General features: G+C 38.7%; 1 protein-coding gene across 1 annotated transcript; it reads left to right on the forward strand.

The window, feature by feature from the left end:
• Nucleotides 1–16,276: 16,276 nt before the first annotated feature.
• Nucleotides 16,277–37,290, forward strand: LOC139715942 (bone morphogenetic protein 1 homolog). The gene is made up of 5 exons (XM_071627491.1): nt 16,277–16,328; nt 23,887–24,068; nt 32,475–32,649; nt 34,587–34,768; nt 37,138–37,290. The coding sequence occupies exons 1-5, from the start codon at nt 16,277–16,279 to the stop codon at nt 37,288–37,290; spliced, it is 744 nt and encodes a 247-aa protein (XP_071483592.1).
• The last annotated feature ends 34,799 nt before the right edge of the window (nt 37,291–72,089 follow it).

The raw sequence follows: 72,089 nt of genomic DNA on the forward strand, positions 1-72,089 counted from the left end.
TGGTGAAGATCATTCTTAGGGGGTAGGGTCCCAAAGTTGTAATAAGTGTAAGTCAAGTGCATTGGTAGGAGATTTAGCATTCCAGGAGTAAGAATTCAATTAAGGTGACCAATGATTGTTCCAGGCAGGACTTAGTGTTCAGTGCTAGTAATTTTGTGAAGGGGGGGGGGGGGCATTTTTCTGGCATAGATATATCAATGCATTGAGTCCCTTTGTTGCCAAGGCATTTTCATTATACTGGGTCATGGGTGGCGATACAGTTTTGATTTGTTTTTGTGATGATTGTGGAGGAGTAAAAAGTTACTAAGAAGTGCCGTCAATGACATGCACATTTAATAGGTAAATTTACCAAAATGTGCGATCTACCAAAATGTGCCGTAAGAAACCATACGATTTCATTTTCAGTTTTACGCATAGATTGCAAAGTATTCTTTTTTTTTTACTGGTGTCAAGGAATTACATTCTATTGATTGTGATCCTAAATCTTGTACCACACTATCCAAGTTTAAAGTTCTATACAAACATCAATATGAACAGAACGTATTTTTGATAGACAGATGGACAGATGGTATGACTGACTAGACCTCCTTTCTTTTTTTGCCTTTCTTTCTTTCTTTCTTTCTTTTTTTTTCTTTCTTTCTTTCTTTCTTTCATTTCGCATTCCCTGTAATCTGAGGATGGATGCGTGAGTGAGTGAGTGTTTGTCTGCCAACAAGTTTAGGTATATCTCTTTTTTTGACAACTGATGAATTATGCGAATGTATGTGTTATTTCAATTTGGGCTCATCTTGTGTATGCTTTGCTTCATGTCACAAAAATTGATGGTTGAATGTATTTTACCTTCCATTTTTGGTACGTGTTTTTGAGGGCTCCGTCTAGACAATATCAAAATATTGCTTCTAAGGGGTTCTGGCGTTTACTATTTTATTTGTTTCTCTGTTATAACATGGATACTGTTGTATATTTTGCCAAATAAATGAAATGATTGAATTAAAAATTGATCAGGAATACAATTGAATGAATAAATACATTAATTAAGATAAAAAGTTTGCGTGCATATACATGCATGTTAGATCAAAAAGTCTATTGTATTCCCCCATTGCATTATACACTTTAACATACATGACATTCTAGATTGCATAACTACACTAGATTTTGTTTATCACTGTGTGAAAATGACGGACAGACTCAGAATAAACAAAACTCTGCTCTTTCATGACATTACAATGTCCTTGCGCAGAAAGTAATAAATATGAATAATTAATTGAAAAAAAGATAAAAATTACGAAAGAGACTGGATTATGAATGAGAAAGGAAGAGAAGTAATCCACTATATGCCTTGACGACTATCTAAGAAGATTACTGACAACCTCCGTACTCACTGGTTCCATGACTGATCAGATCACGTGACATCTAAATTTTGCATAACAAATTCCGTTCTCATCACAGCATCCTTGGATTCACAACATCACGCGGTCACACTTTGGTAACCGATTTTGCAACTTTCTATAACAGTTCTCTGCATGTGTTACCGAGCCCCTATCCAACCATGAAGTTAAGAAACTTGAAGGTCCTATTTACCTTTGGGATTAGTGTTTAAAAAGAATCAAAATATGACTTTTAATGCATATGTGTAGGTCTGTTGTAAAACAAAACATCCTATCATTTAAAATTCTCGATAAAGGCTAGAATATAAGGAAGATATCTGTATTTTTCTCAATAAACCATAACTGTAGACGGTTTAGTCTGGAAATATTTTATCATAACTCTTATTCACATATCGAATATCTAAGAATAATTAACATTGATTTTACTAATTCATATTTTTACATGGTTGATTCTGATCTTTTGATCCTAGCAGAATCTTCATCAGAGGCAAAATGACAGACAGGCAGGGACAGCAATCACATAAGGGTGAAGGACTACACACAACAAGAACAGTTATGGGAGGGCTAGGAACACAGAAAAAAAAACAAAAAATGGGAAGGTTAGAGGTCACGGGCAATGAGGGATCCAAATGAAGGGTTTGTTTGCAAAAACCGATAAGTCCATTTTTGAAGATTTTGAAGTACGATCTCTGTCATAATGTACAAAATAATACCTTTTAAATGATATATTGGTCACTACATAAAAAGGTATATTTTTTAAGTTATGGTCAAAAGAAGCAAAAATTTTCTTATTATTCTCTTTATTTTTCTTCACCTTTAATCGCAAATATCTCCATTTGGCAAATATGGACTTATCGGCTTTTGCAAACAAACTCTTCAAATGATCTTCGGGATCATCACTGATCCTCCTCTGCCTTTTGTCTGTCCACCTTCCTTTAATCCCCTCCCTTTACCTGTAGGGCTCCTTACCCTCCCCTCTTGTTTTCTTTGGTCTGTGTCCCTAGCCCTCCCCTGACCATCCTTGTTGTGTGTAGTCCTAATATCGGATTGCTATCCCTGCCTGTTCAGGCTCAGGCCCTTTTGACCCCAAACATTTCCAAAATATATTGCCCAAGTTGGTGTGTGTATGGAATGTCAACACGAAATAATTTTCCTTACCTTTTTTTCACGTTTTCACTTCCGCGTTTTCTTCGAAAGCGATTTCTAATCGCGTTGACACTCAGACACTTTTGTGAACCAATTTTGGAAATTTCTAATTAAATGCTGAAGATTTTCTATGTGTTACTAAGGCCCCATCTATTTCAGTTATGAATCTTCAAAGAACAACTTTGAATCTCGATTCTTAAGATAGACAGGCGGATTAAAAATGTATGAGTAATATCAGATATTTTACATAATAATACGCGTTTAAGACCTTAAGCCTTGCCATCTTTTCTCTTACTTTCAAGAACAATGGTATGAATAAGACATTGTACTTTATACGGAATTTGAAATGTCATATTCAAGTGTCACTTGATGTAATCAGTCGTGGTACCAGTGAGCACCGAGGTTACCAGTGATCTGCTTGGATATACGTCAAGGCATGATAGATTACCACTCTTCCCCTATCACTAATCCAGTCGCTTAATATGTTATGCATTGCTTGTTTTATATAACTCATTTGTAGCAATTGAATCACAATGTCATAAAGATATCCGGTCGTCATTCTGTGTCCATCGTTTTTCTTACAAAGTAAAAACAACAACATTAAGTACAACAACAACACACACGCACACAAACACACACACACACATTGTGGCATGATAATGTTTTACATCCGTCCTCCTAGCTTGTCTTTGTTGTCCATATCCATGTCTTGTTTTCTTCTCGGAGTGTGTTGTAATTGAGAAATTCCCTCTTATATTCGTTGAGCCTTTACCGTGTGCTCGTGATACAGAGTGTATAAAAAAAGGTAATGCAAATTTGGAGGTCTACCATTTTTTAATTGTCAGCTATGGAGAGCACAATGTTGGTTATAGAAATGGAGAACTCTTCCTCTTTCCATCGGCACCTCAATAATTATGTTGACATTAATGTCAAGAATGACAGAGTGCGTGAACTTTGAAGACAACAACGTCAAATTGCACTTTTTCAAAGTTTGAGTGTCACATGAAGTAACAATCATTGTCTGACTGAATGGATGAGATCTGTCAATGAAAGTGGCCGAATAAACGGACCAGCCTGTACGATTGTAGGTTTGTGTTTAGGGTTTTTGTTGAGAGTTTCTTCTAACTTTTTACGATCCATAACCTTTTATATGGCCACCTGTATAATAACGTGGGCATTCCCACATAGGCTAACCCACACAGTCCATCTTTCTCCGTTCATATTAAACACCTCCCTCGCAGCGACAAACCATGACCTGAATATGAAAAGAGAAAACGGATAATTGGATATCCTTTATGAGAGTGACCAAGTTATCAACAACGTGGCCGTGTTGAAGGTTGTGGACCTTAAAAGATAAGAAGAAACCCCGAGCACAAGCATGCAGTCGCGCAGGCTGGCCTGGGCTCACTGAAAAGGTTACAAAGGTTAAGCTATTTAAAATGTTATTAGGGAAAATAAAGGATAAAAAATGCCACTGCGTTATTGAACCACAAACTACAAGATGTGATTGAGATCAAAGAAGATAAGAACACGATATCGAGCAAGGAGGCATTGCCTATCTGGTTCACCATTTCAGCCGATGCAGACACTGTTTAATCGCAACAAAGGCAGGCAGACATAGCAATAATTTGCAACTGTTCCAGAACTACTGCATCCATATAACCGTTACAGAATTCTCACTAAGATAGAGCAAAATGCTTTAAAGTTCTGGAAAATAGCGTGCAAAATCGCCAGGTCATAACCATACATTCAAGAATGCCAAGGAGGATATACTTCCCTTTTCACGATATCCATATGGTTATTAACCCATTCCTTTAATACGGGAACCAGGCTCCCAAAATGAAGACAAGAGTGCCTGCTTTCTTGGCCTAAATTCTTGTTTCTTTGTGTTTAAATGCCAAGAAAAGTGGGTTTGATAAAAAGATCAGAGATTATTCTTAGCAGCATCAGCATTTGTTCACCCTCTGTTTGAAAATGCGTTTTTCACAGTATTATTATCTTTCCCTCATTCAGTTTTGGCTTGTTCTGCAGTAAACTCGTACGAACATGTACATAGCAGTCAAGGCTGAGATCATTTAGATTTTTGCAATCGCTGACCCCAGTCACCCTAGTCAGGTGCCTGGTTTTGTGTAGAACGAAAGATTTTGTGAATTAAACTGCACATTACTTGAATATGAGACCGTTCTGAAGCAAAAGAAGCGTGCTTTCCAAACGACGATCGTCAGCGGGTTGTGGTTATATCGTGACAAAACTTTATTTATCGTACAGTGTTAAAACCAATCATGTTAAACTCCAGTCACATAGACATGCCTGATCACGTACCCCGGATCTGATCCGGGGTCATCCAAGACAAGAAGATAGCCGGGAGGCCAACACGGCAATTTTTGGAGGTCAAAAACATGCCGTGTTGGCAGAGCAATCCGGGATGGTCCGCGTGACTGCCGCGTAGCTGCCGTGTTGGTCCGTGTAAGGGTGGGATTTCACGGAGCACGCGAACGATTTGCAAAAGATGCGAATGACAAAATCCAACATTCGGAAAAGTTTTTCGCCGAATGTGTTCCGACAATGAAGCCGAAAACTATTCTTGCGCAATTTGTGCAAAGTTCCCACGACGTATGTGCGAATGTCGTGTGTATCATTGCTAAAGTACAGCATGTATATACACGAAGAACACGCGACGGAAATGCGAACAACGAAAAATTTTCAATAATCATGGGAGAAAATGTACCTAGGAGAGGTGGAAGCAAGAAAAAAATTCAACTCAAAACAGCTTTCTTGAGGTAATTTTTTTCTTTCCTGTATTTCTCCTTTCTTTTTCTCTCATTTCTCTATCGTGTGTTTGCCTACATTTCTTTTTCCCCTTAGGACGTATCTCCACTAGTAAAGCATTTGATCTTTTTTTTCTTTTGCAGTTCCTCTAACACATAATCTCTATAGTTCAAATAAAATTTACATACTTAAGAAAAAATTTAAGTGTATTCTGCGATTTTTTTTATCAAACATTTCTTTCTCTTTGCTAGTCTTTAACTTCTTTTGTTACTATAGTTGTTAATAATTGTTTGATGTTTCGATGTATGCTACGAATTTTATTTGTAGAAAACGTATAGGGCATACATCCCCCAAACGTGCGCTAAACGTTCGCGAGAATGTCTGAAAAGGTACGCGAACAGTTTGCGATTACGTCGTAAAATGATCGGAAAAACTTCGCAGATTTCGCGTAACATACGCGAGACATTCTCCGAAGTTTCGGAGTCTATTTGGGGTTGCACGAACATTTTGCGAACATCGCGCGTGTCTTGCAAAGGTCTTGCGCATATGACGAGGCTTTAAAGACACTTTCGAGAACAATTCACGAGCAAATCACAACCAAGTGTGCGGAAAAGGTTCGCAAAAAAATTCAAACTTTTTTGAAATTCTCGCCGAAGTAAAAACGACATTCGCGAACATTTGACGACGCTTCCGAACCCTCACGTTCGTTTGGCGATCTTTTGCAGACTAAAATACGAATGCTGGATTTTGCCATTCGCGTGGTAATCGCAAATCGTTCGCGTGCTCCGTGGAATCCCACCTTAAGTGCCGTGTAGATGCTGTGCTGTTCCGACTTTATCCGTGTAGCTGCAGTGTTGATACCGTGTGTACAGTCATCAACACTCGTCGACGCTCCATCGAGGGCGAAACTTTTTTCTTTTTTTTTCTGCTCAGTGATCAGTAAAGGAAAATTCCCCTATCTTACTTTTACATATATATTTTTGCTGTATTTCTTTTTGTTTTTAGCATTCTTACACTCCATAATAGGACAGTGGTGTCCCTCTCTTTGGTGGAATGATGAGATGGTTTTGATGCGTGTCCAATATGAATTCCTTGTCACTGTACATCCATATCAAAATATCTGTCTATTAAAGTAGACCTATGTGTATACTCTACGCATACTAAAAGGTAATCGAACTTCAGAGAACTACTATTCCATTATTGTTAACAATAGAGCGCCCCATGATAGTCGTGACAAAGGGAAACTCTTCCTCTTTCCATTGTTACCTAATTATGTTGTCAAATCTCATTCATGATTGAGCAAACTAACTATAAAAAGCAACAAAGTCATTTTGTCAATACAAATACGTACTTTCCTCACGACCATCATGGGGATCTCTATATGTAGTTAACAATTATGGACTAAGGGTGCTATTCTGAAATCCTTCCATAGGAAAAAAAAAATTTCCCAAGTCTTGATTTTTTTCCTAAGTTTATTATGAAAATCTTCGTAAGCTTCTTACAAAGTCTGTTCTACGTTTCTTTCCTAGACTTTGTATGCACGTATGTATATGGGTGTGTGTGTGTGTCTCGGTACATTAATGCGTAATTCATCGAAATCCTTCTTTTGTAGTCGTATTCGTATCACGGATCTGTATATAATTATGCTCATACTTAGACGGTTGGTATGTCAGGCTATATATTTACACTTGGGGTACGTACGTCATAATTTATTAAATCATGCAAATGATGTACATTTGCAGCATTATTTTTGACATCCAATCCATTTTAATGTTAACTTCGTGTTAGTTCCCGTAACGAACTTAATTCCTCCTCCATTTCTCTCGCATAGCATTAATGTCGCACAAATTGATCAGGTTTTTCTGCCTGGAAATAAAAGGATAAAGTATAGCTGAGATTTTCGTCAAGCTAGTACATCCGTTGAAATCTTCTCCTCGACAAGATCCTAAGCCCAAGGAATACCTTTGCATGTTTGATTTGCCATGTTTCAAAATACGAAGAAAATCATGAACAGCATACAAATGGAGAGGATAATGCGGATTGTTGATTGTCTTTGAATAATGCAAGAAGCATCGTCACATTATTTCTTTTTTTATTTTTCTATACTTCCGAATGAGATTTCACCTCGGCCAAACCCACGTACCTACAGTTTGGTCAATTAGCATTCCAAACATTTGAATTTTAGGCATATATTTAAACACTCTTCTCAACTGGTCAAGTATTATTTCACGGGAGTCTACTGTAGATTTCCCTGCGCTGTGCACTAGAAAACAGACACCTACTGAAAGTAAGCGCCCGTTGTTTGTTCTTTTTCAAGACAACTTGAAAATATAACGTTTTCATTATCGTTAAGACTGTTCGTCTTGGAAACAATTCTTGTCGTTATTGGAAAGGTTTGTGCATTTTTCACTTTATCTTCTTTTCCTCTGATATCTTGTCGAAGACTTCTCCACCTTTGGTATCAGTCCTTATATCCTTACAAAAGTCCCATGGTGGATTTAATTTTACTCTGACCGTTACAAACGATAACTGCGACTTTTTTTAAAGCGGGAGGGGAAGGGGTTTATATTTCATTATATTTGGGGGCGTACTCTGCGTTGTTTTCAATAAGTGTCACTGGCTGTAGTTCAGGAGTGGTACGCACGATAATCGCAAAATACATCTTGAGAACGAAAGTCACAAAGAACGCAAAAATGGTTAAGGGTTCAATTGTCGGGTTATATAATCGGAGAAAGCCTTCACCGAATGTTTGGGCTTATACTCGACATTTGCGTCCTTCGCAAAATATTTGCTTGCTCAGCAAAACCAGCTCTTTAATCCAATAGGGCAATAGCTACGTTTTCTTTGAAGATCCTTAATCACAAAATGTAACAAAGTCCATTATCCCTAAGGTTCGTCAGTACGCGCCTTCGTTACGCACCTTCTTTTCTTTTTCTTTTTGGGAAAAACAAAACTTGTTTGATTTTGGGATTAACGAACCCTTGTAGTAACGCTATAATTATCAACATCACCTCTTGAGGAGTTGGCGTCACAATAGGAATTTGTAATCTAACGATATATTTCCAATAGATACACGTATACGTACAACTGTGCATTCTCTTATGATATTCTATTTATTTGCATTCATTTATCCTGCTTTCATATTTTTCAACCGGTTGTAATATCTTATTACTTTTTGTTGACTTTTCAAGGAGTGGAAATGCTGATACACTGTAAGAAGAGAATGGAGACCGGGTTCTACGCTCCAAGGTTTCTTATGACTCTGTTGATTCTATCAGGTCTTTTGTCATCGGTACCCGCGGAACGGAGCATCTGTGACATATGTAGATGTTTTTCCGGGATGCGAAGTGTGTCATGCGTGAATGTATTCAACATCCCCAAGTGTTCCTCATGTCTTGAAGGTAGCACTTCTGGCGCATTAGTTGATATCGTGGATATATCAGAAACGCTTTCTCTAGACCTATTTGAAGAGTTAACAACTACAAATACTCTCGTGCTCAATGGAAATTCTCTAAGAAATGTTCCGACGGATATGTTCGTGATTATGAGAGAGCTCCAAAGCTTATCGCTTGCCCAAAACCTGTTGACAGGAATTCCTGTGTTCAGACACAATACCTCGCTAAGATATCTACAATTGTCGAGAAATGCTATTTCGGACGTTGGAAAACACCTAAGAGAAGATACCCCCAAACTTGACCAACTTACCCTTTCATTTAACAGGATCAAGCGCTTTACGGCAGATCAGTTTCCAATCAATATTCGTTCCATATACTTGAATTCAAATATAATTGAAAAGGTTAACGAGTACTCTTTTGCTGGTCTGCTGCACCTTCAGCTGATCGGACTTGGTAAGAACCGACTTAAAGGCATAGTTTCTGGGACGTTTTTACTACCATCCCTGCTTACAGTGCGTTTAGAATATAACCACATCTCCTGGATTTCCTCTAATGCCTTCTCCAGCAGCATTACATATTTATCTCTAATTGGAAATAGATTGACTGAACTCTACTCTGTTGATGGATTTCCTAACTTGCAAACATTGTATCTACCAAGCATTCGCCTTATCTCGTCAGGTCTTGGAAGGCTCAAATATCTTTCTGTTCAAGGGACAAACAAAGATTTCAAAATCGTGTCAACTCTGGAAAACGTCAACAGTCTTAAAACATTTGTTGTCCTAGGAGGTACAGAAAAATCGATTTCATTTACTAACCGGTCCTTTCTTAGTTTGTTGTCCGTGCATTCATCGCAGGTAGAAAGACTGCACAATGTCACAAAGTTATCATCATTGTCAGGTCTTCTGGTACTGGATAGCAAACTTACCACTGTACCTGTTGTCGCTGGACTAAAAATGCTTAGAATTATCGATTTGGCAGGCAATGAAATTACATTTGTACAAGCCTCGATGTTTGACAGCCTCCCAAGCCTGAAATATCTAAACCTGGAGGAAAACAGAATATCATCTCTTAGTGGGCACTTCCACACTCCAAACCTGAAAACCATCAACTTGCATCACAACATGATATCGTCCACCGACGTAGATATAATTTTCCCAGCCGGTTTGGAATTTCTCTATTTTTCCAGAAATCATTTACGGCGTTGGTTCCCTTTTACAGATACATGGCACCTCAAGACACTACATGTTTTCGAAAATGAACTGACATTTGTCGATCGGGACACTTTTGGTGCTGTGTATAGCCTAGAAGAATTGTTTTTGGCGTACAACCGTATTGCAGCTGTGTATGGATTCCCTATGTCACTTCGATTAGCACGTATAGATCTCAGCAACAACCCACTCATTTTTATTGATTCTTTGGCACTTTCGACTACCCCACGAATTACTGAGCTGTATCTTAAGAACACCCGTATTTCAGTATTTGATAATAATCTTCCTGTTTTGACGACACTGGATCTGAGTGGTAGCTGGCTCCTAGAGATCCCGCACAATTTTGCCCAACTTGTTCCAGAACTTGTTGTTTTAGATTTATGCGATAACCCCTCGTTAAAAGTTGATTTAACTGTCATAAAGGCGCTACCATTGAAATATGTGTGTTTTGGAAGCAGCGATGTTAATCAAATCCCTCCTAAAAGCTTTCATTTCCTCGAACAGGCAGAGTCGGTAAATCTGTTACTGACGTCATCTGTTGAAATCACCTGCAGTGATTTAGCTCCACTAATTGCAAAGTGGTACCTCAGCATTACCAATGGGATTGTAGGAGAATTCAATGAGACTCACTGTGCAAAACCTGTATTCAAGTATCTTTCCTTGAGAGAAGTAACCATCGCCGACAGTTTTCTTATCCAACTACTGGACGGCGGAGATATTGAAACCCTTATCTTTGAAAAACTTGGGTTGAAGTCAAAACTTTCCTTTCCAAATGTGAGCCGATATTTACACGCACCGAATCTCGATAGACTAGAGTACATATCTAGCAATTTATTGAATATACCACCAATTTTTGCACCGATTGCCGTTTCTCTTAACCTTAGCAGAAATATGGTGAAGTTTCTTGACTGTGACCAAATCTTTTACTTATATGGTCAGCTTCAATGGCTAGACTTATCCTACAATCGTATTACTTTTCTGTCGAAACGTTCTAGGATGGACATCGTACATCCACTTAATTTTCTTGTTTTAAAGGGTAATGAAATTAGTTTATTGGGACTTAAGAATGGAAATGCACACCTCAGCATATTTCCGCACCTCACGAATCTAGACTTAACAAGTAATAATTTACTATACCTGAGTGAGGATATCGCCCCTACAAGTCCTTGGAACATGCCGTTGTATTATCTAACCCTGAATGTAGCCGATAACCCACTCATCTGTGATTGCAACCAACGATGGCTTCTCAGCCTTGATGATCATTTAAATATTCAAAATGGCGTCTGCGCTGCTCCAGCGATAAACAAAGGTCGCCTTCTTACAAACCTAATTCAAGAATCTTTTCCTTGTCCACCATTTGTTACGACTGGCCAGGTGTGTGCCTTTATCAATGACAGTTTAATTGTGTCTGTGACGTGCCCGGTGATATCACATCCGCAACCTAACATTACGTGGTTCTCTTCAAGCCCTCTACTTGATGATACACTCTCCACTTATCACGGTAAATCCGTTGAAAAAGATCACATAGAAATCGATCTATATACTTTCGTTAACCGAAAGATTATCTTGTCATGTGGCGCAGACAGCATCTTTCATTCCATAGTAATAGACATTGCTTTATCAGTAGAATTTTCATCTGAAACCGTGGAAAGACATAATTTTCGGAACGGATCGTTAACTTGTGAAGCTTGGCAACGCTTAGATGATGTTACAAAGCTCAATGGACCTTCTTCTCCCCCCTTAAGTATCCAGATAAGTGGTTCAGGAAGCTCTGAATTCAACAAACCTTATTTCGTTGGTGTTTTGTCTTTGTTATTGTCAAATATACTTACTACGTAACAACTGCCAACGCATGCTGACGTTAATGACCGATTTACATGTCATTTAAGACCACTGTGCCGAGTTTTAGACATACTTTAACGGAATCATTTCCTATCCTGCTAAAAATTTGCCCGTTATAACATATGACTTGTCTGACAGTTTCCGTACCTATAACTTGCCTTCTTTGTAGCTGCACTCACATTTCGTGTTGGAAATCAAATAGAAGGAAAAAGAAAAAAAAAAGTTAAATCTATTTTTCAAAACTGTATAAACTTTTTTTTTCAAATTGATGAAACTACACTAGAGTATACACGGCGTAGATGTTTTTAATCTTCCTCGTTTTGGCGAAAATACTAATAAACAGATAAATCCTCTCTGATGAATTGTTTCAAAATTAATTATCTTAATAAATATCCGTGTTTTAATGTTACTCTCTGAATAGTTGTTATTAATGTACACAATATTGGTATTTATAAAGCGCTCTTTGACTGAGTGCACATTTATCACAGCACTTCACAAATCCATCTTACACTTGGGAGGTAGGAGAAAAGAAAAAAAAATACAACAGACAAAGAAACAATAAGTACATAAAGAATCAATCAGCTATTGAAAAGGAAAGTCTTCAACAATTTGTGGAAAACTGGCAGAGATGGTGATTCCCTGATACTTTGAGGGAGCTGATTCCATAGGCGTGGGGCATCTGCTGAAAAGGATCTGTCTCCTGTCCGAGTGAGAGTCCTAGGAACAGACAGCCGGGTTGGGTCTTGGCCTGACCGCATTCCTTATCTTTCAGATTGGTGACGTGAAAGTAGATTCAGGAGGTAAGATTGAGCACAATTCTGAATGCATTTGTACGTGATTCACAAGATTTTGTAGATGATTCGCTTTTGCACAGGGAGCTACTGTAATTGCTGAAAAAGAGTAGAGGCATGGTCACACTTCTTGGCTAGAAAAAAAAAACAGCTTTGCAGCTCGCTTTTGAGCACGTTGAAGGCGCTGGACATTGCTTGAAGTACCAGACAGCATGGAGTTTGCGTAGTCTGTTCTTGAGGTAACGAGAGCTCTCACATCATGCTCACAAGCTTTCTGATTGAGGAAAGGCCTGATACGTGCAATATTTGAGAGATGGAAATGAAGCGAACTGCTTCGAGAAGAAACGTGGTGAATCAGCCTCATGGATGAGTCAATTTCGACACCCAGGCTTCTAACTGAACTTGATGGATGAATGACATTACCAACAGTCAGGGTGACATCAGATATCAAGGGATGGAACCGCGGATTAGTAACAGCAAGGAATGCAGTTTTGTCACAGTTCAGTTTCAACAGATTACCCTCCATCCACAGCTGTAGGTTCCTGACACATGCATATAATGTGGTGAGAGCAATTTCAATTGCCCGACCGTCCTTTGGGTCTGCACAAGTGTAGAGTTGCACGTCATCAGCATAGCTCTGGTGCTGCATGCACTCATGGTGTTTGATGATGTCAGCCAGGAGTTGAGTATATAGACTAAAAAGTTGCGGGCCTAGTACGGAACCTTGCGGAACTCCGAAAGCAAGAGACATTGGCTCCGAAAGCTCACTTGCAGCCTTTAACCTGAAGCTGCGGTCGGAGAGGTAAGAGGTGAACCAAGCTTTCACACTCCTGGAGATGCCAAAGTGGCTCGTTAAACGAGCCAGCATAATGTCATGCACAAGCTTGTTGTCTAGTGCTCTGAGGATGCCGTCTTGAACCTTCAAGAGAGCAGTCTCAGTACTATGCCAACGTCGGTAAGCTGACTGGTTCTCAACATAGAGATCATTCGTATCCACGTACTGTAGTTCGAGGCTGGAGACAAAGCAGCTTTCTCAATTATCTTCGAAATAAATGAGAGATTGGAGACTGTTCTGTAGTTTTTCAAGTTATCGCAATTGAGGTTTGGTTTCTTGATCAGAGGAGTCACCACAGCTTCCTTCAACGACGATAGGAAGACACCATTGCTGAGCTGTGTACAAAACAATTGATACAATGTAGCGAAGAAGAGTGCTGATGGTGTCCTTCAGCAGCCACGTAGGTAGTGGGTCTAGCAAACATGACTCATTAGGTGCAGGGTGAATGAATTTGTACACCTCCTGAGCTGTAATGGCATTAAATCTGCCAGCTTGGATAGGCCCTACACATCCATCCGCAATCGATCCAATGAAACAGACGTCAGTATGAGATTCATCGTTCCTCGGTTGGAGATTTTCTCTAAACTTTTCCACTTTCTTTACAAAGAATGTGACAAATCTGTCAGGCGATGATGTACATGTAGATGAAATGCCTGCATGTAGGATTGCTGGTGACCTATTCAAGAGTGAGCTCAGGACACGAAACACGTTCTTCACATCCGCACCTTCCAACTTTTCTCTGTAATACTTTGATATCTCCTTGTGAATGAGACAACAGACGGCATGAATCTGAGTTAGGTACTGATGGCGGTGTTTGTAGCTTTATCCAGCGCCTTTCGAGTTTTCGCCGTGATCGTCTCGCTTGGTGAATTTCATTCGTTTACCAAGGTGGATGACGGCAAAAACTATGAACACGCTTGGTGGACGGACAATGTTTGTTGAGCACATCCAGAATGGTACTGTGGTAGAATGCAACCTGATCATCAACATCACCGTCGAAAGGAAAGTCATGAAACGCTTCACTGATGTCAGTGATGAAGGAACCCTTGCCTAAGTTTCGAAAGTTTCTGCAATGTGATGTTGCAGCATGTTGCTTAGGTTTAGCTGCATCAATAGTACAGCTAATTATAAATTAATTGAGTACAGTTTATTTCAAGCTCGACAGTCGACCGCAAGTGAGTCATCCAGCCTGGAGATTACAAGATCAAGAGTGTGGCCTAATTTGTGTGTTGCAGTAGTAACATGCTGTTGCAGACCTGCTTCCACAATGATATCCAAGAAACATGCTACATCCTGCTTACGAGGGGTATCTACGTGCATGTTAAAGTCACCCATGATGAGAAGCTTCCAGGGATGCGTAGTCAGCTTACAAACAAGTTCCTTAAACTCCTGAAGAAACTCCTGTGTCTTAAATCCATTCCTCAAGGAGGGTGGAGGTCTGTAGATGACAACATAACATATTGACCGTGAGGGATTGGTAACAGCAGCTAGTTCAAAGGTGTCGTGAGGAGACAAGATGTTGATGTTTGCAGTGGACAAGTTCAATGCAGTTTTGTACATGACTGCTATCCCACCATGAGGGTCATTCCTACCACGGGCCACATTTAAGAATGTATAACCCGCTGGTTTGCACTCATCAATGACAACCGGATCAACACTATGCAACCAGGTCTCCGTAAGGAACATGACATCCACATTGTTATTAATAACGTGTTCAAGCAGCTAGGTTAGTCTTATTCCTCACCGAATTGCAGTTCCACAGTTGAACATTCAGTTTACAATCATGTTCCCGAGGTACATTCACAATGTTACTCGGATTTCTGCCATTGTCATTACGTACCTCATAGCGCCAAATCCTATTGTTCAGCGAGATTCGATTCCGTGTATACACGAATCTGTCTCTATTTTCGCCTTCTACTACTCTTGCCACGATGCTTCCTGCATCTTCTCTGATGACCAGCACTGTGTTTTGATTTCAAGAGCAGATTTACAGGTGCCTGCATGAGTATGTCAACCTCTCTGCTCTGAGGATTCAGGTGTAGAAGAAAATGTCTATCATAAATAAGTCGTATACTGTCCTGTGCAGTATCAGCCATTTTGAATTCAGTGTCTAATTCTGAAGAAGGCAGCGTCAAGGCCAAGGCTGGGAGAACAATGCTGGTGGTAGCGCCCGTCTCCATTGTTACCTTGGGGCATGAAAGGGCAACTTTATTGTCGTGGCTGACCGAACTTGAATGAGTAATGCTTGTAAACAGGCAGCAATGACAAGCGAACCCATCACAAAATGGATCATGCAGGGAAACTGAATGCCAGCAGTAGCTGAGGCAAACAATGAAATCCTTCAAGCGTACACACCACGGGCTGAAAATGTCAAGAAATCGTTCAGTAGGTTCCTGAAGATATATCCAAACCTCTGTTACTATTTTGAACAAACTTCAAATGAAATGTCCAAAGCATTCAGGGGGATATATTGAGAGGAGATAAAGGGGTCGACTTGCTAGGCGCGCCATCATTCAACAACTGTATATGCCTTTGGAACGAAATTTTTCCATAATGACAGCATTTTTATGCAATATGATGGCAATAATATGCTAGTCAACTGTGGAAATCTCTGCTGTCGTTTTGCGTTCGTTCTTAAGACATGGCTGATAATGTTAAACATCAATTTTATAATTGTGATATGGTCAGTACAATTTCATATTATGATGTAGCTCCATGGGAAAGTAAACATGAAGTTATAGAAACAAACTGTCCATTTAAGAGAAGCATATCAGATCTACTTCAATCACCAAGGGAGAATTTTTGCGCCTTTTTCAAAATTTGTCGTCTATAAACGCAAATTTGAGCCATCGCCGAATCCCTGTACTTGCTCACCGCTGACAGAGGTATATGCACGCGAAATATGTTCCCTAGCGGCAGGGACGTCTATCTGAACAAACCCCCGGCAATGCACGGTGAGCACACAAGACCGAAGGACCTAATGCCGATGAAGAGATAACCTCTTCGACACGACGTTTCTTCTTTCATAGTCCGCCTTATGACGATGAAATTTTGTATACCTAATCTATCGTGTCCTACCTTGTAATGGTGGTCCTCTCTCCGCGCGGTCACAGAACAATTGTACAGGGTGTATGGCGAGTTACCAAAGTAGTACCTAACCTGGTTATGGGCTGGTCCTGTAAGACTGTGTCACACCTTTCCTGGCAAGCCTTGGGTGCGACTTGCGAAGAACATTTTTTACCACACGGAGGTCCCCGCAGAGGCGGGAGTTGCCTGCCAGGTGCTACCACTAACAGTAACGGCTTCCTACTGGCGTTCTGCATGAACCTCTGCGTGCAATACAGGCGACTCACCCGGAAAAAGGTTTTGGTCGTACTCAAAACTTGGCTGCGGGTAAACGGACTTGCGTGCGCTCCTTCGGGCAACTACGGGTAAGATACGCGCTAGGTACTATCAAGTGCAGACCAACTGCGGAGAGCTCCTGATAGCATATTTTCCCCATAAGTGAACCCGCAAAATTTCCCAGATACGGTGTGACAAGAACTTGAGCATGTTCAAAAACTTGTTCCGAGTGAGTCGTGGGGGTTTGCCCGCAGAGGTACGCGTAGAACATCAGTCCAGTAGGAGACCCTTACCGGCAGCACCTCGCAGGCAACTCCAACGCAGGTACTTCGCATTACCCGTAAGTCGCTCGTGACAGAAAATGGATCGGTTTCGAAGCTCTCACGCAGGTCACACGGGATACACGCAAGTAGAAGGTAAGTATATAGCACGCTTATAGCAGGTAAGACACAAGTGCGAAACTCCCAAACATTCTTGTTAGCCCGCAGAAAATTCTCCTGCGTGTTGGAAAACCCCTGCTCGCAGCAAACCCGCGTAGATTGCCCGGAAAAGTGTGACACGGCCTTGACGGAGTAAAGATCTAATCGCCCTCTGCCTTCCGAGCTCTCTTGCTCATTTCCTCTCTACATTCTTTAAGCTGTTCGATTCAATTCGTTTATGTTGATTTTCATCAAACAAAATTAACGCATGGTACAAAGTATACATTACACAATATTGTCCAATTAAGAAAAAGACATAAAATTATGTCATAAGTGTGTACGAGTAATTGTATAACGACAAAGCAATGCAGAATATAATGCAATGGTGACAGGAGTAAATGCTATTCTATCTTTCCGATGAGTGTCTGCCTGCCTGGTAATACATTTGTGTGTAGGTAGGGTATGGGCGCCAGTCTCTTGGAAAAGCCAAAACTTCACAAATGTTGGCGGGAGGGTCTCGACCCTCTTGTTGAAGTGAATGGCACATGAAGTCTGTACAGCGGTACGCGAACAGGCAAGTGAACTCCATTCTCCTTTCCTCATTCCTCTCCTGTACTTGGGTGTGCTTAAAGATGGTCTAGGTACGGGGTGTAGAGACTCTGTATAGAGTGAGTATGTTTGTTGCTCGGCTGCTACAATCTACTTGTTAGATTGTAGCATAGGTAATCATCCATCCCCTACTATCTCTCGCGAGTTGGCTCCATGAACCACACACCGGTAAATCGCTTCAGTAGGCGGCCCACACCTCGTAAGGTTTAACATTGGATGGACTGGGCGATCGAGCTGCCAGACAGCCAGCAGAGCCCCAGATGGATTCAACAACCGAGTGTTCAATAATTGCCTATCCCTGTGGACTGCGGTCGTGGATCTCCAGCGGTGGAGCAGGGAGGCAGGCCTTTTCAGCCCGTTCAAGAAAACTTGCATGCGAGGACACTCCGATATAAGACCTACAACTGATCATATCGCTGCCACGTCCAAGCTTATACTTGGCCACGGCACACGACCTTGGGTGTACAAGGTGTGACCAGTACTGCAACCCATTATTATAAGGTCTTTCGCTCAGGCCCGAGGACTACATCCATGCAGGCTGTTCAGGATCAGGGGCGCGTGTCATAAAACTTGTCATCAGTGACAACACCCTTTATACATCTATGACAAATTTGCCCTCAGCAAATCAGAAGCAAGGATTTCAGGTAGCTTGTCACATCTATGACAAATTGTCACTGATGACAAGTTTTAAGAAACGGGTCCCTGATCGCTTGATGCTGAGAGAAGACGACGGACATCACTCGGCACAAGAAGGACTGGTGGAACCGCCTCCCTGATCCAAAGCATCAGCGTGGACATTGGTCTTATGAGGCCCTCATTTGGAAAGTCAGAGGTGACCGTGGTCATGCTTTGCTTCAATGCCGTAATCGCGTGTGGCCTGTTCCACTGTGTTTTGTTGTTATTGGTGTTCTTAGGAATCTCACGGTTTATAGTATATCTGTGTGTCGTGGTTGATGTAAGAGATTTTGTAAGAAGTGCTTGATGGTCATCACCGATGGTTTGTCTAATGTTGTTGTTTTGTTGTTGTTGTTTTTTTTTTTGGAAGGGGGTTCTTCAAGGATGAAATGTATAAGTCGAAATCGCGAATCATAAATGTACGCATACGTTGTAATCGTGTGGCCAAATGTGCAGAAAACGAACATCACCTTGCGCTTCTGACACTGATGCCTTCGCCGAAAGGGCTGTTTCTGGGCACAGTTCATAATGAACATGAGACGAACAACACATTGACATCTACATAACAACTCGTTCATTCGTTCAGTTATACTATTTGCAAAGTGCAACAAACATGTAATTTTGTTGTGGATATTTCGTAGAGACTGGCCTCTCCTTCAATCTTCTACTTTCTTCAGATACTCTTCCTTCGAATCCTTGTCAAGATCAGTCGAGCTTGTATACGCTGTCTTTTTTTTCATACCAGCCAAACTTATAAATGCGCTTGAATATTTTTTTTTTCATGTATGATATCACTTACTTTGTCTTCAGTGTTAAACTGTTAACAATAATTCGTTTCCGTAAGATTCACTCTTAGCTATTAAGGCGATTCGTTTTTTCGTGAGGAGGAAATTGTGTTACTGATTCCTCATTGTTTATACGTATTTCAATATGTTGCATTCGATATTTTCGCACTCTGTGTTGGCATGTAAGCAACCTTGCACTCTTCGCTAAATTAAAAAGACATACCATTATTGCTGACAAGAGGACATTTGTGTTACTTCAGGTTCCTAGCCAGATTTTTTTTTTTTAATGAGGAGCTGCGTAGGTCAAGATAACGGACCTTTGATAACTGAGGCTCAATAGGGATAGGGTGTGTCAAGGGTCAATGGTAATCTTCACTTTTGATATAGTTACAAAATCATCATTCAAAAAAGGGTATAAAAATTGCTAAATCGTGTCAGTTGTCACATATTTATCTGTATGTGAGTCTTAAATGTGTACTAAAGCTTATGGAGCTTGATCAAACGGGGACGATGTTGGAAGGGAGTCCTCTTCTCATACGAGGGAGCTTTTACATTTAGAACTGAAATCTAACACCCAGGTTCACACTTTGATGGATTTTTTTCACAATTGTCAGTCAGAAATAATAAAAATTCATACAAGGTGACAGTGTAAGTGGCTAAATCATGGTATAATTTATTTGTCACCAAATGATCAGCTTATCTACGTATAATATTTGGTGTGAACTACCCTAAAGATCTATGGAGACGGACCGAAGAGAGGGTGTGGGAGGAGGTCCCCTTCCCACACGATTGAGCTTTTGCTGTTATAGAATTAAAATGATCGTAATATTTTCAAATATTTTAGCCCCAGAAGTAAGAAAATGTTAAACTCAGAAACAATTTGAATAACAAAATCGTGGCATCCGTCACCTCTTGAGCCACTGCGTGCGTCTTCTTACTCTGAGTTTATGGAGGCGAGGCGTACCTAAGGAGGAGTGTGTAGGAAGGAGTGTCTCCATTCCACATCTGGAAGCATTCCACTGTTGCACTATGTGATGCACTATCTGTGGTGGAATGCAATCGGTTAAATGAATAAAGTAAGCAAGCTTGTACCCAGAATCAGAGGAAATGTGAATGTCGAAATCATTGTAAAGCTGTCACCTATATCCTCATATGCGTCTTCACTCTATATTATGTTTATGGAGGAGGAGAGAAGAGGAATGCCCCCCCCCCCCCACACACACACACACGCCCACGTAAGAGACAAAGCTTTTGTATTTTTAGAACTAAGATTCCGTAAGATTGAGATTAAGATCTGCGAACACTTTATGAAAGACTTTGAACACCGTTGAATATTTCCCAAATTTTCAGTTATTTCGAGAAGGGAGGATTACCTTTTAGGCATTTTCCGAGGTGGATGTAAAAAAAAAGGAAAAAGAAAAAGAATTTTAGGGTACCGTCTGATGCGTGCACGAAGGCGTTTTATTTTGTTTATCTGTCAGGTTACACATTTTTCGCTTTTGCTTTGTAGTATATAGGTTCCACATTATGCATATATTCATATTTGCTTATATTTGTTTATTTCCATTACAGATTCACTGTCTTGTGATTAGCTTGTGTTGAAAAAAAAAGAATACTAGTATTGTGTGAAAAATGGATTATGGAACAATGAATGAATAAAAAAATTGCCTGCACGTGTCCTAATTGGTCTATACTTGCTCTCAATCTTGTCTGTGTCCTTATTCTAAGATTTCACTAAACTTTTCAGATGGTATTATTGCAAGGATATCTAGAAAAGCACTCTGAGAGCGCAGACCTCCGCCAAGCAGTCACTTTCCACCAATGATCTTGCTCTACCCAAAGAGACACTTCTCATCTCCACCACTGGGGAAAAGCTCTTTGGGCTCTTCCATAGAGATCAGTGATTTCCGTGATTTCCACTTTTAAATCGTTCGTTATTATTCTTACAAATTTGATATCTCTTGAAGTCTGCAAACAATTGAGTATATGAATATAAGAACGACCCAAGTCCAATTTTTGGCCAAATTCAGTTTGACATGGGAAATTGTAGCTTATGCATGGACTCATCTTGTGTATAAATGATAAATCCTAATTACCCCCGGAAGTGCCTGAAATAAATGAGTTAAATCTTATATGAATGTAAGAATGAAGGACTTGGGTCATTCTTACATTCATATTATAGCGCCCTCTCTGGTCCTTCTCTCATCTCTATAGCAGAATATCATGTACATGAATTAAAGAACGACCCAAGTCCATATGAATCAAAGAACGACCCAAGTCCATCACACAAAATGGCCTCTCCACAATTAATGTTAATGTTAATTGTCATAATAATATATGTTCTAATTTGTATATACAATGTTGCCTTCCCATCACAGTTAAATAGAATATTATTGGACAAACAAAAAAGATATGAATTTTTTTTTTTTAGTTTACTCGAAATGGTCTTCCATGGACTAGGGTCGTTCTTATATTCATATACTCAATATTCTCCTAAATAACCATACCACGGCATAATTTATGATAATTAAACGATCATTGTAGGTTGACAAAGTACACACGTTACTGTATACATCCTATAGCGCTCGCAGTTGTTTTTATTCCTGATTTCCCGGCTCCGGTTGTATGCCGTGTCCTTTCAAATTGACAACATGTGGGATGAGCACGGCTTGCCGTGCTTGTGCTAGACGGTTTAGCACGAACCTGACGCCGTGTTCATTTTCTGTTCGTGCTGTGTTCACGCCGAATCGAGATTTAATATGGGCAGTGGTTTTGGATGGACACGGCGTGCCTCGGAGGACGTGCCATGTTTTTGTGGCTAATATGAAAGGGGTATTTTACATAAAAAAACAAACAAACAAATAAACAAACAAACAAACAAACAACAACAACAACAACAAAACACTGTTCTAAATAGACCATGGAGACAATATAGGAGGAATTTAGGAGCAATGCTAATAATCCTTGCTTGACTATCGAAACCTACACCTTCAATAGGACGGATATCGCTTCGATCGGCGACTTGCAAACCGGCTCTCTGGATCTCCTTCTCTACATCGGCAAGGGAAACGGTGGGGGAGGGTTCTCTCTGCCCCTGTAATTCTGAGCGATTCAGGTAAGAATGGTTGTAACCAGATTATCTATATCTGTAACAAATAATGTACGTTTGGTGATTGTTTTAGTTATGTCGCCCACGTAGATTTGTCTATCATAGTGTGGTCATCTCTGCAGTGCGTATCAAAAAAAGGAAGCAATTCCTTAGGAGGGCTACTGTCTTATTGTCAGCTATGGAGAGCACAATGTTAGTTGTACGAAAATGGGAACTCTTCTTCTTTCCATTGATACCTAATTGTGTTGACAAACGTCGTGCTTGACTAAGCACATGAACTTTAAAGACAGCAATTAATAACAAATTATACTTTTACCAAGTTTGGGTATTATTGTAAAGAAGCAATGTATGTCTCACTGCATGGATGAGGACTGTTAATGGAAGTGGTCAAATTATCAGGCCAGCTTGCACAACTGCAGCTTCATGTCTAGGGTTTCTTCTAACCTTTTATGATTAATATCCTTCAACATGGTCACGTTGTCGAATACTTGGTCGTAACCATACATGCTAACCCATTATACATTTTCTCTCTTCATATTCAATCTCAATCATAATTCGTTCCATGCGTTGAATATGAACAGAGAAAATGGGCTGTGTGTGTTGGCCTGCCGCCTCTGTGGGTGTGACGAAGTTATGGGACAGGTGGTCATGTTAAAGGTTACAAACCGTGAAATGTTAGGATAAACCATAAACACATTGCCAAACCCTGAACACAAACCTACATTCTAACAGGCAGGTCCATTTGGCCACTTTCATTGACAGATGTCATCCATGCAGTGAGACATGCATTCTTCCTTCCCGATAACACGCAACCTTGTAAAACGTGCAATTTGTCATTGACGTTGTCTTCAAAGTTCATGTGCTCAGTCATGCGTGATATTTGTCAACATAACTAGGTATCAATGAAACAAGGAAGAGTTCTCCTATCCTTACAACCAACATTTCGCTCTCCATAGACGATAATTATTATGAAACAGTAGCCTTCCAAATTTGGATGACTTTTTTTTTGATACGCACAGTATATCGGTTTGAAAATGTTTCTGTTTTAATATGCCTGTGGAAAGGGGGGGGGGGTGGGTTGGATAACAAGTTCGTGGATAGTCAAGGTTTGGGGCCATTCCGTCCTCGTCCAAATGAGAATGCGAATCGGTAGACTCAAATGAAGCATTTAAAAATACTCTCATATTAGGCGGTCGCTTTTTTTTTCCATTGTTCTTTCTATGCTAATTCAATGGGCTTTCACTTCTGTTCAACTATCACGGAATAAGAAATCTACACTTAAAACTGACTGTTTATTCTATCCCCGTCTCCTTATCTTTATCCTTGTCCTTGTCTCATACTATTTCTCTAATTCATCTTGTCTGAGTTGCCTTGTCCGCTTCTGCTATAAACAACTGCAAAACACATATTTCTGTAAAATATCTTGCTTTTAGTGTTGACAGTGATCGTGGTAGATTGCCGAGTGTTGTCAAAAAAAAGATCACTCGCAAAAACCAACATGGAGTCGAAAAAAAAATAGCCGAACATACAATCTGCCCTATTGCTGTTTTGAATATCTACTTTTGTTCCGTAGGTTGTGGAGGTTATTTCAACGAGTCATCGGGCTCTTTCACTAGCCCAAATTATCCCAGCAACTACGACAATGGTGTGACGTGTGACTACCTTTTCTTTGCCGGTGACGGAGAGACCATTACAGTCACATTCGACGATTTCAGCCTCGAGATCTCTACAAATTGCAGATATGATAAAATCTCGGTATGTTTCAAACACACAAACACACACACACACACACACACACACACGCACACACACACACACACACACACACACAAACATACTTAAATTGATATATATTATATGAGACCATGCATTACAAAACGAACAAAAAATCGCACCCATTGATTTTACTTGGGGATTCAAAAAAAGGTCAAATGGGTCAACCGAATCAACCTTGAGTTTTTTAATATATTTTCTGAAAGAGCTATTCTTCCCCTACACAATCCTTCAGTTTGGGATCATAATATGAATGGGAAAGTGTGTTTTCAGTAGTTTTTCTATAACCTTTTTTGAAGGGAGAGTAGAAAATATCAGGTATGTCTTAGAGGCCCCTTTTCATGTATAGTACATTTTTCTTCCACGCCTACCGGAGTATATTCCCTCCATGTTTTAAACTCATGTGACATGCACAAGGTATAATGTAATGAGTCCCTTTTTTGGAGGGGGTTGTGATATTTCTTTTTGATACCGCTATGTACTACATAATGAATCAAGGTTGTGTTAAAATGGAAAGAAAAAGCTGCGTCGGACTGGAATTTATATCATGAGTAATATCCTTTCATTTATTTCGTCTTATTCATTCACGCATTTTGCACTTAACCTCTGCCATTTCTGAGTTCTTAACAATACACCGTATTAGTGTTTTATGCTTTCTGGCTATAATTGTATACAAAGGTGATGATGATACCCACATTATTACTGTTACAATAGTGAAAAGAAATGACTCACAACTTTGTATTGATAAATTGTATTTTGATATTTTACCGATATGTGCATCGGTTACGGGTCGGAGAAGTAGACCGACCGCCATGTTGTTTTAGAACCAGGCTTTGCTTGCGGGGGTTGCGAGTTTGGCGGCCTAGCTGCGACTCCATGTATTGTGTGTGTAGGTCAGGAGCCTTTCGGGTGATTTAAGCAACGATTAACTGAAGGTATAATAACTGCGTGTTATTAGCATTATGTATTCGTTGTCTGTTTTTGCTCCTTTTGGAAAGGAAAGTCTCCCATAACTTGCATGTTCAAGGCATGCATTGGTATAGTACATTTTTCTTCCACGGCTACCGGAGTATATTCCCTCCATGTTTTAAACTCGTGTGACATGCACAAGGTATAATGTATTCACATGAGTCCCTCTTTTGGAGGGGGTTGTGATATTTCTTTTGATACCGCTATGTACTACATAATGAATCTTACCATAAACCTGGATAATTAGATTTTAAAAATTTATTTTATATAATGGATTAAGAGAGGAGGGTGGGTTGGCTGTCGATATCTTCGAAAGAAATGTGTAGTTTGATATTTTTTGTCACTCTACTATCATTAGTGAAGTGCTCTAAGGTAGAGCTAGTGATGTACATGCTTATTTTTTCGTTTGTCTCTGCATTGATGTTTAAATGTTTCATCCTTGTATTCATTGGCAACGCCAAATGTGCACATTTGCCCTTAAGGAAGGTCACATGTTTACAATTTTTAATTGAACGTACCGAAGTGTCACCCGCACAGGTTGAACCTATGCATCCCTATGTTCTCATATTTACCTATGGAAAATTGTTTCATACATTATCCCACCTAGTGTCACATTCCATTCGCATTTGCAGTGCCCCAGTACTTCTTAATTGTTCACTTGTTATTCGCATTTCCGAATTCCATGCATTCACGCTGGTGTATTTTTCCTCCTTCTTGCATAAACATGTTTTTCCAATGTCGGCATCAACTGTCCAGGTGCATGTATGTCTCAAAGACAAACATGTTTACGTGTCTTCTACCATTTTGTGTCCAGGTCAACGGCAATATGGCTTGCCCAACATTGCTGTACATTCTGTTACATTTCCCAACGAAAATAGGATGAATTGCTTTGAGTTTTATCACAATGAATATGAGTAATGCTTTTGTAGATGTTCGGTCATTGGAAGGTGAAAGTTCTGTAACCATTACAAATAATGAGAACGGTGATAATTCTGACTTAAAATTTTTTTCAACCACAGAAACCGATGAATTAAAACTTGATTTTGATCCTAATGATATTCCACCTCACATGTTTTCTACAAGTTACTGCTTAGAAAAAGATGTCATTACATTATCCAATTCGGACCCAAATCAAATCTTTTTTTCTCATTTTAATATTAGGAGTTTAAACCAACATTTTGATCAACTTCGCTTATTCATTGATGAATTACGATTCACATTTGGTGTCATCGGCCTCAGTGAAACATGGTTACAGGAGGTGTCTCCTTCTTCATTGTTTCATATTGATAGATTCAAACTGATTACAAATAATAGACCGTGCAAGAAAGGAGGTGGAGTTGGTTTTTATGTAACAGAAAATTTAAACCATCGGTTATTAGAAGAGTTCAGTTTTATGACAGAATTTTTTGAAAGTATTTTCATTGAGATAAAAGTACCAAATAAAGGAAATGTAATTGTTGGAGAAATTTATAGGCCACCAAACTCTAATTTTACTGAATTCGGTGAATTAATCCACGGTATTTTGTTGAATAACTATTTCAAGAATAAATTATGTTTTCTTATGGGTGATTTTAATTTAAATCTTTTAAATTATGATAATCATAATTGCCAAGAGTTTCTTAATCAACTGTTGTCTAAGTCTTTTATTCCTCTCATAAGAAGACCTACAAGAATCACCGACCTCTCTTCTACTTTAATAGATAATATATTTGTTAACAAGTCATTTTCTGATATTTCATCTGGTATTGTTGTTACGGATATCTCTGATCATTTTCCTGTGTATGCACTTATTGGTAGTATCCACCCTCTTGCTGACAGTGTGCAAAAAAAATCCGGTTTTCGTGTTATGTCAGACTCGAACCTGAATAGTTTTAGAGAAAGGTTGAAACTCGTTGATTGGTCGATTGTATATAATCAAAATGACGTAAATCTATCTTTTGATATTTTTATAGATATTTTGATAACTCAGCTTAATATTGCTATCCCTTGTCGTAAATTCTCTAACTCAAATCATAAAAAAGTACCCCGGCAGCCATGGGTTACAAAATCACTTTTAAAATCAATCAATAAGAAAAATAAACTTTATCATAAATATCGCAAAGTACCCACAGTTACAAACAAGTCCAGATATACTCAGTATCGTAATATCCTCACTTCTGCATTACGGTCAGCCAAACGGATGTATTTTATGAATCAATTCGACAAATGTAAATTTGATGTGAAGGGTACGTGGAGGGTGATAAACCGAGCGTTGAAACGTAATACTGATAATAACGTGCCTAGTTATATTCAAGAGGATGATGTTCGTATTGATGACCCCATAGATATAGCTGAAGTTTTTAATGATTTTTTTGTAAACATTGGGCCAAATCTGGCTGATAGAATTCCTGAAGCACAGCGAGAATTTCACTCTTTCCTGGGTAGTAGGAATATGGAATCTTTATTTTTTGTCCCAATTGTCGAAGATGAAATAATAAAGATTGTAGATAAGTTAAATAATAAAAAAAGTTCGGGATATGATGGAATCACAAACTTCTTGGTAAAAAATGTGATTCATGAAATAATCTCGCCTCTTACTTATATTTTCAATCAATCTTTGTCTACTGGTAAAGTTCCTCAAAAAATGAAAGTAGCCAGAGTTGTTCCCATTTTTAAAAAAGGGCGAAAAGACCGTGTCAATAATTATCGCCCCATTTCTCTTTTAACTTCTTTTTCAAAGATACTCGAAAGACTTGTGTATAAACGCACCCTTAATTTTTTTCTTCAGGCAAAAATATTTACTGAATCTCAATTTGGATTTCGGAAAAAACATAGTACAACTCACGCATTACTCAAGTTTATTGATAAGATAGCTCATGCTATAGATGATGTTTCTCACACTGTCGGTGTTTTCCTTGACTTCTCCAAGGCATTTGATACAATAGACCATGACATTTTACTTTATAAGTTAAATCATTACGGAATTCGGGGAAGGGCGCTAGAATGGTTCACTGATTATTTAACGAATAGAAAACAATTTGTAAGTATTCACGGTCACGATTCCCAACCAAAACTGATTTCTTGTGGTGTTCCACAGGGTTCCTTGTTAGGCCCACTTCTTTTTATTTTATATATTAATGATATCCAGAACTCCTCTAAGATTCTCTCCTTCGTTTGCTTTGCAGATGATACAAATTTGTTCTTCTCTCATCAAAATCCTGATGCGCTTATAAACATAATAAATAAAGAACTTGTTTCTGTCCAATCTTGGATTTTTGCGAACAAATTATCCTTAAACATTGATAAAACTCAGTATATGTTATTCAGTAATTCGCTACCTGTGTTACCTCTCTCTGTCAAGATAAACAACATTGATCTGTCACAGGTCAACAATACAAAATTTTTGGGTCTTCATATCGATAGTGATTTATCTTGGAGAACCCATGTTAATTATGTAAGCAGAATTATTGCTAGAAATACCGGGGTTCTTAACAAACTTAGCTATTATTTTCCAAGTAATATTCTACAGAGCATATATTCAACTTTGATATCTCCCTATCTCAACTATGGGATTCTGGCGTGGGGAAATGCTTCTAAAAACCTTATCGATTCGTTATTTCTTGTACAAAAACGAGCTGTTAGAATTGTTAACCACACTGGATATTTATCTCACACGAACGAACTTTTTGTAAGTAATAAAATTTTGAAAATTCCCGAGTTATTTTATTACAACGTCGGCCTGTTTATGTTTCAATTTTCAACTGGCCAATTACCAGACGTATTTTCCCAAATGTTTACAAGAAATTATACAGTTCATGATTATCCAACTCGTCAACGTTACGCATATCACCTTCCACGTACCCGAACAATTTTCGCGAAAAAAACCATTATGTTCGCTGGGCCCAAATATTGGAACGAACTCCCTATGGAACTTGTAAGTTGTACCACTGTAACCTCGTTCAAACGAAAACTGAAGCAATATCTTCTTAGCAGCTACATTGTACGGCATGCATAGTGTATAGTTCTTGTTAATCTTTACATGTTACCCCTTGTCTATCCCACCTTAGTCCGGCGGGATCCTAACCATGAACACTATTTTTGAACAGTCTGCCTATTGCGCAGTTCATGCACCTATTGTTCCACTCGGTTATCGAAACTCTCGCGCGTGACAGCTGTCGGTTACTATGGTCACACGGAATGCTTGGTTTTAGGACCCATGCTGGAATGTTACTCCTGAGCTTTCGGTATTGTTTACATTCACGACAAATCTCATTATCCCACCTTCTACTTATGTATTTATGACATACAGTTACGCCATTTTCTATACTCTGCAACACACCCCTTGAATCTCTGCAGTTGTTGCTCACTGCTGCAACATGTGACCTTTCAGCTTTCTGTTTTTCTGTATTTTTATTTAGTGATATATATTTAATTGGATTTTTTGTTTTGTTTGTTTTAATCGGTTTCCCCAGATATAGTTGGTCTTAAAAAACATCCGTACTTTAAACTTCCCCTAATCTGATTACTCACGGGACCTGCGGCTGTACAAGCTAATGCTTTTACGCAGGCCCCATCATATTTTTTTTTTTCGCATTATGACCACAGTGTAATTCGCATGCATACAGACCTCATGTTTATACCAAATCAAACTTCTGTACATTCTGATGAAGTCTCATCTGAATTATGTTTTGTATAATTTTCGTATTTATATACTTTATTGTGATATATGTGAGAAATATGAAAATAAATTGAAATGAAAAATGAAAATGAAAAAATTTCTTAAAATCCTTTTCATATTCTTTATTTTCAAGTCTTATAACTTGGAAAGGATCAGGCTATAAAGTGCTTTGAAAGTTGGTATTAATCATAAACATAATGTGTTGATAGAAAATACACAATTTCAGTTTAATCTGATAATCCCTTCATTGCTGTTGTTCCGGTGGTTTACATCCTCTGTTTTGTCCCTTTCACTGCATAACTAGGACGACTTGGTAAGGATTAAGCACATGGATAGACTCTGTACTTTAGAGCCTCTTTTCTCAGTTCCCACTTTTCCACTTTTTTTTTCAAGTATTTAGATTGAATTTGATTTGAGTTATACATCATTTTAAAGCTTACCGTCTGTTCTTTCACAATCTGTCCCTAACTACAGATCCCTGACTGGTATTTTTTTTCGTTGGTTTTTTGGTGCAGGGTCACATATTATGTATATATATAATTTATATGTGACCCTGCACCTCAAAACAAACAAAAAGTCGCCAGACATGAATTTTCAGTTAAGACCATATTCTGAAAGAGCAGACTTTAAGCTTTAAAATGATGTATAATTCAAATTAAATGGACTCTCCTAACCTATCTAAGTATTGGAAAGAAAGCACAAACTCAGGAAAAGTGTGAACTGAGAAAAGAGGCTCTGAAGTACAGTGTCTATTCAAGCGCTTAATCTTTACAAACCGTGCTGGCTGTGCCATGAATGGGACAAAAAAACAGGAAGTAAACCACCAGAGTAACAACAATGAAGGGATTATCAGCTTAACCCGTTCCTTACGGGAACCTGGTTTACCAGGTTCCCGTGGGAGCAACTGATATACGGGAACCTGGTTTACCAGGTTCCCAAAATGAAGACAAGGGTGCCTGCTTCAGTGGCCTAAATTCATGTTTCTTTGTGTTAAACTGCTCAGAAAAGTGGGTTTGATGAAAAGATCAGAGTTTATTCTATCAGGATTTGTTCTCCTGGGGGTTTTACAGTATTATGTTCCTTTTCCTGATTTAGTTTTTTGCTTGTTCTGCTGTAAACTCGTACGAACATGTACATAATGATCAAGGCTGAGATCACTAAAAAATGCGGGTTCGCTGACCCCAGTCGCCTCATTCAAGTACCTGGTTTTGTGTAGAACAAAAGATTCTGAGAGCTCATCAGCGCACGCTCTATTCATACCTCGCACCCGATCGATATTTCCATTGTTCACGGGCACATGTAGGGGCTTTTTACACTTGTGTTTCTTAACCCCGGACTTTCTCTGACCCAGGACTATCGTTAGTCCCGTACCAATTTTTTTGAGCTTTTTACACTCGCCAATTAGTCCCGTACTATCTCTTGTCCGGGGCTAAGGAGAAAACTGACCTTTTTACACTCGTATTTCTTAGCCCCGGACTTTCCAAACCACATGAATACTCATAATTACGCTGTGTACTGTACACGTACACGCACGCACCGGCAGCACTTGATTACCTCGTTTCTGATTGGTCAGCGAGGGTCGGACTTCGTCTCCGTCGCTTAGCCCAGGATTATTTTTTCGTTCTGTTTACACTCACTTGCTTGGCACCGCAATTGCGGTGCTAACCCCTGCTATTTTGCAGGGCCAGATAGTACCGTACTATCGGTGGGGCTAGCCCACTTTGGCAAAAACGAGTGTAAACAGAAAGTGGGCTAAGGATAGTCCCGTACCAACGGTGGGGCTAAGGTCCCCCCCCCCCCCCCTTAGCCCCACCGTTGGTCCGGGGCTAAGCAAAATTTTACAAGTGTAAAAAGCCCTGTAGTTGACCGTAGAAAGGGGGACACAATGAACCGCTTGACTGCCTTCACACAGCTGGATTACGAACCTGTGTGCCTCTCTGTCGACGGGCGAAAAGAATCTCGTTTGGGGGTATTAAAGGCACTCAGAGAATTGCGGAAGGAACGGGTTAAACTGCAATTAAGCATGCCTCATTAACACATTCTGTCCATAATTAATGCCAACTTTCAAAGCAGTAGCACTATCCTTTCAAAAGTTATTAGAGTTGAAAGTGAAGAGTGTGGACAAGGTTTTTCAGAAATGAAAAAGGGATTCTAAAGACACACCTAATCACACTATTCTACCAATTTAATGTTCGAGATAAACTGCTAAAGAAACACACTTTCCTGCCCGTTTTATGATAGCAAATTTTAGCATAATGTAAAAGAAGACCCGCTCTTTCAGAAAATATAAAAAAGTCAAGTTCGGCTAGGTTGACCCATTTCACTTATTTTCAGTCCTCGCGCACAATAAGTGTGTGCGACTTTATGTCCGTTTTGAGGTGCACGGTCATATATATACACATTTATATGTATATATATAATATATACATACATATATATATATATATATATATATATATATATATATAGAGAGAGAGAGAGAGAGAGAGAGAGAGAGAGAGCAAGAATAATAACGTCACAGTAGAGCAATGCATTAAATACCAATTGCCTTGATTTTTATTCAAAATATGAGTTTTCGGGGGCCCCCTTCGTCAGGAATGACAATGAATCAGTGCTAAGAACAACAATGACATTGATACCAATGAAACCGTTGATTTTTTTAAAATGACAAATGTCACCATAAGGACGATGTTGGTGATAGGTATGATCACTGTTTCATATTGATATCGGTTTGTTGTACTCAATATCTTTATCTCTCCAAGATCTACGACGGATCTTCAGTAGCTGACCCTCTCTTGGGTCAGTGGTGCGGCACCGACAGCCCCGGGGTTGTGGTCGGGGTGAGACAGTCGCTGCTCATTCGATTCGAGAGCGACTTTTCCGTTAGCTTCCGTGGCTTCTCCGCATCCTACGTCATAGAACCTCCTGAAACTGGAGGTGAGATAAATAAATGAATAAACTAACAAAATGAATAAATGAATAAATGAATATATGAATAAATGAATAAAGGAATAAATGAATAAATGAATAAATGTATGAATGAATAGATGTACAAATATATGAGGTATATTATCTTTGCATCGCTACCAATCTCCATTAAATTGGATTGATGGTACAGTTCTCAATCTACACATACCACGCCATATGTATTCCACTACGGAGTAGTCCTGAGATCAGTGATAAAGTACTCAAAAACAAATATTGTCAAAACATGATTTTATGGGGGATCGAAAATTTCTCCTTTGGAAAGAAGTCCTCTCAAGCTACCTCCTTTACAGACGTATCTGCCCTATAGGTATCGCCCTATGAACGTTTATGTATATACATATATATATATATATGTATATATATATATATATATATATATATATATATATATATATATATATAATGTCGGTGCATTTATTGGATGCGTATATACCGGTATATCTGTTTTTTTTATCGAAAAAAAAGTATTATCTCGTTAACATACAAACTTAGTAGCAAAATATGCTTTTTGGGCTTTTGTTAATCCAGTTCTTTATTAATCCCATATTAAAGACATAATCTCTCCAAAATTGCATTCAACGTTTACATTTTCTGAAATATATTATGCTTTGTATCAAAATTTCCCATAACTATGATCTATTCTGCATTTCCCCTAATGCTTAGAAAGAGCACTATAATCTATGTTATACAAACTCCATGCGCAAGTGTGTGTTTCTTTCGTTATGTTTATGATAAATCTGCCGATTCTTCGATATCACATATTATCTATCACTATATATGCTATCGCTTTTATCCTACTGCTACTGCTTGTGGTAATACAACCGCTGCAATTAAGACAACAATATTGCAAAGAGAAAAGCCACCTTTACTGGGAGTTGTATAGTATACAGGTTGAACCTGCCTCATATTTACGACGGTATTCTCTCCACTGACCGTTCATTGTGAGTTTGCTTCATTATTTGGGAATCTTTCAGCACAAAACCTGTCAAATCAATGGGATATTAAAGAGCTGAGATTTTGTCACAGCATGCTATCTTTTATGTCAGTTCTTGTGCTATGATATCATAAACATTTTGACTAATTTCTTTTTTCTGACGCCTAGAAACCAATGTGATTGTTATCAACAGATCAAGGGAAGATACGGACAGAAATCCAGTTCAATCATAACGTACTCTCTAAAAAATCTAGTGAAAATATTCATTCTTGAAGGAGGGAATACAAAAAAAACGAGTGAATTTAGCTTTAAATTGAAGTAAATTTTGAGTGAAAATGTTCATTTTCACTCTTTTTTTATTAGGGATCTCTCGAAGATTTTGGAGTGATCCCTGAGGTCACTCTAAAACGAGTGAAAATTAAAATTTTCACTCAAAATTCACTCGAACTTCACTCTAAATTCACACTTTTTTGTATTCACTCCTTCCGGAGTGAATATTTTTACTCGTTTTTTGTTGTTGTTTCTTTAGAGAGTTGTATTATTTTACAACTCATGGAAATCAATGATAACTCTCCTTTACCAGCATATGTCTCTTCGTAAAAGTAAACTTACAATTCATTAATAGTCATAATCGGTTATGGATCGGAGTAATCGTTGATTACGCCCTTAATGGTAACTCTCGATTGCTAAGACGGGGCTCAGATGACATATCTTTACCCTACAAGTCAGGTGACGCATGTGCAATATCTCTCACATTAGAAATAAAAAATTGGAAAAAAAATAGGTGTAGTCATTAAGCAATAATGGGAGGGGCTTACGATAAGACTTAGATATGAATGGCTTCGATAACATACCGTACATTTGTATTATATCACTTAAAAGCAAACAAAATGATCAAGAGGAATCATTGTAAACACTGCCTTTGTCACTATTCTGATCGTTCCGGTTTCAGATTGCGGACATGTTTTCACTAAGTCAACTGGACAGTTTACCTCGCCAAACTTTCCGAGTAACTATGGCAACAACGAGAGGTGCTCATTCAAAATCGAGGCCGCCGCTGGCGAGACTGTCACACTCAGCTTTGACTCATTCGATCTGGAGAGTCACATTTCGTGTGCCTACGATGCTCTTGAGGTATTGTCCACATTCCTCCTTTCTTGCGGAAGAACTTCCGGACCAGTTAAATTTCTTTCTTTGAAAATAGTGAATTCTACGTGCATGGCAAGGAAAATTGTTATCAAATCCTTATACACTGCAAAAAGTCCGGTGTTAAATATGAAACACCGAGCTGGTGTTAAATTTCCGGTGCTCATTCATGGTGTTGAATTAACACCTCCGGGTGTCATTTCAAAATATAAAATTGTTTTTTTTTAAACAGTTTCTTAGTTACTGCACTTCTTGTTAAATTTGAACTTCAACAAGACGATAAATTTAAGAATTTTCCGATAAAGTACTTGATTTTCGAAAAAATGTGAAAACACATTTACACCACAGTAACACCAGGTGGTGTGGTCTCCTATTGAAGCTGGACGGGTGTTATACCATTGAAATTAAGACCACCAATATCAAATCAACACCATGCGGTGTCATTATTGAATTAACTCTAGCGTAGTGTCAAAATTATCACCAGCCACAGTGTCAAATTAACACCACGAAAATTGGCACACACATTGCCTATCATGTAATCTAAAATACCATGAAGCTAATTTTTCAAAAAATTAGCATTTATGCTAAATTTTGCTAATCTATGCATAATGATGGATGAAATCAGACTACTTGGTATAAATCACAAAATAAAGCTCAAAATAGGCACGTTTTTTTTTGTAAATATTCTTTTTAGTGTCCTTAGCAAATGTATTTAAAAAAAATGTGATATCAGAAAAAAATTCTTAAGTATTTTATTGTTTTTTGGAATTTCTTATGTATTTCCTTGTTTTTTCGACTTTATGTTTTTCATTGTTTTATCAATGATATTTGTCCGCGACATCGCTCCGAACAAGAAAACATGTTATTCATTGATTTTAATCGATAAAACACCAAAATAATCATGCTTTTACGAAATTTGCCTGTAAGCACAGTTTGCATTGAAATTGTACACAAATTCACGTTTTTGAGCAATTTTTGGTCTGACATACATGTACATATTTATGCGTAACTTCGGAACCGCGCGCCCGGGCGTAGCAAATTTGGTGTCAAAAGATGCGGGAGACTCGAAAGAAAAGAGTCATGAAACGTCGCAGCGATAGCTTTTTACAATTGCGATACATCGCCCCCCCCCCCCCCCGGCCTAGTTAGGGTTAAAGCTTTAAAATGGTGTATTACTTAATTCAAGGAAACTCTCCGAAGCTAACTAAACATTTGAAAGAAATGACTCACACTAAATAAAAGTGTAAAAAAAAAATAGAAAAGAACCTTTGAAAGGTAGGGTCTACATTCAAGCCTGTAACCTTATAAAACTGTGCTTTGGGCAATGGAGGTGAAAAAAATATATAGATTTCCTCTAAAAAAAAAACAAAAAACAAACAAACAACGAAGGAGTTATCAAATGAAGCTGAAACTGAGCTTGATCTATTAACACATTATTCTTTATAAATGGCTATTGCCAATTTCCAACGCAGCGGTTAGCATCATCTCTTCAAGTTATTTGACTTGGAAGTGAAGAATGATGTTTAAATGAAAAGGGACCTGTAAGACGTCGCTGGGGTGACAAAACCTCGTATCTCAAAAATGTCAAATGTTCAGGGGAGCAAAAAAACATGGCGGCCAAAGCACTATAGTGAATGGGAAAGCCTTTCCTTTGACATGTCATGGTGACCTCATTTTTGAAGTAAGACAGTTGGGTTTTGGCCAAGACATCACTTGACCCATTATTTGACCATTAAGCTTTAAAAAATTGACATTTTTGAGATACGAGGTCTTGTCACCCCAGCGACGAAGACCTACCTAATCACACTATTCTGCAAAGAAAGAAAGGAAGAGTTGTTCAAGAAAAAAAAAGTACTTAAAGCACAATTCCTTATTTTGGTTCATGATCAAAGACTTGAGAATTATGTAGCAGAAGAATTATTCTTTTATAAATTAATATAAAACAAAGAAAAAAATTGACTAGGTTAACCTCCTTCAGCTATAGTCTAGGTTCCGGCGTGAAATCAGGGTGTATGACTTGTTGGTTTGGTGATACACGGTCACGTAATTGCTCCCTCTGGTTTACAACAAAAATGTTCAAAAAGGCAAATTTCAGTTATTGCTTTATCGCATACGTGTGAAATTGTCATAATAATATGGTTATCATTGTTTTTTATTTTAGATTTTGTTCACATCTGATGTATTTCTAGACATTATAGGTTATGTTTTGCATACTTCTCTTGCTTATTTCTACATTGAGGCTGAATGCACATCAATACGTGAAAGAAAAATAAACAAATATATCTGAAAAGGGGGGAAAAGGACATGTGCTGTAAAGGCACCCTTACCGGCATTTTTTACTCATGCAACTCTTCCAGATCAGGGACGGCAATGGTAACCTCCTCCAAAAAGTGTGTGGCTCAGAAGTCCCGGATCCTATCATATCCACCAATAACGGAATGATCGTCGAGTTTACGAGCGACAGTTCGATCACCCGTGGTGGATTTGAAGCTTCCTATATCAAGCAGTAGATAAATGCTTTGCTGTTGTTGTTGTTGTTGTTTTTCCGCTCGTGTTTCTGTTTCTCAAACATGGGTAAGCATAAGCAGATTATTTCAGACAACCAACGGCGCAGATTGATAATGTAATATACTAGTAGATGATATTTGTTGAGCAGTCAAAAGAAAATCAATCAAATGTTGCATGAAATGCAATTTCCATGCTTTCTTGGTAACAACTGAAATACATTAACTGAAATTGAGGTAACCTAAAATACTGATACCTCTCGGATAGTTGGCGAAATTTTACATTTTGTGCTTGACTTCGTTTCACTGCAATACAGAGAAAGTGAATGCACCATTATTTCTTTGTTTTGTGTTAAGTTTCATAATTCATGAGAAACTTCTATATTTAATATAACACTTGAGTAAAAGTAATTAAAACATTCTTCCTCAGAAAACATAATGGAAAAGTCTCAGTTATATTAATTCATTTTTGCCGTTATGAATAATCAATATTATGTATAGCATATTTCTAGAGGACAACGGAATTAGACCTTATGAATCTTTATCAGGAGGATTTGTAAAATCCTCACAAGGTTTTGATGTGAGAGAGGTGAATTATAGAAGCAGAAATTGAAGAAAGGGTTATCTTGCAGACAACACAAAGCAAGACGCACACTTCCACCTGGTATAAACAGTCCTACGTGTCGGTGACGTGTGATAAATCATTGGTGACATCTTCGGAATGTATAACATGACTTCATTCAAAATTATATTATATATATATATATATATATATATATATATATATATATATATAATTATCGTATATCATCTGTTCTTAGGCCAAGACAGGAAGTGTGAATAAGCAGAAAGAATCGACTTGCCTAATTTGGGCAGGTAGCTGTTCCTAATCTATTGTTATCGTGAAAGCGTGATGTGCACTCATTAGGATCTCTACATGTAGGTCCTAGATATGTGTGTGTGTGTGTATGTGTGTGTGTGTGCGTATTTGTGTGTGTGTGTTTGAAACTGCAAAAAACAATAATTTAATATTATTGTTGTCTCACTTGACAACAATTTTCTAACATCTTTAAGTAAATTCCTACTTTTTAGTCGTTGTAAGCAATTCAAATCACACACATATGATATACTATACATACTATCATAAACAATGGTAATTTCAGAGGGGCGCACCGGACGTGCGCCCCCTCTTTTTTTTTTTTTTTTTTACAATTTAAAAAAAAAATGGGGGGGGGGCATGCTCCCCCTTTAATTTTGTTAAGGCGCCTCCCCTTTATGCACTTCCTAGATCCGCCCCTGATTTACAAATATACGTGTGTGTGTGTGTGTGTGTGTGTGTGTGTGTGTGTGTGTCTGTGTGTATGTTACGTAGAAAGGTAAATGTGCACACTGAACATTATCAATGTCTTTTGATCCATTGGTATCAACACAGAATATGTAAATTTCAGGCACACGTTCGTAATGACGCCAATTCGAAAATTGAGTTTTGATAAGACAATAAATGAAATATTTTACAGATACCTTTACCACACACAAAATACAACTAAAATTTAGACAATGCTACATGAAACAAATGACATCGACTTTATTATGGAATTGAAAAGTAGAATATGATTACAAACGTATACTACTGTATGTGTTTTGGAAGATGCATTACTATAATATTATATCTCCACCACTAAAAGGAACAAAATCAAGCATGCGAGCTTTCCATGATATTGACTAATTTTATTGGTAGACTTTAATTGCAGCAATTGTTTATTTCATAGGTTTCTCTTATTGCAGAAATAATCATTCACGAATGAAAGCTCGTCAAAAATGTGACGAGAAATATTTTTCTTTTGTGTGAAATGAGTTGACCTGGATGAAATCAACTACATTGCAAGTGAACACCAAGCTGAAATTCACCACCTTCCAAATGAACCACACACAAAGCTTCACGGATGGCACCTCTTGCTTGTCCCCTGACCAGTGGCGGATTCAGAGGGAGGCACGCCGGGCGCAAGCCCCCGCTCCCTTTTTTTTTACTTTGTTAAAACAAAAAAATAAAAAAATAAAAAATGGGGCGGGGGAGGGAGCGAGCACCCCCCTTTAATTTTGTAAAGGCCTTTCCCCTTTATGGAATTCCTGGATCCACCCCTCTCAACACTGATGATCTTTGTATTACAGTCTACCTTTCATTCTAAGGAATGAACTAGACTACCAGTTTTAAGGAGGTAGAATCGGTGGACTCGTTGGAACAACATTTCTCAGTCCATTCCACTTTGAAATTGATGAAAGTTTGCTGCAACCACCTCCTATCAGTGTTAAACTCAAAGATTAAACTTGATATTGATATGTTGTGTCTCATGTGTACATTTTTCATATCTACTTTTTGTTCTACATATTGTATTTCTTTGGTCCCAGTTTAAATCGCAGAGTTTGGAAGATGCCTTTAATAATATACAACAAACAAACAAACCCCATTCCATGAAAATACCTATGAAATATACTTCACAATTCTCTTTTGTGGTAAAATCAGCTAAACATGAATTATTTGATACCAATACTATAAAGTCTCACGAATTTTGACTTGTTAGGAAGAAGGATGATATTCACATAATTCAACAGTGTCATTCTTTTTTTAATTCAACCATTACTATTTTCATTATTATGATATTACTACCAGGAAACTATTATACAGTTTAAAATCCCCATTATCATTGAAGAACAGAAGCTCTGAAGTCGATGGAAAATACACAGATAGATACTGTTACTTGATACTGAAAGAACTTTGCCACATTTCTAAATATACACACTTCCATATTACACCTGCCACGAATGCTAAGTTTATTGACAATTATACACTGTAGTACATTGTAACTACAACGGTGAGTAATGTATGTGACCAATATCACTTTACTGGGAAATAAGATTCCTCCAAATTCCATACATGTCCAATTTCAATCACTTCAATGATCTGTTTAGATGAATTTACTCCCAGATGACTAAAGTCATTAATTTGGAAATGTATACTTGTAAAGGGATTCATATCACACAAGCCTTTGGATTTTGTGTGCTTATCTCATACTTCACTCTTTGAACATGAAATGAGGAGTTTGTTTGCAAAAACCGACAAGTCCATATTTGCCAAATGGAGATATTTGCGATTAAAGGTCAAGAAAAATAAAGAGAATAATAAGAAAATTTTTGCTTCTTTTCACCATGTCTTCAAAAATGTACCTTTATTTGTAGTGACCAATATATCATTCACAAGGTATTATTTTGTACTTTATGACAGAGACCGTACTTCAAAATCTTCAAAAACGGACTTATCAGTTTTTGCGAACAAACTCTTCAAATGTGGCTACATTGCCTTTACGAATTCAATGATTTGAAATGGAGTGGATTCTTCCTTTAAGGTATTCTATATTACACAGACTGAAACTTTGTTTTCTTTTGTTTTCTTTTGTGTTTTTTTTGCATGCACACATGAGAAAACACATGGGGAGTATGATCTACAGACAGCTGTCAAATAAATTGCCGTTTTGGACTACACTTGAAGCTACAATCCCTACATAATAAAGACTTGCCAATGCTGTGTTATAACTACACAACAAAGCAAACAACAGCAAATTACTTTAACATGAACATATTACAATTATTGCCTTTGAAGCTCATGATTCAAATCATATTAATGTATGGCAGAATGTATTTGTATTTCATAAATAAACATTTTTGTTCTATTAATATTTATTCCTTTTTTTCTTTTTCTTTTTTGGTCTGGAGGACTTGATTCACTGATATTTGCTATGAGACAAAAAAGCAAAACTGCAGCACATTATTTCAGCAAGAACAAATAGCTGCATGTACTGCCCAGCCCTAGAGTCATATTGTCTTGTAGATTTGATCAATGCAAGAAAACATATTTGTGAAATTGATGCTTTCCTACAGACATTTTCTCCAAACACATAGTGGATATCACAATATTAACAGCCTAGCATGCATGAATTCAAATACATATTGTTCTGCTGAATCGATGACAAAAACATGGCAGACTTTGTACTATTGGGACAAAACACACAACGCACACACACACACACAAATACGCGTGCCTATGGTGAAAACCGAGGACCTGTTTTACCAACAAGAATTTTACCACATAACCGAGGACCTGTGCGTCAGTAGGAATCTTGTCAACTGAGGACTCATTCGTATATTACCATACAACCAAAGACTTATTACAATAATGCTAATCGAAGCCCTGCAAACATGTACCCCTACATGCAAAAGCAGACCGTTTGGAATGACCTGCGAACCGAGGATGTCCTCAGTTATCTGTTTGTCCTCTGTTTAAATGTAAAGTTCGTGTGTGTGTGTGTGTCCTCGTTTTTCACCATGGGTATTATAAGTCCACACACACACACACACACACACACACACACACACACACACATACAAACTCAGGGGAACTGTCAAGACTTTTGGTCTACATACATATCTTATCTTTAAGCCTCCTTCCCACACATCCTTTCCATAGTTGATGTTGAAAAAGTAGCTTATTATGGGAATGAGTTCAGGTATATCTTTATATCAGGTTTCTCACAATATAAGGGTACAAAACACCACAGAAATATAAACAGTTGGGACTGACAAAATCACCTTGCTATAATATGAGGGTTCTGTTAAATCAAACCTTTTCACAAGACTTCTCCACAGCAATTTTGATCTCCACCATTTGTATGTAACTAGCGGTGGAAGAGGGACGTATGGAAGATTTTTTTTTTCTCAAGGGGGGGGGGGGGCACACGTATAAAAATTACAAAACAAAGAAGAATTTTTAAAAAGTTGCTTCAAAAGGAGGGTTGGCATTGGCCAGATGTGCCCGCCTTTAAATCTGCCAGTGCTTACAGCTAACAATTTTGATATTTACACGATTTTCCATAACCAAAGGCCTCTAAAAACTGCAACGGTTACCGTTGAATGCGGTTGCGATAATCTGCTCACACGCAACGAAAAAAATGAATGTCTAAGCATTTATGAGAGTTAGATAGTCTTAGCTAATAAATTTCCCTATTTAGTACAGTCTGCTATGTCGAAATATTGGGTACCGTGAGATTTTCGTGCAAAAATTGATTTTTTTTGGCTAACTTGGTCAATTTGGGGGTGCTGAATCCAAAAAAAATTTTGGTTCCATTTTTTCCGACCACGTCTTCAGCCGCCATTTTGAATTTCAAAATGGCCGCCATAGCAAACTGTATTTTGACCCAATTCTCATAATGTGAGCATCATAGAAGGCTCAAATTTGATGAAAAAGCATGTTAATGATGTCAGACGTTCTGGTACACCATTTTCTGATACTGTAGATAGTATTAATACAATTTTTAGGCAGCCATCTTGAAATTCAAAATGGCCGCCATAGCTAAATATATTTTAACCATATCTAAGGTTGTAAGCATTATGGAAAGTATACATTCGGGGTAAAAAGCATGCTTGTGATGTCAGGCATACTAATATATACATTTTTTTTAATGATGGATCATTTCATTGGCGGCCATCTTGAAATTCAAAATGGCCACCATAACGAATGTAATTGGGCCTGTATCTCATATCGTATACATTGAGTAAGGTTGTAATTCGGGGCAAAGGGCATGCGTATGCTATCAGACATCCTGAAACATCTTTTTCTGAAACGATGGTTCATTTTGATATTGAAGGTGGCCATCTTGAAATTCAAAATGGCCGCCATACCAAAACGTATATTTTGACCAATATCTCATGTTGCTAGGGGCTGTTGTAAGCAATAAAGAAAATTCACATTTCGGGCATAAACCAGGCTTATAATGTTGAACATTCAGATGCACTTTTCCCCTCCCTGAAATTGCAGATAACTTTCGAGGCGACTATCTTAACATTCAAAATGGCTGGTTCTCAGCTAATATCTCTGGTTACAAGCAATGAATGTCTATGGTGGCGTACAGTGTACATTCTTTTAAAAACACACATAGGGCCTACACATTCTGTAATAATGGATTATTCGCATTGGCCCCCTCTCTTGAAATTCAAGATGGATTTCGACCGTATTTGGTGCTGTAAGATCATTAAACTGCAAACCCAAGCATGCTGGAACACTCATGTGTAAGTCGATCACTTCGGTGAATTGCGTAGGCGGGACTGCTTCCTGTCCCGTAGGTACACTGCCATATTGAAATGCAAAATGGCTGCCATGGGATACATTCCTTTAAAACCGTAGCGTTTAGGTAAAAATTGTGAATGGGAAATCATGTGATTCTGACGTCAAAACAAATGACTTTCAAAAGAACCTCTTAATAACTGTGTCTGAGTGACTAAATGCCCCATTTAGACGATTTGGTTGTAGAGTTTACAATATCAGCCCTATATTCTAAAAATTTGTGGGATAGTCACTTTAATAGATATAATGTCTTCTAGGCTCATTCCCTGCATGAGTTTTTGAAGTCACAGCACTTTAAGGCTGTACACGGGAAGGATTGGTTCTATAAAATTCTTCCAGAAACAATGACTTTTGCATTTCTTGCTATGAGCGTGATAATGAATTCTGTGGCCACCGTTGGTGTAGGAAGCTCCAAGTATTTAATTTAACAGTTTATGGATACCCTCTGGAAATAGCTACAATGTAATAAATCATATTTCCCTGTAGTAGAGGCACAAATTATGTTGTGAGAGTTGACGAGGTTTGCTCTATCGATGTGTTGTATCAAGACTCCACTAGGGTAAAGCGGGAGATTGTCTTGGTTGAAGTCATCCATGCCAAACTTCTGGAAGGCATGGACTGTGCCATTTCACATTCTGCATGATTCCAGGTTTAGATACTTCTTGGTCCATCTGCTCTTTGAGACATCTTCAAATTTTCAACTTCAGCCAGCACCATGAAAGGCATGAAAAAGCAGACCTTTATAGTTGTTGTTTTTTTTTTCCACAACGAACTGCAGAACATGATCTCTCAATAATGTCAATTGTACTTTTATCATTTTAACAATTTTCCAGTGATGGAGCAGACATCATGCAATGCAGTAAGTAAAGCAAACTTGAAGATCCATCAGGAGAATTGAAATGTCAGTGTATACGTAATAATCATCAATATCTCTGATTTTCCCGTTGCTCTTGAAGTAGCATCTAATACATACAATGGAATGAGGATATCTGTTTCCTCGTTGTGAGTGACGGGTGACAGCTCCCATGGCATCTTTGATGAACCCTTTGTTTCTTTTCTTTCCGTGATGTGGTCTCTGTGTCAGATAGAAATGACTGCTCAGTATTTCAACTTTCAGGCTGATTATTTGGCTCAGTTTTGTGGATTTCTAAGGCATGGGTATGAAAAATGAACCTTTGTTAGTGAGAATGAGGAGAAGGCCACGAAATTATGAGATGAAGAGTGATTGTGAAATTGCTTAGAACTTATACCTTCCGATAATTGTATCGTCCACCAATGACTGGATAATGACAGGTTTATTAGACTGTAGAACCAGTAGAAATGTTTTGAGAAGTTGGTGATCCTCTTATGCTTAATGACTTTGGATCCAATCTTACATGGTGTATTTTGATTGCACGAGCTGAATGTCTGGCCTTTTCATACTATCCGAGAAATGAATATATTTTCATTCTCTTAGATACAAATTCTTAGTACAGAAGATGAAAACTGCCCTTTTCATCTCTTTCTAGAATATCCCCCTTGCATGTTTCCGATAGCTGAATGCCAAACACCACATTCATCAGGTTCAAGGCAGTGACAATTTTTGAGATTACCCTCATGTGATGGTGATGGTCTTCTAAATTGCGGAGGAATTCTGATGCATGCAAAGTGCCACAGAACTGAGCTATTATTGCTCCTTTGTTGTTTTAGAATCATAGGCTGTACAGCAGTAAGCATCTTGGAAGTCTTAATAATTGAAGATGACCCACTCAAGGGCAATCAGGAAAGAGGCTACTCATTCCTTATTCATTCTGCATTATTCCAGAAATATATTTATTGTCTAGCAAATGTTGTTTCAGTTTGTGGCCATACAAACAAGCTTGTGAATGGGATGCCTGGTAGGGTGACCGTGGCATTTCTTGCCATTGCAAGACTTTTCCTTGTTTGTCTTCAATCTCTCGAGGCAGCATCAAGTTTTTGAAGATCGCCTTCAATTGTATCAATTGTTGTTTTTGTACAAATATTTTACTGACTGGGGTTAAATGTAATCATTAACGAGGTTCCACGATGCATAGTGATGTGTTCCCTGAGAGGCAAAAACAAACCGCTTTAGCGCGCAATTCGGGAACAGCATATACCCGCCTGACTATATGGGATGTAACGCTTACATGCTTGCTTGCCCACATGTATGGGACAGGGTATGCCCCCCCCCCCCCCCCATGCTCAGTTTTTGCCCCTCAGCATGGCTTGATGACGTCATTGGAACCTCGTCCTTACATTTTGAATTTATGGCGACCATTTTGAGAGATGGCTGTCATTTTGAATTGAGAGATGGCTGTCATTCTGCTTGACCTGGAAATGAATTCGGTCTAACTAGAACTACTTTGGTATATTCATCTAAGGCGCTTACAACAGTATTATATGTTTTCTATATAGCAGCCATCTTGAATTTCAACATGTTTACCTGTCTAATGATCCACAATTAGGAAACAGCTGTACTGGAACGTTGGACACCATAAGCATGCGCATTCTTGAAAATTTGATGCTTCTACAATAATTGCAACCTAAGACATGGGTAAAAACGCTACGGGGGCCATTTTGAAATTTAAGATGGCAGCCTACAAACTGTACAAAACAATCCACAATATTAGAAAAAGATATATCAGAGTGTCTGACATCGGAACGAGGCATTTTGAACCAAATTTGAAGCTTCTGCAATGCTCACTCTGTGAGATATGGGTCAAATTAGTTTCCCATGGCGGCCATTTTGAAATTTAAGATGGCAGACTACAAATCGTATTAAAACAATTCACAATATCAGAAAAAAGATATATCAGAGTGTCTGACATCACACTCATGCATTTTGCACCAAATTTTAAGCTTCAACAATGCTCACTTTATGAAATATGGGTCAAAATACAGTTTGCTATGGTGGCCATTTTGAAATTCAAAATGGTGGCTGAAGACGTGGTTGAAAAAAATGGAACTAAAGTTTTTTGGATTCAGCACCCCCAAATTGACAAAGTTAGCCCAAAATATCAATTTTGGCACAAAAATCTCACGGGGTTACATAGTAGCCTCTACTATCTTGTTTTCTTTGGTCTGTGTCACTAGCCCTCCCCTGACTATCCTTGTTGTGTGTAGTCCTAATATGGGGTTAATATCCCTGCCTGTTCAGGCTCAGGCCCTTTTAACCCCAAACATTTCCAAAATATATTGCCCAAGTTGGTGTGTGTATGGAATGTCAACACGAAATAATTTTCCTCACTTTTTTTTTCACGTTTTCACTTCCGCGTTTTCTTCGAAAGCGATTTTTAATCGCGTTGACAGTCAGACACTTTTGTTAACCAATTTTGGAACTTGTGTTACTAAGGCCCCATCTATTTCAGTTATGAATCTTCAAAGAACAACTTTGAATCTCGATTCTTAAGATAGACAGGCGGATTAAAAATGTATGAGTAATACCAGATATTTTACATAATTATAAGGGTTTAAGACCTTAAGCCTTGCCATCTTTTTCTCTTACTTTCAAGAACAATGTTATGAATAAGACATTGTACTTTATACGGAATTTGCAATGCCATATTCAAGTGTCACTTGATGTAATCAGTCGTGGTACCAGTGAGCATCGAGGTTACCAGTGATCTGCTTGGATATACGTCAAGGCATGATAGATTACCACTCTTCCCCTATCACTAATCCAGTCGCTTAATATGTTATGCATTGCTTGTTTTATATAACTCATTTGCAGCAATTGAATCACAATGTCATAAAGATATCCGGTCGTCATTCTGTGTCCATCGTTTTTCTTACAAAGTAAAAACAACAACATTAACTGCAACAACAACACACGCGCACACAAACATACACACACACATTGTGGCATGATAATGTTTTACAGCCGTCCTCCTAGCTTGTCTTTATTGTCCATATCCATGTCTTGTTTCTTCTCGGAGTGTGCTGTAATTGAGAAATTCCCTCTTATATTCATTAAGCCTTTACCGTGCTCGTGATACAGAGCGTATAAAAAAAAAATGGAGGTCTACCATTTTTTAATTGTCAGCTATGGAGAGCACAATGTTGGTTGTAGGAATGGAGAACTCTTCCTCTTTCCATCGGCACCTAAATAATTATGTTGACATTAATGTCAAGCATGACAGAGTGCGTGAACTTTAAAGACAACAACGTGAAATTGCACTTTTTCAAAGTTTGTGTGTCACATGAAGTAACAATCATTGTCTGACTGAATGCATGAGATCTGTCAATGAAAGTGGCCGAATAAACGGACGAGCCTGTGCGATTGTAGGTTTGTGTTTAGGGCTTTTGTTGAGAGTTTCTTCTACCTTTTTACGATCCATAACCTTTAACATGGCCACCTGTCCGATAACGTGGGCATTCCCATATAGGCAAACCCACACAGTCCATCTTTCTCAGTTCATATTCAACACCTCCCTCGCGGCGACAAACCATGTCCTGAATATGAAAAGAGAAAATGGATAATTGGATAACCTTTGTGAGAGTGACCAAGTTATCAACAACGTGGCCATGTTGAAGGTTGTTGACCTTAAAAAGGCTGGCCTGAGCTCCCTGAAAAGGTAAGAAAGGTTAAGCTGTTTAAAATGTTATGAGGGAACATAAAGGATTAAAAAATGCCACTGCGTTATTGAACCACAAACTACAAGATGTGATTGAGATCAAAGAAGATAAGAACACGATATCGAGCAAGGAGGCATTGCCTATCTGGTTCACCATTTCAGCCGATGCAGACACTGTTTAATCGCAACCAAGGCAGGCAGACATAGCAATAATTTGCAACTGTTCCAGAACTACTGCGTCCATATAACCGCTACAGAATTGAGGACCTGAATATAAGAACGACCCAAGTCCAATTTTTGGCCAAACTCAGTTTGACATGGGAAATTGTAGCTTATGCAAGGACTCATCATCTTGTGTGTAAATGATAAATCCTAATTACCCCCGGAAGTGCCTGAAATGAATGAGTGAAATCTTATATTAATGTAAGAATTGAGGACTTGGGTCATTCTTACATTCATATAATAGCGCCCTCTCTCATCCTTCTCTCTTCTCTATACTAGTAGCAGAATATCATGTATATGAATCAAAGAACGACCCAAGTCCATATGAATCAAAGAACGACCCAAGTCCACCACACAAAATGGCCTCTCCACAATTGATGGAAATGTTAATTGTCATAATAATATATGTTTTAATTTTATATACAATGTTGCCTTCCCATCACAGTTAAATAGAATATTATTGGACAAATAAAAAAGATATAAAGTTTTTTTTTTTTTAGTTTACTCGAAATGGTCTTCCATGGACTTGGTTCGTTCTTATATTCATATACTCAATTCTCACAAAGATAGAGCAAAATCTTTAAAATTTTTTGGAAAATAGCGTGCAAAATTGCCAGGTCAATATCATACATTCAAGAATGCCAAGGAGGATATACTTCGCTTTTCACGAAATCCATAGTATGGTTATTAACCCATTCCTTACGGGAACCTGGTTTACCAGGTTCCCAAAATGAAGACAAGAGTGCCTGCTGTCTTGGCCTAAATTCTTGTTTCTTTGTGTTTAAATGCCCAGAAAAGTGGGTTTGATAAAAAGATCAGAGTTTATTCTATCAACACTTTGTTCACCCTCTGTTTTAAAATGCGTTTTTCACAGTATTATTATCTTTTCCTCATTTAGTTTTGGCTTGTTCTGCAGAAAACTCGTATACGAACATGTACATAGCAGTCAAGGCTGAGATCATTTAGATTTTTGCGTTCGCTGACCCCAGTCACCCTAGTCAGGTGCCTGGTTTTGTGTAGAACAAAAGATTTTGTGAGTTAAACTGCACATTACTTGAATATGAGACCGTTCTGAAGCAAAAGAAGCGTGCTTTCCAAACGACGATCGTCAGCGGGTTGTGGTTATATCGTGACTACACTTTATTTATCGTACAGTGTTAAAACCAATCATGTTAAACTCCAGTCACATAGACATGCCTGATCTGGGGTCATCCAAGAAGACATGAAGATAGCCGGGAGGCCAACACGGCAATTTTTGGAGGTCAAAAACATGCCGTGTTGGCAGAGCAATCCGGGATGGTCCGCGTGACTGCCGCGTAGCTGCCGTGTTGGTCCGTGTGAGTGCCGTGTAGATGCTGTGCTGTTCCGACTTTATCCGTGTAGCTGCAGTGTTGATACCGTGTGTACAGTCATCAACGCTCGTCGACGCTCCATCGAGGGCGAAACTTTTTTCTTTTTTTTTTCTGCTCCTAGTGATCAGTAAAGGAGAATTTCCCTATCATAGTTTTAAATATATATTTTTGCTGTATTTCTTTTTGTTTTTAGCATTCTTACACTCCATAATAGGACAGTGGTGTCCCTATCTTTGGTGGAATGATGAGATGGTTTTGATGCGTGTCCAATATGAATTCCTTATCACTGTACATCCTATCAAAATATCTGTCTATTAAAGTAGGCCTATGTGTATACTCTACGCATACTAAAAGGTAATCGAACTTCAGAGAGCTACTATTCCATTATTGTTAACAATAGAGCGCCCCATGATAGTCGTGACAAAGGGAAACTCTTCCTCTTTCCATTGGTACCTAATTATGTTGTCAAATCTCATACATGATTGAGCAAACTAACTATAAAAAGCAACAAAGTCATTTTGTCAATACAAATACGTACTTTCCTCACGACCATCATGGGGATCTCTATATGTAGTTAACAATTATGGACTAAGGGTGCTATTCTGAAATCCTTCCTAGGAAAAAAAAATCTTCCCAAGTCTTGATTTTTTTCCTAAGTTTATTCTGAAAATCTTCGTAAGCTTCTTCCAAAGTCTGTTCTGAGTTTCTTTCCTAGACTCTGTATGCACGTATGTATATGGGTGTGTGTGTGTGTGTCTCGGTACATTAATGCGTAATTCATCGAAATCCTTCTTTTGTAGTCGTATCCGTGTCACGGATCTGTATATAATTTTGCTCATACTCAGACCGTTCGTTTGTCAGGCTATATATTTACATTTTGGGTACGTACGTCACAATTTATTAAATCATGCAAATGATGTACATTTGCTGCATTATTTTTGACATCCAATCCATCTTAATGTTAACTTCGTGTTATTTCCCGTAACGAACTTAATTCCTCCTCCATTTCTCTCGCATAGCATTAATATCTCACAAATTGATCAGGTTTTTCTGCCTGGAAATAAACGAATAAAGTATAGCTGAGATTTTCGTCAAGCTCGTACATCCGTTGAAATCTTCTCCTCGACAAGGTCCTAAGCCCAAGAAATACCTTTGCATGTTTGATTTGCCATGTTTCAAAATACGAAGAAAATCATGAACAGCACACAAATGGAGAGGATGATGAGGATTGTTGATTGTCTCTGAATAATGCAAGAAGCATCGTCACATTATTTCTCTTTTTATTTTTCTATACTTCCGAATGAGATTTCACCTCGGCCAAACCCACGTACCTACAGTTTGGTCAATTAGCATTCCAAACATTTGAATTTTAGGCATATATTTAAACACTCTTCTCAACTGGTCAAGTATTATTTCACGGGAGTCTACTGTAGATTTCCCTGCGCTGTGCACTGGAAAACAGACACCTACTGAAAGTAAGCGCCCATTGTTTATTCTTTTTCAAGACAACTTGAAAATATAACGTTTTCATTATCGTTAAGACTGTTCGTCTTGGAAACAATTCTTGTCGTTATTGGAAAGGTTTGTGCATTTTTCACTTTATCTTCTTTTCGTTTGATATCTTGTCGAAGACTTCGCCACCTTTGGTATCAGTCCTTATATCCTTACAAAAGTCCCATGGTGGATTTAATTTTACTCTGACCGTTACAAACGATAACTGCGACTTTTTTTTAAAAGCGGGAGGGGAAGGGGTTTATATTTCATTATGTTTGGGGGCGTACTCTGCGTTGATTTAAGTGTCACTGGCTGTAGTTCAGGAGTGGTACGCACGATAATCGCAAAATACCTCTTGAGAACGAAAGTCACAAAGAACGCAAAAAGAGTTAAGGGTTAAATTGTCGGGTTATATTCAAAGAAAGCCTTCACCGAATGTTTGGGCTTATACTTGACATTCGCGTCCTTCACAAAATATTTGCTTGCTCAGCAAAACCAGCTCTTTAATCCAATAGGGCAATAGCTACGTTTTCTTTGAAGATCCTTAATCACAAAATGTAACAAAGTCCATTATCCCTAAGGTTCGTCAGTACGCGCCTTCGTTACGCACCTTCTTTTCTTTTTCTTTTTGGGAAAAACAAAACTTGTTTGATTTTGGGATTAACGAACCCTTGAAGTAACGCCCTAATTCTCAACATCACCACTTGAGGAGTTGGCGTCACAATAGGAATTTGTAATCTAACGATATATTTCCAATAAATACATGTATACGTACAACTCTGCATTCTCTTATGATATTCTATTTATTTGCATTCATTTATCCTGCTTTCATATTTTTCAACCGATTGTAACATCGCACTACTCTTTGTTGACTTTTCAAGGAATGGAAATGCTGATACACTGTAAGAAGAGAATGGAGACCGGGTTCTACGCTCCAAGGTTTCTTCTGACTCTGTTGATTCTATCAGGTCTTTTGTCATCGGTACCCGCGGAACGGAGCATCTGTGACATATGTAGATGTTTTTCCGGGATGCGAAGTGTGTCATGCGTGAATGTATTCAACATCCCCAAGTGTTCCTCATGTCTTGAAGGTAGCACTTCTGGCGCATTAGTTGATATCGTGGATATATCAGAAACGCTTTCTATAGACCTATTTGAAGAGTTAACAACTACAAATACTCTCGTGCTCAATGGAAATTCTCTAAGAAATGTTCCGACGGATATGTTCGTGATTATGAGAGAGCTCCAAAGCTTATCGCTTGCCCAAAACCTGTTGACAGGAATTCCTGTGTTCAGACACAATACCTCGCTAAGATATCTACAATTGTCGAGAAATGCTATTTCGGACGTTGGAAAACACCTAAGAGAAGATACCCCCAAACTTGACCAACTTACCCTTTCATTTAACAGGATCAAGCGCTTTACGGCAGATCAGTTTCCAATCAATATTCGTTCCATATACTTGAATTCAAATATAATTGAAAAGGTTAACGAGTACTCTTTTGCTGGTCTGCTGCACCTTCAGCTGATCGGACTTGGTAAGAACCGACTTAAAGGCATAGTTTCTGGGACGTTTTTACTACCATCCCTGCTTACAGTGCGTTTAGAATATAACCACATCTCCTGGATTTCCTCTAATGCCTTCTCCAGCAGCATTACATATTTATCTCTAATTGGAAATAGATTGACTGAACTCTACTCTGTTGATGGATTTCCTAACTTGCAAACATTGTATCTACCAAGCATTCGCCTTATCTCGTCAGGTCTTGGAAGGCTCAAATATCTTTCTGTTCAAGGGACAAACAAAGATTTCAAAATCGTGTCAACTCTGGAAAACGTCAACAGTCTTAAAACATTTGTTGTCCTAGGAGGTACAGAAAAATCGATTTCATTTACTAACCGGTCCTTTCTTAGTGTGTTGTCCGTGCATTCATCGCAGGTAGAAAGACTGCACAATGTCACAAAGTTATCATCATTGTCAGGTCTTCTGGTACTGGACAGCAAACTTACCACTGTACCTGTTGTCGCTGGAATAAAAATTCTTAGAATTATCGATTTGGCAGGCAATGAAATTACATTTGTACAAGCCTCGATGTTTGACAGCCTCCCAAGCCTGAAATATCTAAGCCTGGAGGAAAACAGAATATCATCTCTTAATGGGCACTTCCACAATCCAAACCTGAAAACCATCAACTTGCATCACAACATGATATCGTCCACCGACGTAGATATAATTTTCCCAGCCGGTTTGGAATTTCTCTACTTTTCCAGAAATCATTTACGGCGTTGGTTCCCTTTTACAGATACATGGCACCTCAAGACACTACATGTTTTCGAAAATGAACTGACATTTGTCGATCGGGACACTTTTGGTGCTGTGTATAGCCTAGAAGAATTGTTTTTGGCGTACAACCGTATTGCAGCTGTGTATGGATTCCCTATGTCACTTCGACTAGCACGTATAGATCTCAGCAACAACCCACTCATTTTTATTGATTCTTTGGCACTTTCGACTACCCCACGAATTACTGAGCTGTATCTTAAGAACACCCGTATTTCAGTATTTGATAATAATCTTCCTGTTTTGACGACACTGGATCTGAGTGGTAGCTGGCTCCTAGAGATCCCGCACAATTTTGCCCAACTTGTTCCAGAACTTGTTGTTTTAGATTTATGCGATAACCCCTTGTTAAAAGTTGATTTAACTGTCATAAAGGCGCTACCATTGAAATATGTGTGTTTTGGAAGCAGCGATGTTAATCAAATCCCTCCTAAAAGCTTTCATTTCCTCGAACAGGCAGAGTCGGTAGATCTGTTACTGACGTCATCTGTTGAAATCACCTGCAGTGATTTAGCTCCACTAATTGCAAAGTGGTACCTCAGCATTACCAATGGCATTGTAGGAGAATTCAATGAGACTCACTGTGCAAAACCTGTATTCAAGTATCTTTCCTTGAGAGAAGTAACCATCGCCGACAGTTTTTTTATCCAACTACTGGACGGTGGAGGTATTGAATCCCTTATCTTTGAAAAACTTGGGTTGAAGTCAAAACTTTCCTTTCCAAATGTGAGCCGATATTTACACGCACCGATCCTCGATAGACTGGAGTACATATCTAGCAATTTATTGAATATACCACCAATTTTTGCACCGATTGCCGTTTCTCTTAACCTTAGCAGAAATATGGTGAAGTTTCTTGACTGTGACCAAATCTTTTACTTATATGGTCAGCTTCAATGGCTAGACTTATCCTACAATCGTATTACTTTTCTGTCGAAACGTTCTAGGATGGACATCGTACATCCACTTAATTTTCTTGTTTTAAAGGGTAATGAAATTAGTTTATTGGGACTCAAGAATGGAAATGCACACCTCAGCATATTTCCGCATCTCACGAATCTAGACTTATCAAGTAATAATTTACTATACCTGAGTGAGGATATCGTCCCTACAAGTCCTTGGAACATGCCGTTGTTTTATCTTACCCTGAATATAGCCGATAACCCACTCATCTGTGATTGCAACCAACGATGGCTTCTCAGCCTTGATGATCATTTAAATATTCACAATGGCGTCTGCGCTGCTCCAGCGATAAACAAAGGTCGCCTTCTTACAAACCTAATTCAAGAAGCTTTTCCTTGTCCACCATTTGTTACGACTGGCCAGGTGTGTGCTTTTATTAATGACAGTTTAATTGTGTCTGTGACGTGCCCGGTGATATCACATCCGCAACCTAACATTACGTGGTTCTCTTCAAGCTCTCTATTTGATGATACACTCTCCACTTATCACGGTAAATCCGTTGAAAAAGATCACATAGAAATCGATCTATATACTTTCGTCAACCGAAAGATTATCTTGTCATGTGGCGCAGACAACACCTTTTCATTCCATAGTAATAGACATTGCTTTATCAGTAGAATTTTCATCTGAAACCGTGGGGAGACATAATTTTCGGAACGCATCGTTAACTTGTGAAGCTTGGCAACGCTTAGATGATGTTACAAGGCTGAATGGACCTTCTTCTCCCCCCTTAAGTATCCAGATAAGTGATTCAGGAAGCTTTGAATTCGACAAACCTTATTTCGTTGGTGTTTTGTCTTTGTTATTGTCAAATATACTTACTACGTAAGAGCTGCCAACGCATGCTGACGTTAATGACCGATTTACATGTCTTTTAAGACCACTGGCCCGAGTTTTAGACATACTTTAAACGGAATTATTTCCTATCCTGCAAAAAAAAAAATGCCCGTTATAAGATAATGACTTGTCTGACAGTTTCCGTACCTATAACTTGTCTTCCTTGTAGCTGCACTCACATTCCGTGCTTGGAAATTAAATAGAAGGAAAAACAAATATAAAGTCAAATATATTTTTCAAGACTGTATAAACTTTTTCAAATTGATAAAATATATACTAGAGTGTACACGGCGCAGATGTTTTTAATCTTCCTCGTTTTGATGAAAATTCTAATAAACAGATATAGGCTCTCTGATGAATTGTTTCGAAATTGATTATCTTAATTAAATTACAATATCCTTGTTTTAATGTTATTTCTGAATATTTATTATTACTATACACAATATTGGTGTTTATATGGCGCTCTTACAATGAGGGGATATGTATCACAGCGCTTCTTAAAGCCATCTTACATAATGGGAGGTAGGAGAAAAAAAATACAACAGACAAAGTAAAATAAGTACGTAATGAATCAATCAGTTATTGAAAAGGAAAGTCTTCAACGATTTCTGGAACATAGACAGACATGGTGATTCCCTGATACTTTGAGGGAGCTGATTCCATAGGCGTTGGGCAGCTGCTGAGAAGGATCTGTCTCCTGTCCGAGTGACAGTCCTAGGGAAAACTGCCGGGTTGGGTCTTAGCCTGACCGCATTCCTTGTCTTTACAGATTGGTGATGTGAAAGTAGATTCAGGAGGTAAGATGGAGCACAATTCTATGAAGGCATTCCTTGTACGTGATTGGCAAGATTTTGTAGATGATTCGCTTTTGCACAGGGAGTCAGTGTAATTGCTGAAGACGAGGCGAGGCATGGTCACGCCTCTTGTCTAGAAAACCAGCTTTGCAGCTCGGTTTTGAGAACGTTGAAGGCTCTGGACATTACTTGAAGAAGTACCAGACCGCATGAAGTTTGCGTAGTCTGTTCTTGAGGTAATGAGAGCTCACACAGCATGCTCACAAGCTTCTGATTGAGGAAAGGCCTGATACGTGCAACATTTGAGAGATGGAAATGAAGCGAACTGCTTCGAGAAGAAACGTGGAAATTCAGCCTCATGGATGTGTCAATTTCGACACCTCGGCTTCTAACTGAACTTGATGGATGAATGGCATTACCAACTTGTACAGTCAGGGTGACATCAGATATCAAGGGATGGAACCGCGGATTAGTAACAGCAAGGAATTCAGTTTTTTTTCGCAGTTCAGTTTCAACAGATTACCCTCCATCCACAGCTGTAGGTCCCTGACACATGCAGATAATGTGGTGAGAGTGTCCTTCGGGTCTGCACAGGTGAAGAGTTGCACGTCATCAGTATAGTTCTGGTGCTGTATGCCCTCATGGTGTCTGATGATGTCAGCCAGGGGTTGAGTATCATTATAGAATAAAAAAGTTGCGGGCCTAGTACGGAACTTTGAGGAACTTTGTAAGCAAGAGACATTGGTTCCGAAAGCTCACTTGCAGCCTTTAACCTGAAGCTCCGGTCGGAGAGGTAAGAGGTGAACCAAGCTTTCACACTCCCGGAGATGGCAAAGTGGCTTGTTAAGCGAGCCAGCATTATGTCATGGTCAACACAGTCAAATGCAGTAGACAGGTCTAAGAAGACGATGAAGGTGACAAGCTTGTTGTCTAGTGCTCTGAGGATGCCGTCTTGAACCTTCAAGAGAGAGGTCTCAGTACTACGCCAACGTCGGTAAGCTGACTGGTTCTCAACATAGAGACCATTCGTATCCACGTACTGTACTTCGAGACTTGAGACAAAGCAGCTTTTTCAATGTATCTTTACAAAAATGAGAGATTGGAGACTGTTCTGTAGTTTTTTAAGCTATCGCAATTGAGGTTTGGTTTCTTGATCAGAGGAGTCACCACAGCTTCCTTGAACGACGATGGGAAGACACCACTGCTGAGTGATGTTTCAATAATTGATGCAATGTAGGGGGAAAGAGTGCTGATGGTCTCCTTCAGCAGCAACGTAGGCAGTGGGTCAAGCAATTACTATGACGTACTAGGCGCAGAGTGAATTAATTTGTACACCTCCTGGCCTGTGATGGCATTAAATCTGCCAGCTTGGATACACATGCATCCACAATCGATCCAATGAAACCGACGTCAGTATGAAATTCATCGTTCCTCGGTTGGAGGTTTCCTCTAATCTTGTCCACTTTCTTTACAAAGAATGTGACAAATCTGTCAGGCAATGATGTACATGTAGATGAAATGCCTACATGTAGGATTGCTGGTGACCTATTCAAGAGTGAGCTCAGGACACGAAACACGTTCTTCACATCCGCACCTTCCAACTTTTCTCTGTAATACTTTGATATCTCCTTGTGAATGAGACAACAGACTGCATGAATCTGAGTTAGGTACTGATGGCGGTGTTTGTAGCTTTATCCAGCGCCTTTCGAGTTTTCGCCGTGATCGTCTAACTTGGTGAATTTCATTCGTTTACCATGGTGGATGACGGCAAAAACTATGAACACGCTTGGTGGACGGACAATGTTTGTTGAGCACATCCAGAATGGTACTGTGGTAGAATGCAACCTGATCATCAACATCACCGTCGAAAGGAAATGCTTCACTGATGTCAGTGATGAAGGAACCCTTGTCTATGTTTCGACAGTTTCTGCAATGTGATGTTGCAGCATTTTAGCTGCATCAATAGTACAGCTAATTATAAATTAATTGAGTACAGTTTATTTCAAAGCTCGACAGTCGAACGCAAGTGAGTCATCCAGCCTGGAAATTACGAGATCAAGAGTGTGGCCTAATTTGTGTGTTGCAGTAGTGACATGCTGCTGCAGACCTGCTTCCTCAATGATTCCCAAGATACATGCTAAATCCTGCTTACGAGGGGTATCTACGTGCATGTTAAAATCACCAATGATAAGAAGCTTCCAGGAATGCGTAGTCAGCTTTAAAAAAGTTCCTTAAACTCCTGAAGAAACTCCTGTGTCTTAAATCCATTCCTCAAGGAGGGTGGAGGTCTGTAGATGACAACATAACATATTGACCGTGAGGGATTGGTAACAGCAGCTAGTTCAAAGGTGTCGTGAGGAGAAAAGATGTTGATGTTTGCAGTGGACAAGTTCATCGCAGTTTTGTACATGACTGCTATCCCACCATGAGGGTCATTCCTACCACGGGCCACATTTAAGAATGTATAACCCGCTGGTTTGCACTCGTTAATGACAACCGAATCACCACTATGCAACCAGGTCTCCGTAAGGAACATGACATCCACATTGTTATTAATAACATGTTCAAGCAGCTAGGTTAGTCTTATTCCTCACCGAATTGCAGTTCCACAATTGAACATTCAGTTTACAATCATGTTCCCGAGGTACATTCACAATGTTACTCGGATTTCTGCCATTGTCATTACGTACTTCATAGCGTCAAATCCTATCAGCGAGATTCGATTCCGTGTATATACGAATCTGTCTCTATTTTCGCCTTCCACCACTCTTGCCACGATGCTTCCTGCATCTTCTCTGATGACCAGCACTGTGTTTTGATTTCAAGATCAGATTAACAGGTGCCTGCATGAGTATGTCAACCTCTCTGCTCTGAGGATTCAGGTGTAGGAGAAAATGTCTATTGTAAATAAGTCGTATACTGTCCTGTGCAGTATCAGCCATTTTGAATTCAGTGTCCAATTCTGAAGAAGGCAGCGTCAAGGCCAAGGCTGGGAGAACAATGCTGGTGGTAGCGCCCGTCTCCATTGTTACCTTGGGGCATGAAAGGGCAACTTTATTGTCGTGGCTGACCGAACTTGAATGAGTAATGCTTGTAAACAGGCAGCAATGACAAGTGAACCCATCATAAAATGGATCATGCAGGGAAACTGAATGCCAGCAGTAGCTGAGGCAAACAATGAAATCCTTCAAGCGCACACACCACGGGCTGAAAATGTCAAGAAATCGTCCAGTAGGTTCCTGAAGATATATCCAAACCTCTGTTACTATTTTGAACAAACTTCAAATGAAATGTCCAAAGCATTCAGGGGGATATATTGAGAGGAGATAAAGGGGTCGACTTGCTAGGCGCGCCATCATTCAACAACTGTATATGCCTTTGGAACGAAATTTTTCCATAATGACAGCATTTTTATGCAATATGATGGCAACGATATGCTAGTCAACTTTGTAAGCAAGAGACATTGGTTCCGAAAGCTCACTTGCAGCCTTTAACCTGAAGCTCCGGTCGGAGAGGTAAGAGGTGAACCAAGCATCACCTATTATCGTCTTAGATCCAACGTCACTCTCGTTCGTTCATTCTACTGGCCACCATGTCGTTCGGAGAGTGGTTTTACGGTACAACCACCTGTGTTGTACCGAATCTCAAGTTTGTTAATCGATGTGGGGTGTAAAGCAAATAGTCATCTCCTATGCCTCGGGCGTTGGATACAATCTAACATTGCTTCAGTGATCCTTAAGGCGTCTATGAGCCCTCGCCTTCAGTTCGGCCTAATAGACACGTTGCGGATCACCTTGGCGATGTTAGTTTGTAACCATCGCCCTCGCAGTCGATGATTATTTGCTTATCACTCTTCTGTTAAAGAGTGATATGGTTGGTGTATGCCATAAACGCTGCCATTATGTGATATGGACAGTAATGTTTGTAGACAGGACACATAGCACAACAAAAACTATTTCCATCCTTTTTTGAGAAATTTGCATACAAATAACATAAAGTTGGAGTATAAAAACGCTAGCACAAGCATTGCATAGAAAATTGGAGGTGTCTGCTACAATGCCAAAACGTGACATTCTACGAAGTGATTAATAAATCACACATTTGTATAAATTTGTGCAAACATTTCCAAGTGTAGCAAAAAAAAAAAAAGGCCTGATGAAAACTGCTTATCTAATAGCGGCGAGCAAATGAAGTAAAATGGAGTAAAGAATTAACGGCCTGATCTTTTGATCCTAGCAGAATCTTCATCAGAGGCAAAATAACAGACAGGGACAGCAATCACATATACGGACTACACACAACAGGAACAGCTATGGGAAGGCTAGGAACACAGAACAAAAAACAAAACAAACAAAAACAAAATGGGAAGGTCAGAGGTCACGGGCAATGAGGGATCCCAATGGTCTCGGGATCATCACTGATCCTCCTTTGCCTTTTGTCTGTCCACCTTCCTTTAATCCCCTCCCTTTACATGTTGGGCTCCTTACCCTTCGCTTTTGTTTTCTTTGGTCTGTGTCCCTAGCCCTCCCCTGACTATCCTTGTTGTGCGTAGTCCTAATATCGGGTTGCTATCCCTGCCTGTTCAGGCTCAGGCCCTTTTGACCCCAAACATTTTCAAAATACATTGCCCAAGTTGGTGTGTGTATGGAATGTCAACACGAAATAATTTTCCTCAATTTTTTCGCGTTTTCACTTCCGCGTTTTCTTCGAAAGCGATTTTTAATCGCGTTGACACTCAGACACTTTTGTTAACAAATTTTGGAACTTTCTAATTAAATGCTGAAGATTTTCTATGTGTCACTAAGGCCCCATCTATTTCAGTTATGAATCTTCAAAGAACAACTTTGAATCTCGATTCTTAAGATAGACAGGCGGATTAAAAATGTGTGAGTAATACCAGATATTTTACATAATAATACGGGTTTAAGACCTTAACCCTATAAAGCCCAAGGGGGGGCACATTGTGCCCCCCCTACCAGATTTTCGTTTGCCACTCCTTCATCCTTAATTCGATTTCAACCAAATTTGGTGACTTTTCCTAAAATCTTATTGCGAACATTTTGATATATAATTTAGCTATATTTGATGTTGCTGGTTGCCATGGCAACCATAAACTGACAACCATGTCAGTCAGATTTTGCATCTTTTTTCTGTTCCCATTTCATTTAACAGCATTACAGTGTATGAAATGGGTGTTTCTTGGCTGAAATTTGTTGAAGAAGCAACATTTGAAGTAATCATGGTCCTGGAAAGTTTTTCTTATTATTTCCTTTGTTTTTATGTGACAAAGGCATAAAACAATAGATATAATAGAGATAATTGAAAACAATAATATTTTCTACTGATTGCCCTTATATTTTGAGTTATTTTGATTCCTTCACCCAAGTTATGCCTCTAATATCATTAGTTTGTCAAATTTTCAATTTGTAATCTCAAAATTCCACTATTATGCAAATATGAAATGTCATAACTGTACGTGTACCCATCCCAAACATTTCATCTAAGGTTTTATAATGTATCACTATGTTGATATGAATAGCGCCCCCATGTGGTGACCTTGAGAAATTTCAAACATAGCAAATGATAAAATTGTACTTGCTTATCATTTGTGGCAAATATGAAAATGATTGGTCTATAATAAGACATATATAATGGGGATAAAGAAATTATACCCAAAAATCACGTTTTTAGCATATTTACTATGTATTTCTTTATATTTGTGTAAATAGCGCCCTCCATGGGTGACCTTGTGAAAATTCAAATGTACCGTCATGTAGAGTATGAGTTACTCTACCCACGTGCCAAATATGACGATGATACATCAAATAATAAAAAAGTTATATAGGGGGGCACAATGTGCCCCCCCTTGGGCCTGCGAGGGGTCAAAATAGCTTGGGCTTAATAGGGTTAAGCCTTGCCATCTTTTCTCTTACTTTCAAGAACAATGTTATGAATAAGACATTGTACTTTATACGGAATTTGAAATGCCATATTCAAGTGTCACTTGATGTAATCAGTCGTGGTACCAGTGAGCACCGAGGTTACCAGTGATCTGCTTGGATATACGTTAAGGCATGATAGATTACCATTCTTCCCCTATCACTAAACCAGTCGCTTAATATGTTATGCATTGCATGTTTTATATAACTCATTTGTAGCAATTGAATCACAATGCCATAAAGATATCCGGTCATCATTCTGTGTCCATCGTTTTTCTTACAAAGTAAAAACAACAGCATTAACTACAACAACAACACACACGCACCAAACACACACACACATTGTGGCATGATAATGTTTTACATCCGTCCTCCTGGCTTGTCTTTGTTGTCCATATCCATGTCTTGTTTTCTTCTCGGATTGTGCTGTAATGGAGACATTCCCTCCTATATTCATTGAGCCTTTTCCGTGCTCGTGATACAGAACGTATAAAAAACGTTTGTGAGTGTCGTACAGATATGCGATCTACACATCAATGTACAGTACTGTATGTGTGCATGTGTGTGTGTGTGAGAGAGAGAGAGAGAGACAGAGAGAGTATGCCAGTGAGAAATGCTTTAGGTATGAGTGGGTAGTGAATGTGTGTACATTACGGGGGAGGGGGATGATCACCTCACCAACAAAATAATGTTACTGCAAGTATTTGTGGAATGTATAGTGTAGGTTGTTGACGCGTCTTTCCAACCACGCTGCAAACTCCTGTACTCCCTTTTGTATCTGTAGAAGAGCTTACTTTTTTTTTCTTCTTCTTTTGACAATGAGTTGAGTAGCCCTGAGTGTTTCTTCCTTTTCTTTTTCTTTTTCTGTGAAAAAAAAAACATTAGGAGTGTACCGCTACTGTTTATAAAATGTCCATTCATTTTTTTTCTTTTTGTATTTATATAACAATCTGTAGCGTTAAAAATGTATTAGTTGTGTATACAGAATGTTTGAATGTAATGTATGTTTTTATGTATTATGATTATGTTATTATTTCATCTGTTTTGCTGTATAATCTCTGTATATCTGTGTAATTCGACTTTTAGTCTCCGACTCAGATTTTATTTGAATAAATACCTTTTAATCAATCAATCAATCAATCAATCAAAAGGTAATGCAAATTTGGAGGTCTACCATTTTTTAATTGTCAGCTATGGAGAGCACAATGTTGGTTATAGGAATGGAGAACTCTTCCTCTTTCCATCGGCACCTAAATAATTATGTTGACATTAATGTCAAGCATGACAAGTTTTCTCCGAATGCGTTCCGACAATGAAGCCGAAAACTATTCTTGCGCAATTTGTGCGAAGTTTCCACGACGTATGTGCGAATGTCGTGTGTATCATTGCTAAAGTACAGCATGTTACGTACACGAAGAACACGCGACGGAAATGCGAACAAAGAAACATTTTCAATAATCATGGGATAAAATGTACCTAAGGAGAGGTGGAAGCTGTCTTGAGTTGATTTTTTTTCTTTCCTCTATTTCTCCTTTCTTTTTCTCGCATTTTTCTATCGTGTGCTTCTCTACATTTTTTTTTTCCTATAGGACCTACCTCCACTAGTAAAGCATTTGATTTTTTTTTGCAGTTCCTCCAACACATAATCTCTATAGTTCAAATGAAATTTTGCACACTTCAGATTAATATTAAGTGTATTCTGCGATTTTTTTTGTATATCAAACATTTCTTTCTCTTTGCTAGTCTTTAATTTCTTTTGTTACTGAAGTTGTTAATAATTGTTTGATGTTTAGATGTATGCTACGATTTTTATTTGTAGAAAGCGTATAGGTCATACATCCACCAAACGTGCGCTAAACGTTCGCGAGAATGTCTGAAAAGGTACGCGAACAGTTTGCGATTACGTCGTAAAATGATCGGAAAAACTTCGCAGATTTCGCGTAACATACGCGAGACATTCTCCAAAGTTTCGGAGTCTGTTTGGGGTTTCACGAACATTTTGCGAACATCGCGCGTGTCTTGCGAAGTTCTTGCGCATATGACGAGGCTTTAAAGACACTTTCGAGAACAATTCACGAGCAAATCACGACCAAGTGTTCGGAAAAGGTTTGCAAAAAATTTCAAACTTTTTTGAAATTATCGCCGAAGTAGAAACGACATTCGCGAACAATTGACGACGCTTCCGAACCCTCACGTTCGTTTGGCGATCTTTTGCAGACTAAAATACGAATGCTGGATTTTGCCATTCGCATCCTTCGCAAATCGTTCGCGTGCTCCGTGAGGGTGGGATTTCACGGAGCATGTATATACACGAAGAACACGCGACGGAAATGCGAACAACGAGAAATTTTCAATAATCATGGGAGAAAATGTACCTAGGAGAGGTGGAAGCAAGAAAAAAAATCAACTCAAAACAGCTTTCTTGAGTTGAAATTCGGCGAAAAGTTTTTCGCCGAATGTGTTCCGACAATGAAGCCGAAAACTATTCTTGCGCAATTTGTGCAAAGTTCCCACGACGTATGTGCGAATGTCGTGTGTATCATTGCTAAAGTACAGCATGTATAGTATACACGAAGAACACGCGACGGAAATGCGAACAACGAAAAATTTTCAATAATCATGGGAGAAAATGTACCTAGGGGAGGTGGAAGCAAGAAAAAAAAATCAACTCAAAACAGCTTTCTTGAGTTGATATTTTTTTCTTTCCTGTATTTCTCCTTTCTTTTTCTCTCATTTTTCTATCGTGTGCTTGCCTACATCTTTTTCCTACAGGACCTACCTCCACTAGTAAAGCATTTGATTTTTTTTTGCAGTTCCTCCAACACATAATCTCTATAGTTCAAATGAAATTTTGCATACTTTAGATTTATATTAAGTGTATTCTGCGATTTTTTTTAATATCATACATCTCTTTATCTTTGCTAGTCTTTAATTTCTTTTGTTACTATAGTTGTTAATAATTCTTTGATGTTTAGATGTATTCTACAATTTTTATCTGCAGAACACGTATAAGTCATGCATCACCCAAACGTGCGCTAAACGTTCGCGAGAATGTCTCAAAAGGTACGCGAACCGTTTGCGATTACGTCGTAAAATGATCGGAAAAACTTCGCAGATTTCGCGTAACATACGCGAGACATTCTCCAAAGTTTCGGAGTCTGTTCGGGGTTGCACGAACATTATGCGAACATCGCGCGTGTCTTGCGAAGGTCTTGCGCATATGACGAGGCTTTAAAGACACTTTCGAGAACAATTCACGAGCAAATCACGGCCAAGTGTGCGGAAAAGGTTTGCAAAAAATTTCAAACTTTTTTGAAATTCTCGAAAGTAAAAACGACATTCGCGAACATTTGACGACGCTTCCGAACCCTCACGTTCGTTTGGCGATCTTTTGCAGACTAAAATACGAATGCTGGATTTTGCCATTCGCGTCCTTCGCAAATCGTTCGCGTGCTCCATGAAATCCCACCCTAAGTGCCGTGTAGATGCTGCGCTGTTCCGACTTTATCCGTGTAGCTGCAGTGTTGATGTCGTGTGTACAGTCATCAACGCTCGTCGACGCTCCATCGAGGGCGAAACTTTTTCTTTCTTTCTTTTTTCTGCTCCTAGTGTCAGTAAAGGAGGATTTCCCTATCTTACTTTTACATATATATTTTTGCTGTATTTCCTTTTGTTTTTAGCATTCTTACACTCCATAATAGGACAGTGGTGTCCTTCTCTTTGGTGGAATGATGAGATGGTTTTGATGCGTGTCCAATATGAATTCCTTGTCACTGTACATCCATATCAAAATATCTGTCTATTAAAGTAGGCCTATGTGTATACTCTACGTATAAAAAAAAGGTAATCAAACTTCAGAGAGCTATACTATTCCATTATTATTAACGAAAAAACGCCCCTTGACAGTCCTGACAAAGGGAAACTCTTCCTCTTTCCATTGGTACCTAATTATGTTGTCAAATCTTATACATGATTGAGCAAACTAACTATAAAAAGCAACAAAGTCATTTTGTCAATACAAATACGTACTTTCCTCACGACCATCATGGGGATCTCTATATGTAGTTAACAATTATGGACTAAGGGTGCTATTCTGAAATCCTTCCTAGGAAAAAAAAATCTTCCCAAGTCTTGATTTTTTTCCTAAGTTTATTCTGAAAATCTTCGTAAGCTTCTTCCAAAGTCTGTTCTGAGTTTCTTTTCTAGACTCTGTAGGCACGTATGTATATGGGTGTGTGTGTGTGTCTCGGTACATTCATGCGTAATTCATCGAAATCCTTCTTTTGTAGTCGTATCCGTATCACGGATCTGTATATAATTATGTTCATTCTTAGACCGTTGGTTTGTCAGGCTATATAGGCCTATTTACATTTTGGGTACGTACGTCACAATTTATTAAATCATGCAAATGATGTACATTTGCTGCATTATTTTGGGCATCCAATCCATTTTAATGTTAACTTCGTGTTAGTTCCCGTAACGAACTTAATTCCTCCTCCATTTCTCTCGCATATCATTAATATCGCACAAATTGATCAGGTTTTTCTGCCCGGAAATAAACGAATAAAGTATAGCTGAGATTTTCGTCAAGCTCGTACATCCGTTGAAATCTTCTCCTCGAAAAGATCCTAAGCCCAAGGAATACCTTTGCATGTTCGATTTGCCATGTTTCAAAATACAAAGAAAATCATGAACAGCATACAAATGGAGAGGATAATGCGGATTGTTGATTGTCTTTGAATAATGCAAGAAGCATCGTCACATTATTTCTTTTTTTATTTTTCTATACTTCCGAATGAGATTTCACCTCGGCCAAACCCACGTACCTACAGTTTGGTCAATTAGTATTCCAAACATTCGAATTTTAGGCATATATTTAAACACTCTTCTCAACTGGTCAGGTATTATTTCACGGGAGTCTACTGTAGATTTCCCTGCGCTGTGCACTAGAAAACAGACACCTACTGAAAGTAAGCGCCAGTTGTTTGTTCTTTATCAAGACAACTTGAAAATATAACGTTTTCATTAACGTTAAGACTGTTCGTCTTGGAAACGATTCTTGTCGTTATTGGAAAGGTTTGTGCATTTGTCACTTTATCTTCTTTTCGTTTGATATCTTGTCGAGGACTTCACCCACCTTTGGTATCAGTCCTTATATCCTTACAAAAGTCCCATGGTGGGTTTAATTTTACTCTGACCGTTACAAACGATAACTGCGATTTTTTTTTTTTTTAAAGCGGGAGGGGAAGGGGTTTATATTTCAGTATATTTGGGGGCGTACTTTGCGTTGTTTTAAGTGTCACTGGCTGTAGTTCAGGAGTGGTACGCACGATAATCGCAAAATACATCTTGAGAACGAAAGTCACAAAGAACGCAAAAATGGTTAAGGGTTAAATTGTCGGGTTATATTCAAAGAAAGCCTTCGCCGAATGTTTGGGCTTATACTCGACATTCGCGTCCTTCACAAAATATTTGCTTGCTCAGCAAAACCAGCTCTTTAATCCAATAGGGCAATAGCTACGTTTTCTTTGAAGATCCTTAATCACAAAATGTAACAAAGTCACTTATCCCTAAGGTTCGTCAGTACGCGCCTTCGTTACGCACCTTCTTTTCTTTTTCTTTTTGGGAAAACAAAACTTGTTTGATTTTGGGATTAACGAACCCTTGAAGTAACGCCCTAATTCTCAACATCACCACTTGAGGAGTTGGCGTCACAATAGGAATTTGTAATCTAACGATATATTTCCAATAGATACACGTATACGTACAACTCTGCATTCTCTTATGATATTCTATTTATTTGCATTCATTTATCCTGCTTTCATATTTTTCAACCGATTGTAACATCGCACTACTCTTTGTTGACTTTTCAAGGAATGGAAATGCTGATACACTGTAAGAAGAGAATGGAGACCGGGTTCTACGCTCCAAGGTTTCTTCTGACTCTGTTGATTCTATCAGGTCTTTTGTCATCGGTACCCGCGGAACGGAGCATCTGTGACATATGTAGATGTTTTTCCGGGATGCGAAGTGTGTCATGCGTGAATGTATTCAACATCCCCAAGTGTTCCTCATGTCTTGAAGGTAGCACTTCTGGCGCATTAGTTGATATCGTGGATATATCAGAAACGCTTTCTCTAGACCTATTTGAAGAGTTAACAACTACAAATACTCTCGTGCTCAATGGAAATTCTCTAAGAAATGTTCCGACGGATATGTTCGTGATTATGAGAGAGCTCCAAAGCTTATCGCTTGCCCAAAACCTGTTGACAGGAATTCCTGTGTTCAGACACAATACCTCGCTAAGATATCTACAATTGTCGAGAAATGCTATTTCGGACGTTGGAAAACACCTAAGAGAAGATACCCCCAAACTTGACCAACTTACCCTTTCATTTAACAGGATCAAGCGCTTTACGGCAGATCAGTTTCCAATCAATATTCGTTCCATATACTTGAATTCAAATATAATTGAAAAGGTTAACGAGTACTCTTTTGCTGGTCTGCTGCACCTTCAGCTGATCGGACTTGGTAAGAACCGACTTAAAGGCATAGTTTCTGGGACGTTTTTACTACCATCCCTGCTTACAGTGCGTTTAGAATATAACCACATCTCCTGGATTTCCTCTAATGCCTTCTCCAGCAGCATTACATATTTATCTCTAATTGGAAATAGATTGACTGAACTCTACTCTGTTGATGAATTTCCTAACTTGCAAACATTGTATCTACCAAGCATTCGCCTTATCTCGTCAGGTCTTGGAAGGCTCAAATATCTTTCTGTTCAAGGGACAAACAAAGATTTCAAAATCGTGTCAACTCTGGAAAACGTCAACAGTCTTAAAACATTTGTTGTCCTAGGAGGTACAGAAAAATCGATTTCATTTACTAACCGGTCCTTTCTTAGTGTGTTGTCCGTGCATTCATCGCAGGTAGAAAGACTGCACAATGTCACAAAGTTATCATCATTGTCAGGTCTTCTGGTACTGGACAGCAAACTTACCACTGTACCTGTTGTCGCTGGACTAAAAATGCTTAGAATTATCGATTTGGCAGGCAATGAAATTACATTTGTACAAGCCTCGATGTTTGACAGCCTCCCAAGCCTGAAATATCTAAGCCTGGAGGAAAACAGAATATCATCTCTTAGTGGGCACTTCCACAATCCAAACCTGAAAACCATCAACTTGCATCACAACATGATATCGTCCACCGACGTAGATATAATTTTCCCAGCCGGTTTGGAATTTCTCTATTTTTCCAGAAATCATTTACGGCGTTGGTTCCCTTTTACAGATACATGGCACCTCAAGACACTACATGTTTTCGAAAATGAACTGACATTTGTCGATCGGAACACTTTTGGTGCTGTGTATAGCCTAGAAGAATTGTTTTTGGCGTACAACCGTATTGCAGCTGTGTATGGATTCCCTATGTCACTTCGACTAGCACGTATAGATCTCAGCAACAACCCACTCATTTTTATTGATTCTTTGGCACTTTCGACTACCCCACGAATTACTGAGCTGTATCTTAAGAACACCCGTATTTCAGTATTTGATAATAATCTTCCTGTTTTGACGACACTGGATCTGAGTGGTAGCTGGCTCCTAGAGATCCCGCACAATTTTGCCCAACTTGTTCCAGAACTTGTTGTTTTAGATTTATGCGATAACCCCTCGTTAAAAGCTGATTTAACTGTCATAAAGGCGCTTCCATTGAAATATGTGTGTTTTGGAAGCAGCGATGTTAATCAAATCCCTCCTAAAAGCTTTCATTTCCTCGAACAGGCAGAGTCGGTAAATCTGTTACTGACGTCATCTGTTGAAATCACCTGCAGTGATTTAGCTCCACTAATTCCAAAGTGGTACCTCAGCATTAACAATGGCATTGTAGGAGAATTCAATGAGACTCACTGTGCAAAACCTGTATTCAAGTATCTTTCCTTGAGAGAAGTAACCATCGCCGACAGTTTTTTTATCCAACTACTGGACGGTGGAGGTATTGAATCCCTTGTCTTTGAAAAACTTGGGTTGAAGTCAAAACTTTCCTTTCCAAATGTGAGCCGATATTTACACGCACCGAACCTCGATAGACTGGAGTACATATCTACCAATTTATTGAATATACCACCAATTTTTGCACCGATTGCCGTTTCTCTTAACCTTAGCAGAAATATGGTGAAGTTTCTTGACTGTGACCGAATCTTTTACTTATATGGTCAGCTTCGTTGGCTAGACTTATCTTACAATCGTATTATTTTTCTGTCGAAACGTTCTAGGATGGACATCATACATCCACTTAAATTTCTTGTCTTAAAGGGTAATGAAATCACTTTATTGGGACTTAAGAATGGAAATGCACACCTCAGCATATTTCCGCACCTCACCAATTTAGACTTAACAAGTAATAATTTACGATACCTGAGTGAGGATATCGCCCCTACAAGTCCTTGGAACATGCCGTTGTTTTATCTTACCATGAATGTAGCCGATAACCCACTCATCTGTGATTGCAACCAACGATGGCTTCTCAGCCTTGATGATCATTTAAATATTCAAAATGGCGTCTGCGCTGCTCCAGCAATAAACGAAGGTCGCCTTCTTACAAACCTAATTCAAGAATCTTTTCCTTGTCCACCATTTGTTACGACTGGCCAGGTGTGTGCTTTTATTAATGACAGTTTAATTGTGTCTGTGACGTGCCCGGTGATATCACATCCGCAACCTAACATTTCGTGGTTCTCTTCAAGCCCCCTACTTGATGATACACTCTCCACTTATCACGGTAAATCCGTTGAAAAAGATCACATAGAAATCGATCTATATACTTTCGTCAACCGAAAGATTATCTTGTCATGTGGCGCAGACAGCATCTTTCATTCCATAGTAATAGACATTGCTTTATCACTAGAATTTTCATCTGAAACCGTGGAAAGACATAATTTTCGGAACGCATCGTTAACTTGTGAAGCTTGGCAACGCTTAGATGATGTTACAAAGCTCAATGGACCTTCTACTCCCCCCTTAAGTATCCAGACAAGTGATTCAGGAAGCTCTGAATTCGACAAACCTTATTTCGTTGGTGCTGTGTCTTTGTTATTGTCAAATTTACTTACTACGTAAAAGCTGCCAACGCATGCTGACGTTAATGATCGAATTACATGTTATTTAAGACCAATGTGTCGAGTTTTAGACATACTTTAACGGAATCATTTCCTATCTTGCAAGAAATTTGCCCGTTATAACATGTGACTTGTCTGACAATTTCCGTACCGATAACTTGCCTTCTTTGTAGCTGCACTCACATTTCGTGTTGGAAATCAAATAGAAGGAAAAAGAAAAAAAAAGTCAAATCTATTTTTCAAAACTGTATAAACTTTTTTTCAAATTGATGAAACTACACTAGACTTTACACGGCGTAGATGTTTTTAATCTTCCTCGTTTTGGCGAAAATACTAATAAATAGATATATCCTCTCTGATGAATTGTTTCGAAATTGATTATCTTAACAAATATCCGTGTTTTAATGTTACTCTCTGAATAGTTGTTATTAATGTACACAATATTGGTATTTATAAAGCGCTCTTTGACTGAGTGCACATTTATCACAGCACTTCACAAATCCATCTTACACTTGGGAGGTAGGAGAAAAGAAAAAAAATACAACAGACAAAGAAAAAATAAGTACATAAAGAATCAATCAGCTATTGAAAAGGAAAGTCTTCAACAATTTTGGAAAACTGGCAGAGATGGTGATTCCCTGATACTTTGAGGGAGCTGATTCCATAGGCGTGGGGCAGCTGCTGAAAAGGATCTGTCTCCTGTCCGAGTGAGAGACCTAGGGACAGATAGCCGGGTTGGGTCTTGGCCTGACCGCATTCCTTATCTTTCAGATTGGTGACTTGAAAGTAGATTCAGGAGGTAAGATGGAGCACAATTCTGAATGCATTTGTACGTGATTGACAAGATTTTGTAGATGATTCGCTTTTGCACAGGGAGCTACTGTAATTGCTGAAAAAGAGTAGAGGCATGGTCACGCTTCTTGGCTAGAAAAAAAAAAAACAGCTTTGCAGCTCGCTTTTGAGCACGTTGAAGGCGCTGGACATTGTTTGAAG

The sequence above is a fragment of the Diadema antillarum genome, unplaced genomic scaffold (assembly GCF_040938485.1).
Source record: "Diadema antillarum isolate AM-2024a unplaced genomic scaffold, OU_Dant_1.0 scf00000057, whole genome shotgun sequence".
In the NCBI taxonomy this organism is placed as follows: Eukaryota; Metazoa; Echinodermata; class Echinoidea; order Diadematoida; family Diadematidae; genus Diadema; species Diadema antillarum.

Bases quoted from the DNA above. Each gene is read 5' to 3' on its own strand.
- LOC139715942 (XM_071627491.1), top strand. From the start codon at position 16,277: ATGTTCCCTAGCGGCAGGGACGTCTATCTGAACAAACCCCCGGCAATG. The intron at 24,069-32,474 runs GTATGTTTCAAA...TATCTCTCCAAG, and splicing joins GCAGATATGATAAAATCTCG to ATCTACGACGGATCTTCAGT. The intron at 32,650-34,586 runs GTGAGATAAATA...TTCCGGTTTCAG, and splicing joins AGAACCTCCTGAAACTGGAG to ATTGCGGACATGTTTTCACT.